Here is a 69913-nt window from a genome sequence, read left to right as displayed (position 1 = left end):
TTCTGAGTCCCCCTTCACTCCCCTCCAGTCCCCTGGAGGACTCCATAGGCAGGTGTTTTCTCCATAGAAACGAAAAGGCACAACCCCCATTCCTCAAATCATCCCCCCACATTTGGGCCCATAGTCATCATGCTACACACCTTTTGACCTAGGCAAAATTTTCTGGGATTTTCCTAAATTCATGGGCGAGGAGGGTATTTTTCAGTAGATTCTCACCTTTTTCATAAAGCTCCTCTTGTTCAACGGCTTCTGAATCCTTGAGATCAAGGACTGTTGATGAAGTTGGGAAATGACCATTTGGGGGAGGGAGGGGGGTGGATGACAGAGAAGGTGGCCAGAAGGAATTTTATGTGGATTCTGCTTTTATAACCTTTTCATCCCATGCCTATTGGGGAACTTTCACTCCATCCTTGGTCCCACCGTCTTTCAGGCATTACATCGGCTCTTTTGTTTTGCCGAATCTGTTAACCAACTGTCTGAACTTCATGTTTGGGCAAAGCAGCCTTTGAGCAATGGAAGAGAAAGAAAAGGAAGTCTCCAATGTCAAGTTGAGAATTGTCAAGTGGACATTTCCAGAAGGATCAGCCCTGCCTCCTAGGCTGTCAGCAACACCAGAAACACTTTGTTAACACATCCTCACAGCTGGTGCTGAACCCGGACACTCTCCCCAGAAAACCATGGAGATTTAGTCTTCAACTTTGGTGAGAGAGACCCCAATGTTTTGGATACGTAGGGAAGTTGAAAACATCTGACCAAATAGAATCACAGAATTTCAGAGCTAAAAGGTCCTTAGAAGTTAACCACTCCAGGGTGAGGTAACTGAAGCCTTGCGGGGGAGAAGGAAGTTGTTTAAACCCAGTTAGGAATAGAGGAAGGCTCAGACAAGAGAGCTCATAACCTTGATTTAGTGCTTTCTCCACTTTGTCACTGCTAAACAATGTATCAAAGCAAAACTAGTTAAAAATAAATCAATGACACCACTATGGCCTTGCTCCACACCATTTTCATGAATGCTGAAAAACCTGTAAGAGATAGAGAGATAAGGCAGCCACATTAACCCATTCAACCAATAAGGAAGCGGGCCCTGGAGGGTATGTAATACAGCTAAGGTCGTTTGGCTTATTAGAGGTGGGGACAGACTGAGACCCTCCCCCTCCCCCCCCCCCCCCCCCCCCCGTGCCCTGGATCACTTGGTGCAGGATCACCCCACCTAACTGGTGTTTACCAGGGGCGTCCACAGAATGCTAGCTTCTCAAGATTGTTAAGAGGTATTCTGAGGGGGGGAACAAAAAAAGCTTCGGTAGATCAAACAAGTTTGGGAAATGCTGGCTAAAGAATAAACAAGTTTCTTTTGCGTAGGACTTTTTGGAGCCTCTAATCCACTAAGATGCATTGCAAATAGCCGTGGGGTGTGGGGACATGATGAGTGTTTTCCCAGTGTTTTGGACTATTGTGTGTTGGTGAAGCAATCTCACTGGACCGGGACCCTCAGATCACTTACTGCTTGGGGAAGTTGGATGCACTAAGGCAGGGGTCAGCACCCCTTTTTCTGTAAAGGGCACGATAGGAAACACTTTAGAGTCTGTAGGACACACAGCGTCTGTTGCAACTCCACAGTTCTGCTGTTGTAGCACTGAAACAATGACTCTGACAGTGTGCCAACAACATTTTATTTACAGAAATAGGTGGCAAGCTGCATCTGGTTCCGGAGCCACGATTTGCCAAGCCCTGAACTAGCACACAAGACTCCGATGTGAGGGATCAGACCCTCATTCTTCCTCAAAAGCTGCCCTTGCCACGCTGCTCAGGGACCTCTCCTTTCTCCGAATCCCTGTAACACTTTCTGCTTGGGGTTCAGCAGTCGGGGCACCCGGCCTGACTGCCCCATCCTGGGGAAAGAGGGGACCAGCTCGGCAAGGGTGTTGGCCGCGTGGCTGGAGTCGGGAGCGGCTTCTAGAAGTTGGACCAGGTGCACTAGGGAAAGCTGAGGTCCACCGGCAGGGGACGAGCTAGTACAAGTTCAAAGGGGCAGAGCAGAGCCAAGATTAGTCTCAGGGCCTACTGTTCGGAGCCGGGCAGAGATAAGATCTGAGGGAAATTCTCGCCTGGAAGGAAATGGGGCAGCCCCATGTCTTTACAGCTCTTCTTTATGGGCTCCCTGATAAGCTGGTGTGACGCGGGAGTAAGACAGACAGAGCAGGCGGGCTCCACCACTCGGTATTGTCCGTGACTTGTTTTTCCTCTTCCATCCCCCGTTAGCACGGTACATCACTGGGATGCGAGGCAGGGAAACATCCATCACTAGGCTGGAATCAAGGAAGTCTCTCTCTCTCTCTCTCTTATTTTTTTGTTTTTTTGTTTCTTCTTCATGGAAATTTCTAATCCAAGATACAGGTGATGAGGGAGCCTAAGGCAAGCTGACAGGCCGCAAGCACTGCCCCCCCCCGACCCCCGCCCCCCACCCAGGTGGGATATGTGTGATATTTCCCAGGCACTCCTGACTGCCTAAAAACAAAGGAAAGGGAAAAAACAAGTGGTTAACTGATAGAGATCATAGTCCCGCTGGACCGAAGTCTCCATCACCCCTCCACAGTGATGTGGGAAACAAAGGCAGGAGGAGACCTGGATAGAACTTAATTTCCTTATAACCTGCAGCCCATTGGCAAATGCTTGAGGCCGGAAGAGTAAACTGTTTTTCTAGGAACTCCTAACTGTCTTAGTGCTAATGCTTTGCTAGAGGGACAAACAACCTTAGCCTGACGAGAACGAGGCCTCCAGTATCCTGTGAGCCTTCTTTAGCTTGTGGAAATCTCACTGGAAACTTCCCCTGGACTTTACCTCTCCCAACCGCATAGTATATAAGCCAGTGTCTCCTCATGGTCCCAGGGCAGCTCTTCCTGCCCACGGGTCCTGTCCCTGTGCTTCAATAAAATCACCTTTTCGCACCAAAGATGTCTTCAAGAATTCTTTCTTGGTCGTCGGCTCTGGACCCCACGCACCCCGCTATCACCCCAAAAAACCTCATCACAGGCAAGCACTGACTTTCCTACGATCGAGCAGATTCTCCCCGTGAGGGCACAAGTCTTAACGCAGCTGCTCCTTCCCTAGTATCTCTGCCCAGAAGGGGCTACCCTCAGCTTTCACCTCGCATCTGATACCACATTTCTGTAAGGCAGGTGTGATGATTCCCATTTTACAGATGTGAAAGCCGAAGCCAGAGGAAGGAAGTAGTTACGCTCTTCGGGAAAGGGCACGCCGGGAACTGGACACAAAGCAGTCTATCTCCAGGCTTAAATCCTTGATCGCTGCACCACACTGCCTTGCTCGACACTTAGATTTATGGCCTGGCATCTGATCAGGTCCTTTCCTGTTTAATATTCTAGAACCTTCCTTGTTTTCCTCTGGGAGGCCCAGTGTATAGAAGTTTTTATAACCATTTCCAGTAATCTGTTTTCTTTGGTCACCCAGCTGGCTTACTCCTGTCCTGGCTAAGTGAAGTATGAAAGTTCAGGGAGCTGGAAATGAGCGCTGAAAATTCAGTCGCTGCCCAGAGGTCCGTGCTGGCATTGTACAAACAGAGCTCAGATCTTTAATTAGCTGCGGGGATGTCCGTCCATCTCAGGTAACCCAGGGCAAATGCTCGACCCCCAGCCAACTTGTCGCCGTTCTCCTCTAGGACTCTGGGGGTTTCTTCCTCTCCTCCAGCAGCCAGTGTGGTCTCGGACAGACAGAATCAGCTTACTGACAGCATCAGTCAGACACAAAGAGGAAGGTATTTCCACGGAAAAACCTGTAAAGCACTTAAGGCAAGTAAACATGAGTTGTGTGGTTATTTTCCACGGGTACAGATATTCCAGGGCTAAGAGCCTGACAAGACGGGTGGAGATGGAGATTCTACTCAAAAGGAAACAGACCCTCTGGCGGGGTCCAGCCACCACCAAACTCTCCACTTCCCCCTAAAGGATGCAGCTTGGGTTGCCGGCACCAGCCCTCCCTGGCCCCCCCTTCACTGTCAGCAGGAGGACGAGCCATCACCCCAGTGCCCACTCTCCAAGGGGCCAACTGAAACCCAGAAGGGCAGCAGAGAGGCAGGAGAGATCACTGTGCCACACTTCCAGAGGCAGGTAGAAATCACGAACACCGAGGCTCCAGGCCAGTAGGCCACTCTTTGCCCCCTGGCCCCATTTTGTTGAGGATGTACATTCCCTGGTTAGCTTCTGGAGTCTTCTGTGTTCTGCCTTTTCCGATCTCTGGCTGAGTTCCCGAGTTTTGCTTGTTTGCTGCCTTGATCTAGGTCTCCCAGTTCAGCTCTGAGAGGAGAAGGTCAAACAAGGGCCACATCTTTCCCTAATTTCACTAATCCCTGGCTCCCTAACCTGAGTCTCTTAGCAGGGAGGAGGAGAGCCAGGACCGCCGTGGCCCAAGCATTTTCTGATTCCCCCCATGAGTGCAGATGTCGTACTTTTCCCCAGACAAGAGTTCAGGGAAAGGGCACCAGGGAGTCTGCTTTTTTAGGGCCTGGCATGGGAAGTGCAGACTGGTTTGTGAATGCACTTGGCCTCAACTCTCCATTTTGCCAGCACACCGCTGCACCCGCGCAGTGCAGCCCGCTAAAAATTAATTACGGTATACATCACCAGAAAGAAGTGGATTATACAGCCTCGCGCAGTTGGGAATGCAGAGGCTCAGATGGGCATGGGCTGCCGGGGATCACAGGGGATATTTTTCCGGTGGCAGTCTGACAGGCAAACCTTGGGCTGAAGGCCAGGCCAGACCAGGAACAAGGAAACAAGTGTTCAGGAGGTTCGGGAGGACCCCAGTGGCTTATGAGAGGGGCTGGGCCCTGTTACCTGACACTCTACCTGTTGACTTTGGATATCTACTCTAAAAATCTTCCTCCTTCCGCCTCTCCCTGACCAGGGTATGGAGGTGGGAGAAGGCGAGAGAGTGGTTTGGTACCTTCAGAAAAGGTTTGCTCCTTTGTTCCTGCCTCTCAGAACCAGAGAAGAAAAGTCTCTGGGGCCCTGGGATTGGCCGGCGGAAACTCAGAGAGCCTCTGGACCGAGGCCAACTTTCCAGCCTAGCTTCGCTATTCCTTGTTCCTCACGACAGAGGCTCCTCAGAGCAAGACGCAGCCGGTCTCGGGGGGCTCCCACCACAGCTCCTGCCCTCATTACTCCACCACCCAAATGACGAAGACGCCCCAGCCCAGAAGCCCCTGAGGAAATGTTGTTTTCACTCTCTGATTGGGGGTGAACAGAACTAGGAAAACAGGTGAGGGAACAGACACCTCGGCAATGACAAGGCGAGGCAGGTAATGAGGGAGAAGGAGGTGGCCCAGTGAGTTCAGGGAGAAAATAGAGGAGCTCTGAGGCTCTCATGGGTCCATGTGGCCAGTAAGCCTCCCTCTCCAACACTCTCCAGTGACCAGAGCTTCTTTCCCACCCTCCTTGCGTCCACTACCCGGCCTGCCTCCTCAAGTTTGTTCTTGGCATTGGCACGATGCTGCCAGTCACAGATGTCATGCTCCACGCTTCTTAAGAAGGACCTGGGGAGCTCCTATGAAATCACCCCACAGCCAGGCAGATTTGGAGCGTTTCTAGCTTATTCCCCCCGCTACTTAACTCCCTAACAGGGAGGCTCACCTGTGAAAAGGCTCAGGCCTCCAAACAAATTAAGGACTCAGAAACTCCCCCAAGGAGTCCCCCAAGGACTCAGAAACTCACCCCAGGTGGGAGTGAGCTCCCCTCACCTAAGCTCAGCCAACTGGACTATTGCAGTCCCTACTTTCTGGGTGGGATTCCAGGCAGTGGCCACACTAGGGACCACCTTCCCAGCCAGCAGCACTCAGCTGGGCACCAAGGACAATAGTCCCCAACCCATGGCCTCTCTCCAGCCCAGGGCAGGGAGAGTACACGTTGTATCCCTGCCAAGGCAGGACAGCTAGGGTCAGGAAATACAGAGTGTTACCCCCTGATGGCGAGGGTAGGGCTGCTAGGACATAATGATCCCAAATAGTAACTATCCTTTCAAAAAATGGGAGAGAAGGGATTGATATTTAGTTTGGTAGATTTGCTGTCACAATTCTATTTTCTCCTGATCGACACTAAACTGACCATATTATTATTGGTTTACAGAGGAATGTTGGATTTCAGGGCTGGCTGACCTGGGAGTAAACATCGACTCCAGGCTGGGGTTAACCATTGACTCAGCCAAAGATCTGCACAGGGGAGCAGAGAACTGGCGGTAAACGGCAGCGATAGGCTGTTTCATCTGTCCGCTCTTATCTCACCGGTCTGGCAAAATCGGCATTCATAAGCACCATCCGCAGCGGCCAGGAGTGCAGAAGGGCAGGGGAAGTGTGGGGAAGGATGCAATGGCTTAGGCCTCCCCTTCTCTATGGGTGGCTTCCCAGGGTCTCGGAGCATCCACCCAAGGATGCAGGGTTGAAGCTGTGTACTTGGTCCTCTCCAATCTTCCCTGAATCAGTTGAAGATGCAAATCGAAGTCCATTGCAGCCCATGGAAACACGATTCAAAAGATCCATCTGGGGAGTGAAGGCTTTGGGAAGTGGAGGAAACTTCCCAATGCTGGAAGACCTTGGTTCTTGACCCACCTATGCCATTAGGTGTGAAGTTGGGCAAGTCATTCCACTTCTCTGCCCTTGGGTGCTCGTTGATCAGTGGGGAATCTCTCTTTGTTCTGAAAGCCCATGCTGTCCTATTCATCTGAAGCTGAATCATAAGCACCTGTTAGAAGCCAGTCACTGCCCACATTATACTTGGTATTTGTCACAAACACACAGTGTAAGTATAATTAGCTCCATTTGATAAATGAGAAAACTGAGGTCCAGAGACCCTGAGTAACTTGTCAAGGGTCCCCTGGACCAACAGGTGGCAGGGCTTGGATGTGAACCCCAGGCATTCTGGGTTTGGAGCCTGTGAGCTTTCCCCAGAGCTTTACTGCCTCTCCATGCCGACTACCACCTGGCTGGTGTTGATCCTTGGCAGTGGTGTATGGGATGATAACTCCTCAATTAGACCATATGCCCTTGGGGAACAGAGACGCACTCTCCTGATGTTCTCAATCTCCCTGGACCTCACCCAAACTGGTCAGGGGCATAGTAGATGCTTGCAGTAAGGTTGCAAAATGGCCCCCCAAAGACGTGTTCACCTGATCCCTGGAATCTGTAAATGTTACCTTATTGGGGAAAAGGGTCTTTGCAGATGTGATTCAGTCCAGATACTGGAGACGAAGAGATCACCCTGGATTAACCAAATGGACCCTACATGTGGATCACAAGTGTCCTTGTAAGAGAGAACAGAGAAATATTTGCGGGCACACACAGAAGGCAAAATGAGCACAAGGGCAAAAGGGGCATGATGCAGCTACAAACCAAAGAATGTCCAGGGACCCGGCAGCAACCAGAAGCCAGGAAAGGGGCGGGGGGGGGGGGGGACAGATTCTCCCCTAGAGCCTCCAGAGGGAGCGTGGCTCCATCCACTCCTGATTCAGAGTTTTGGCCTCCAGAACTGAGAACACGTTGCGGTTGTTTTAAGCCACCACAGTTATGGCAGTGTTACAATAGCCACAGGAATCAAATGCAGTGCTCCCTCAAAACACAGAATCCGAGGACTAGAAGTTTTGGAAGCCACACGGCCCAGCCCTCGCATTTAACAGAAGGAACACCTGCAGCCCTAAAGGAGGAAGCGATTTGGCAAAGGTCACTCAGTAAGTTAGAAGCAGGGCCGGAAGCAGGACATGTACATGTGTTCTGAGACCAGACCAGTGTTCCTGCCGAGTCCCAGGGGCGTGAAAGTCAAATAAGAAGCTTTAGTTCTTCTTATTAGTATATTTTTCTGTTATTAGTCTCTTAAGAGGGAGGGGAAACTTTATTATTTTTTTTTATTTTTTTAAATATATGAAACTGATGGTCAAATTGGTTTCCATACAACACCCAGTGCTCATCCCAAAAGATGCCCTCTTCAATACCCATCCCCCATCCCCCCCTCCCTCCCACCTCCTATCAGCCCTCAGTTTGTTCTCAGTTTTTAAGAGTCCCTTATGCTTGGCTCTCTCCCACTCTAACCTCTCTCTTTTTTTGGGGGGGGGGAGGGGGGAACTTTAAAGTAGATGCCGTGATGTAAGTTTTGAAAGGTATGATTATTGCTGTCATCATCGTTATTATTGAGTGATGGGCCGTCCCTCCGCCTTCGGGACTGGGAGGCAGGAGCTATGCTTTAGGGCCACTGAGTTCCCGATGGGGAAGCCACAGTGAGAGAGGGGAAGTTAGGTAGCTCCGAACACACCGCTAGCATGTGGCTGAGCCCAAAATAGGACGCAGGGTTTTGACTTTCTGGCTCTTCCCTGGGTTCTGCTTTTCGTTTTCCCTTTCCCCCAAGCTGGATCAGTAGGCCAGGTGGGCTGTGTGTGTGTGTGTGTGTGTGTGCACCCGACACGATCTGCTAAGACGGTTTTGGGGACTTCTGGGAGCACACACCAGGACACAACCTAGGAAATTCTCCCCAGTATAGAGTAAGGAAACTGGGTGGGAGATCCGGGGCCCCGGAGGCAGCCTGAGAAGCAACCGTTTTAGGGGTGTTTTCCCCTCCCTCCCTGCGAGCCTACATTTATCAAGTTTCCGTCCTAGTATTCAGTGGGCTTCCCTTGACCCCCACTCCAGCTCAAACAACTAGACCCAAGATATGCCCTGCTTTGGGGGAAGTGAGTTAATGAGAAACAAGAAAACCAAAGCCTACAAATATCTGATGATTGAATCAGAAAGGAGAGAGGCATAAGACGGCAAAGCTTTGGAAGGAGCTGTAATCTGGCAGAAGCAGGCTTGTCCTATCCCTGTCCCCACACTATCTCCATCTTCCCTCACATCCTCCCACTGATAGCGACCCTGGACCCGGGGAGGAGAAAGATTGCATAGCTATTGGGGTACCTGTGTGCCCTCCCACCCGCTACCGGGGGCAGGGGGGTGCTTATTCACGGGTTGCAGCTGGGGAGAGGAGACGGACAGCGATGGAGATATCCAGAACAGGCTGGAGGTGCCGGAGCCTGGGGGAACTGCACCTTGCTTGTCCTGTATAGAACTTCGGTGGTCTGCGGTCTTGCCAGAATTCACTGCAACTCTGGCTACATGGGAGCAGTGGGGCGCAGAAGGCTACAAGGCGCTTAGGGGAGAATGAGGCTCTGCTTCACGGGATCTCCCAAAGGCAGGCTCATGATGAGCCCAACCCGCCCTGCGTCCACAGGAAAGGCAAGGAAGGGCCGAGAGGTCGCAGGGGTCCTACCCGAAGGAGCCCAGAGGTAGGGACAAGGGGAGCACAGAGTGGACCACAGATGTCTCAGGATGAGCGGGGATACAGGCCACGGATCCTCAGTACCAGGTACATTTCAGAAGACAGGGCTCTTTCCTTCCCAGCACGAGGCCAACGCACAGCCACAACAAAGCAAGACCAAAATAATAGGGCCTTCCTTCTATTGCCTCGACAGTAACCTTGACATAAGCCACCCCCTTGTCCGTGCCCACTTAGCCCAGACTTCACACAAAACCAGAGGAGAGAAGGGAGACAAAAAGGAAAGTAAATCCAGAATGAGATTGAGTTTTAAATCGAGAGTGAAGTGACAGAGAGATCACTGAATCGAACCCAGTTTGCCTGGAAACGACTAGGTGATTTTTTTTTCTTACATTAGTCAGATTGTAGGTTTGGGGTCAGAAATGAAGCTCCGTGCTAGAAAATACCGTTTCTTTTGTGGCCATTCAACTCCTTGGTTGCCAGTTCATGTTCATTCGTGAGTAAGTGGTTAGCTAACATAAGACCCGGGGCTCTAACTGCCGTGTGTTTTTACCGGGACTCTATTTCTCTTTTTCTCCTTCCCCTTCTGGGGTTTGCTCTGCAGGACGCTGTAGGGAGAGCCTGGGTCAGTCCTGCACAGGTAGGATGGGGCAGGATTCTATGGGGGGGGTATGCTGAGGGGTGTTGGGGGGACATATGTATGCATGTTGGGGACTGGGCGTCACTTGTGTGACACAGCACTGCATTTGGGGCACCCCAGGAATCCTAACCGGGTCATGTCCGGAAGACCACTAAGGACTAACTGAGATAGGGAAGGAGGTTTTCCTCCGCCACCAGCTCAGTCGATCAGTACCGACTTTGCTGTGGCTCAGAGCGTGGGTCCCAACAGGACTCCGTGGTCCGCCATTTTTAGGGGAGCCCAGAAACAGCCAGTGTTTAATCCCTGTGGGGAGTAGAATGGGAAGATCCGCAGCCCCCCCAGTTCCTGAGAGCACTGGGGCTGGTAGAAGGGGGCTCTTTGGAAGATGTATGTAAAGAGTGGACTTAATCCAGGCTAAGTATCCTAGAAAGTGGGGGGGTTTCCAGAGTGAGCAGAGATGAGAGGCCATGGACTGAGGGCCGTTCCTGCCACTTGTGCCCCATCAAATGCACTTCAACTTCATTCCACACCTGGACCGGGGGTATCTGGTTATACCCTCAATCTGCAGGTTTGGGATTACTATCCCTAGTTTTGAGATGGGAAGAAACATGAAGGGGCCTTGCCTAGGATCTTGTAGCTAGAAAAAGGCGGAATAGGCTCTTCATGCCTGATACTCTGTCTCGCATCCTGCAGCTGCAATAATGGAGGGTTCCCTGCTAACAGTCTCCCCAAGGTCAAGGGGAAGCAAGTGGAACCAGTCAGAAAAGCCAAAAGGAAAGGAGAGCAAGGGATCATTGAGAGTCACGTGCCCCTGGCCGGCCGCCATGCCTATGGGAGAGTGTCCCTTTAAGAGCCCAGGTGTGGGTCAAGCACTGCACACAGTTTCGGTTTTGGCAGCCGCATCCAGTGTCCTGCTGGCAACTTCTGGAGAGCCCCAGGTTGTGGACTGGCCAGCAGGCTGTGCCCCTGAAACTGAGCTGCCAGGAGAGAAGACAGTGGCTTAAAGTAAGTGTGCCTGTTCTGGGATCTGCAGCACGATGCCCTCTGGGAAGGGACTGGGACGGCGGCTCAGAAAACCCCCTACATTCACAACGGCCAGCCCACAGAGAGTGCGGTGAGGGGGACACGGGGCGCAGCCTGCGCGGCTGAGCACGTGGCCGGGGAGCAGAGGTGCGCGGCCCCCAGAGATGAGCGAGGACGCACGTGTGTGGGGAACCCCCTCCCCATGTCTGTGAAACGGCAGCAGGTGGGCAGAAGGAATGTCTGTGGTCAGCATGTGTAGTTTTGCTCTAAAGCGTGCCTCCAGAACTCCCTACCAACTCCTCCACAGTCTAACACACGTAGTGTGTGACCTTGGGCAAGTCACGTGATTGCTCTCTGCGCCGTGGTTCCTAAATCTGTTAAGTGGGGATGCAAATAATCCCTATCCCTCGGGTGTGTGAGGTGCAAACGAGAAAATACGTGTGAAGTTGCTTTGTAACCTCCAGAGCAAAAAAAAACCAGAGCCTGGTGATTTTCAGTTTAGCTCCGTTACTCAGGGACTTAACGGAGCGCCAGGCGCTCCTGGGTGAGAGACCGCATGCAGAGTGCCCGGCACAGAGCCAGTACTCCTCTAGGCTCGGAGCTTTCCACATCCAGCTCCCTGGGGAGGGTACGCGCAGCTCCTTTTTCGGAGAGGCTCGGGGACCCTTTCCGGCTTCAACCTAGCTTTGTTCCAGGTGATTCCTGCCACACGGAGGCATGATGTGTGCCATCCTATCACCTTGCCCTCGCCATGGTGGGGCAAATGAGGTCCCCCCGGGGTAAGTGGGCAAGGTGGGCAGAGCCCCCTTCCAGGCACAGACGGCATTCTGCGTCCTGATGGTCTTGCTGGCCCTGCAGCCAGGAGCACCCCCCGCCCCCCCGTGCTCTCCCGCTGTCCATCCTGACGGCGTCCCCAGCCGGCCACGCAACCGTCGTGAGCAAGCTGCTGCACTGTGCGAGCTCCCTTCCCAGCACCCCCAGCTCCGCTTATGTAACTGCCCCCAGGACTGGGGCCGCCTGAGCTGCTGGTGCTGTTTTGCACCAGAGCCTCCGCCATCCCTCTGCCTCTTCACTGGGGGACTTCTAGCTTCTTCCACCTCTGAAGAGGGGATGTGCCCATTCATGGGTTAGGGTAGAAGGCAGCGATCTGCCCACCGGAGCCAGCTCCGGAACCCTTCATCCATCCGTCCTTCTCCTTGGCCTTGGATGTGGAGATGTAGCAGAGAGAACAAGGAACCAGGAGTCAGGGGAGCCAGTAGCTCTGTAATCATTGCCTCTCTCTTAGCGCCTCTAGACCTCAGTGGCTGTATTTTATTGACAGCGCGAAGATAGCGGCTGGCACGTGGCAAATCCACTTTCCACGGGCTTTCGCAGCTTCCTCTCGTCCCCTCCTGAGACAAATCCAGGTGGTCGGGCCACGTAGGTATCACAATCCCCTTTATAGTCGAGGAAACGAAGACTCCCCGAGTTAATGTGAGTGGTGTAAAATCACCCAGCGAGTGTGAATGGTAACATTTTGGTACAGTCATTGTAACATGGTCATGGGGACATTTTGCCATCACCTAGAAAACAAAATACTCAACTTAAAAAAAAAAAAGAGTAATATTATGCATGCAGGTGCTCAGCAGAGACCCTCTTCACATATGTCTTGCCCTCTCTCTGGGTTGGTTGGGGTTGGGATTCCAAAGTCACCTAGAAAAAAAATTTGGGGCAATGTGTCTGGTTATCGGAAACAAACATAACATGACTTATACATGGTAGATGCTAAATAAATAGCAGCCATTATTATTTTTCAGGAAGAAATTTCTCTGTTGGCACCCACCTCTGGGTTCAAGTGTCTCTTCCCAGGAACTGTCTTTCCCGTGAAAAGTGGAGAGGAGAGAACTGGACTAACTTCTTTAAGAGTGGATTTCCTGCTCCCTCCTCTCCTGACTGCTCCCCTCAATGTCAAGACCCTCCTCGTGCAGCATAGTGACTTAGAGCTTATACTTTTGGTCCAGAGAACCTGAATTGAATCCCATGGCGGTTGCTTACCAACTTTGTAACCCTGGGCAAATCTCACACTTCTCTGGGCCTCAATTGTCTCATATGTGAAATGGGTTTGCCTGTTTTATTCTCCCTCCCTAGGGTGGCTGCAAAACGTTAAGTGAGGTTAACACATGTAAAGCGCTGGAGAATAACTCTATATGTGCTAGCTCTAATTATATCGCCTGCTTCTAACCTACTCTCTTCCTTCAGGCCATGCTGGTCCAATCTGGGTAGCTCACCCCCCGTCTTCAAAGGTTGCCCAGTGAAGAGGCTTCTGTTCCCCTGTCACTCTAGGACGTGAAAAAGAGAAGACTGTGCTCATTTTATTTTTATTACTTTTTTTCTTTTAGAGAGGGAAAGAGAGAGAGCACACGTGCCAGTGCGGGTGGGGATGGGAGAGGGAGAGAGAGAGAGAGAGAGAGGGAGGGAGAGAGAATCTTAAGCAAGCTCCACACTGAGTGTGGTGCCCGAGTTTGATCCCATGACCCTGGGATAGTGACCTGAGCCGAAAGCAAGGGTCGGACACTGAACTGACTGAGTCATCTGGGCACACGGACTGTTTTGATTTTAGAGAGGAGTTGGGAAAGGAACTAACATATTTTGAGCCCGACACCATACTAAGGACTTTACATATCTGTGTTGTGGCCTTTAGTCCTTATAGCTATTCTCTATACTAGGTACAATTGTCTCCAGTTTACAAATGAGGACTTGAGGCTCAAAGAGTTTAAATCCCCTACCCCCAGACCACACAGACCCCGCGTGCGAGGGCTGATAACCAAGCGCCCGGCAACCATGAAAGTCAGGTGCGCGGACCCGCACTCTCTTATCCTTAAACTGACTATTGCCTCCTACAGTTGAACGGTGCTTTGTACTATAGAAAGCACTTCCATATGCATGTCCCGTTATCCCCTCCATCGTCCTCCACCCCACAGAAGCCTTTGTCTCTAGGAGAGTTGAGGGACGGTGATGTTCATTTGACAGATGAAGGAGTTGAGCCGGCATATTTTGCCCAAGTGGTAGAGCTCTTCTGGTAGCCTGTGACAGAGCAGGACTCAGGACCTCTGGGTCCTCTTCCATCCTCCAGGCCCCTTTGCATGCAACCGTCCCTGGCGAGCCCAGAACCGAGAAGGCATTTGGCAAAGTGAAAGAAACCAACCCTGACTCTGCCCTTCCCACACAGGGGATGGGGATGTAACCATTTCCGATCCCATCGGGCTTTGCTAGCAGCCAGGTCTTGCCAGACGCTGCGATGCAAGCCCCTCTGTGTGGGGGAGGCCGATCTCAGCTGGCCCCTGCCTTGCAGAGCTAGCTATCTGAGAAAGCCTGTGAGACAAGCATCTGTGCATCAAGGCAGAATGGGATGGAATCAATAATAGGGTTCTAAGTTTTTGCAAAAAGGGCATCTGGAAATCCATGAGGCTTATTCCCAGAGCTTCATGGAGCTGGTACTTCAAATGTTTAATTTCCGCTTAAATTTTGCTTTAACGACAGGGATGGGAATAGAAAGTCTTGGATCTTTCCAGCTCGTACATTCTTTGAGTCCCTTGGCTGTTCTCTCCCCATCTTCTTGCCCTCTAATGGGCGAGAAGGGAATTCTTATTGCTTCCCTGAACGTTTCTTTTGCTTGGAGACTGTCCCACAGTCCGGGGCTTACATAAACTACATAGACTCTCATAAACTCCCACTTGTCATTTCAAATCCGAGGCCCTTCCAAAGCACACAGACCGCTCTCCCTCCCTCAGTGATAACGCGGTTTCCGGGATCACTCTAGTATGTGCTCGGCTCCACCACTCAAGGGAGATTAAGGGGGTGGTCCCGAATGGACTCAGGCAGTGCCTCTCCTGGAGGCAGGGGAAGGGGCCACTAGTCCAGGCCAAGGAAAGCCTCATCCCCAGCCAGGCCAGCTGGTCTACCACTTCTCTGAGCTCCAAGCTTCTTGCTTCTCCAAGTTCACACTCATGGGAAGTTGTCAGAACCTGCCAGCTTGGTTTTATGTCCCCGTAGTGCGTGCTGTCTGTCATCTCTGAAGCCCCGGGGGCTGTTATGTACTCAACAGATGAAGAGCCCTGGGGCCCTCTGTTATGTACTAAACAGATGAAGAGGTCAGAGTGACTGAAGCATGTGGTTCACCAGCAGCCACGCTAGGACCTGGTCTGGGAGATCCGTCTCCCTCTGAATAAAAAAGGAAACTATGAATTCGATGGGCAAAGGTTTGGACTCCAAGCCAGTAGAGCTGAAGTTCAGCCACTCTAACCGAAGGGGAGCCAGCTAGAGTAATTTTATAAGGAGACAAACTCTGTTCTCCGGCCCAGCTGAAAATCCTGCCCCAATCCACAACTGTGTGGGCAAGTTATAAATATGTCAGAGGTAGTAACTGGGTAACATGAGAATAATTTAGAATATCCTAGCCTAGCTAGTAAAACCAAACAAAACCACTCCTCTTTAAGTGGTTTTCTCATCTTTAAGGATGAGAAAAAATGCCTTCATCGTGATATCCTAGCCTATGTAGATCCCCAAAGGACAGGTCCCTCTGTTCATCCAAGGAGTGATAATAGGGTAGTGATCCAATTCTGCTGTGGGTCTTGGGGCCAAGCATCTCTCTAACCTTTAGATCTCCCATTTACAACACGACGATCTACCTCTTGAGATGCTGTGATGATGAAGTCATATAAGAAAAGCAGTTAGCAAAGCATCTGGTGCATGGTAGGTGGCCAATAAATATTACGCTCTTTCCTTCCGCAACTGCTTTAAATCAACTCCAACCACCATGACTGGGGCATCCCTGAGACCTGATGCGCTTTGGGGGGAATGTCTGGTTTTGAGAGGAAGGGATCTCTAATGATTCTCAAAGCCCAGGACCCTCTCAGCTTCTAGCAGAGAAAGCGTGCTTCGAGTTTAGTTTTGGACAAAGACGGTTTCCTGCTTCTCCGAGCCCTTGCACGCCCATGATCTACCCTGCAGCCAGACTGTGTGTTCCTCACCAAGGTTACTCTTGGCCAGGTTTGCCCTTCCAGCTGTGCATGCCTGATGCTCTCATCCTTGGCCCGAGGCTGTGCAAAGCGTAAAGGGTCCACTTGCATATCCTCTCTCTGGGAAGCCATTCGCAACCATCCAAGCATGTGACAAATGAGAGGAAGCCTGGAACAGAAGTGGGGACCCCCACTTGGGAAAACCTGGCCTCTGCCTCTCTGTGACCCAGAGCAAATTGCTTTGATCAATCCAGAGGAGAAACTGCACCCCTCAACTCAGCCCATGGGAAGACCCCTTCCTGTCTCACAGACATATTAGGGAGATTGCTTATCTAGAGATGAGAAGAGGAACCAGAACCAAGGAAAATACTGCTGGCTTAGGCTCTTAAAGCATGTGGCATTTTGTCAGTGCACCCAAAGCCGGTGCAAATGGCAGGTGGTAATTTCCCTGGGACTCTGCAGCCAGCACATCCCAAGCCTTCCAGAGGAGACAGACTTCCCAGCCTTCTGCCACCTGGTGCCACCTGGGAGTCTCTCTCATGGTGACCTGTAGTGTCCACTCCGGGTTCCCCCAGTCAGCATCTCCTGAGCATTTGGCTAAGGACCTACCCCAGAAATTAACCATTGGCCTGGTGTGGAAGGTCTGGGGCAATTAACTGGAATCAAGAGAACCTCAAGCTGTCACCTGACACCCCTGTCTGTCCCCTCCTTCCCTAACCCACTCTCCTTACTCTTCCAAAGAACTGGAGAAACAGAATACCTTTGTCTCCACAAGGAAATAAAAAGGTTCCTGGCTGGGAAATTCCCCCACGGAAAAGAAATAACCAAGATAAACAACTCTATTGCCTTTGGCTCAGGCTGGTGAAGGGAGTCTCGGGGAGCGGGAACAAGGGTGAAGGTGGCAAGGGGAGCCTGAGAGATCACTCCCTGGGCTCCTAACTGCTTAGAGCTTCCTTATCTTTATGGGTGCTCATTATTGCCCTGTGCTTGTTGACATTGTTTTCTCCCTTAATGCTCTCATTGTCAAACCACTCCAAAGGTTAAACCTGTTGAAATCCTTGGGAAAGTGGGACTCCTCTGTCCACCTCTTTCCTCCTCTGGGCCTCAGTTTGGGTCCTAAGACTGAACCCTGGGACCCTCAAACCGCACTCCCTGCCCCAACCCAGGGCTACATCCACAGATGTGGCAAGGTTTGCATGCACTGAACCCTCCAAGTGGCCTTATCTTGGATTCTCCAGCTTCATCTGTCCTGAACCACAAGGCAGGATAACGGAAGCCACAAGGTAGGATAACAGAAGCCAAGTCCCTGGGAAATCTTGGGGCTATCACTCAGCATCTCAAGATCTTGATTCTCTTATCCATAAAATGGTGGTAATTATATCCATTCTGTTTTAGTTAAAGGGAAGTTATAAAGCCCCAGTAAAAAGATAAATGACAATGCTTTGATAAGCAACGGGGGCTCTACGAGTGACAGGAATGAGCACGAGGATAAGCCTGCTGCCGTGTTGAGGCGCAACGCGGCACATTGGGAAAAGTGAAGGGCTTTGACTTTGGAGTCTGATGAGGTTGCGTTCAGATGTTGCCCATTCCCCACCCCTCACCCTGCCCACCCTCACACTTAACTCCTTAGGGAAAGCACTTAAATTGCAGCTTTCATTTCTTCCCGTGTAAAATGTGGAGAAGGACATCCATTTCAGAGGGAGATATTGTTTATTTTTATTTATTTATTTATTTATTTATTTATTGCTTATTTTCATTCTTTAATTTTTTTAAGAGCAGCTCAGCATATTTTCACAAACTTCAGGAAACTTTTAGAGATATACTAAGTGTTTCTAAATAAACAATTTTATCTGCGTTTGGAGGATGTGGCAGACTTCGGTGTTGTGAAGTCAAATTCTATGATTTTCTTCTACCACTTAACATTTCTTTTTTGTTGTTGTTGTTGATACAAGATAACATTTTATTTTATTTTATTTTATTTTTTGTTTTTTCAATATATGAAATTTATTGTCAAATTGGTTTCCATACAACACCCAGTGCTCATCCCAAAAGATGCCCTCTTCAATACCCATCACCCACCCTCCCCTCCCTCCCACCCCCCATCAACCCTCAGTTTGTTCTCAGTTTTTTTTTTTTTAATTTTTTTTTTCAACGTTTATTCATTTTTGGGACAGAGAGAGACAGAGCATGAACGGGGGAGGGGCAGAGAGAGAGGGAGACACAGAATCGGAAACAGGCTCCAGGCTCCGAGCCATCAGCCCAGAGCCTGACGCGGGGCTCGAACTCACAGACCGCGAGATCGTGACCTGGCTGAAGTCGGACGCTTAACCGACTGCGCCACCCAGGCGCCCCTGTTCTCAGTTTTTAATAAGAGTCTCTTATGCTTTGGCTCTCTCCCACTCTAACCTCTTTTTTTTTTTTTCCTTCCCTCCCCCATGGTTTCTGTTAAGTTTCTCAGGATCCACTTAAGAGTGAAACCATATGGTATCTGTCTTTCTCTGTATGGCTTATTTCACTTAGCATCACACTCTCCAGTTCCATCCATGTTGCTACAAAGGGCCATATTTCATTCTTTCTCATTGCCACGTAGTACTCCATTGTGTATATAAACCACAATTTCTTTATCCATTCATCAGTTGATGGACATTTAGGCTCTTTCCATAATTTGGCTATTGTTGAGAGTGCTGCTATAAACATTGGGGTACAAGTGCCCCTATGCATCAGTACTCCTGTATCCCTTGGGTAAATTCCTAGCAGTGCTATTGCTGGGTCATAGGGTAGGTCTATTTTTAATTTTCTGAGGAACCTCCACACTGTTTTCCAGAGTGGCTGCACCAATTTGCATTCCCACCAACAGTGCAAGAGGGTTCCCGTTTCTCCACATCCTCTCCAGCATCTATAGTCTCCTGATTTGTTCATTTTGGCCACTCTGACTGGCGTGAGGTGATATCTGAGTGTGGTTTTGATTTGTATTTCCCTGATGAGGAGCGACGTTGAGCATCTTTTCATGTGCCTGTTGGCCATCCGGATGTCTTCTTTAGAGAAGTGTCTATTCATGTTTTCTGCCCATTTCTTCACTGGGTTATTTGTTTTTTGGGTGTGGAGTTTGGTGAGCTCTTTATAGATTTTGGATACTAGCCCTTTGTCTGATATGTCATTTGCAAATGGGAGATATTAAGTTTAAATGAGATAATACACATACATTATTTAACGCAGTGCCTGGAAAGAGATCATGGTAAGACACCACCATTGTTACATTTACAACTTTAATCCTTACCAGGCCTCCTTTATGGGTCTCAGTTTACATATATGAACACACCATAAAAGATTCCAGGGATGTAGGGAGCACAGCTGAAACAGAGAGATGGGGCCACTCGGTAGTAACCAATCATCCAGCAAGTTGTTCCTGAGACCTTATGGGTCTTGCCCAGAACCATGCCTCCCAGACGGGGATATAGAAACAATGGCACCTGTGTCCCCATCCCCAAGAAGCAGGCAGCATAGTTGAGAAGACAAAAATCTACACACGACTATTAAGGAACAAAAAGTACTAGGGGATAATGGGACTTTGAGCCGTAATGGGGAAGGCGGAGCCATTCATTCCTTCAACAGAATTTATGTCAGTTACTGGAGCTACAAAACCAAACAGGTGTTACAGGAACTTTAAGGCCAACTTAGTCTTGGAAGACGCAAGAGCTTCATATTTTGTGCTATTGTCTTTCAGCTTCCCACGAAAGAAGTTGGCCTGGGTGGCACAGCCCCGTGAGAGCCACCAACGATGAAGCTCCTCTTCCTCACCTGCCTGCTGGCGGTTTTCCCAGGTGCGTCTGTCAGGCCCCAGCCCACCCCTCCAGGATCCATTTCCCTGGGAGCACTAAAATCAACTCTATCCGCAGGGATGCCACTCTCAAAATTTGCACTCCCTCGAGGAGGAAGTCTCACAGATGATACAGAAAGGTCATGTCTGAACACAGATGGATGACCAAGTGTTGGGGGTGGACAGGGACAGGAATGGCAATTCCTCGCTTCAAGGCCAGGAAGTCTGGTGAAAGGTCTTCACCAGGAGGGGGAAAAAAAAAGATCTTGACCTTAAACCAGGCATCTCTAAGAGTTGTTATGGGGTTTGGGGGAAATGACTTATCCTTCTTGGCTGTCAGTATCTTTGCTGGGGAAAAAAAAAAAGGATCTGCCAAGTGTTTTTAGAAATATAAGAAAATAATAGATAATAAAGGCAATGGCATAGCATCCTACAAAGTGGCTTTTTATGAAAAAGGCTATCATTAAATAAGTTTGCCGTCCCATTGTCCTTACAGTGATTACTTTTAATGAGTTACAGTTAGAATTTAATACTGATTAATCCATCTTTTTACCCAATCACAACAATTATCCAGCTGTAGTACATAGCAAATAACCCGCCAAAGGTACATGTGAAAGGAGGAAAATTTCATCTCCTCGGGGTGAGCCGTCAGGATCCTTTCAGCAGGCTTTACCTCCTCGGGCCTCAGAAAACGTGTGTCTTCTCTCCCCACAGTGGTCTCTATGAAGAGTCCCATATTTGGTCCCCAGGAGGTGAGCAGTGTGGAAGGTGGCTCAGCATCCATCACGTGCTACTATCCGGCCACCTCTGTCAATCGGCATACCCGGAAGTACTGGTGCCGGCAGGGAGCCAAGGGCCGCTGCACAACCCTCATCTCTTCGGAGGGCTACATCTCCAAGGATTATGAGGGCAGAGCCAAGCTCACCAACTTCCCCGAGAACAGCACATTTGTGGTCAACATTGGCCATCTCACCCGGAATGACTCTGGACGCTACAAGTGTGGTCTGGGCATTAGTAGCCGAGGCCTCAACTTTGATGTGAGCCTGGAGGTCGGCCAGGGTAAGAATCTAGGCTCCTTGGGCTCCTTTGGGAAAGTGAGAGGGGCTCATGTCGGGAGCAACTGGAGGGCTTCAGGAAGAATTTCCTCAGAGGGAAGCGCGTCTGGCCTGGGATGGGAAGGCTGTGTGTCCTCCTTCCAGAGGCAAGGGCTTTACATAATAGAACATGGAAATGAGACCTATAGGACCTACTTGGGGGTGGTGGGGGGACTTTTTAGGTCTTCAAGGCCTATCACATTTTAGGGCTTTACTAAGACTATAGCTTAGAAGAGCATCAGGAGGAAGAGATCTGTCACCGGGTTTGTGGCAGGTGGAGCAAAGGGGTTTTGAACTGAGGGAGACAGAAAAGGCAGGGAGAGATTTGTAGAGATTCTTAAATTCCTGCCATTGTTGCACCCTTCAGATCAAGACCTTACGACACCAGAAGGCTTCTTTCAAAATGCATTTCTTACCTGGGATCCATTAGTCCATCAACACCCTCAGCATAAATTAAATGATCAGTTCTTGCCCAGAGACCAGGGCTCTGAAGGAGTGGGCCACTGACCAAGCCTGTTCTAACTGAGAAAAGAGAAAAATAAGAAAGATCTTTCTGGCCAGGTTCAATGACCAAGGCATATTAGATAATCAAGAAGAAATTAAGAGAGGAAGAGGTCTTAAGGGAGGAAAACTGGAGGGGTTCTCAAAGATATGTTTTGCTCCTTTGGGATGTGCCTATTATTATCTGTGGACTAAATGAAGAGTTCATTCAGCTGGTCATGTAGAGTCATAAAATGGGAGAATTTTAAGAGCTGAGGAGAGCTTGGAGTTGACTCTATACAGGATGTCCAGAACACTGGAGACCATGAGTATACATTTCAAATGGCAAAAATTCATTCCTTTACAAAGCAGCCCATTCCATGTTTGGACTGTTGTAAATTTTAGAAACTTCTATCACAACACACTGAAATCCATCACCCTCTACTTATATTCATTCTGTTTATTTCAGCACACGTTAATTTTGGCACCTATGTATAGGCATTGTGCTAGGCACTGCAGGGAGTCAAACGTGTGTAAGGGATGTCTTTGCTCTCAAGGGACTTCCACGCTGTGGGGAACATAATTAACTATATGCAAGATCAGATGTAAAAGAGATACAGCTATAAATGTCAAGAGAGCACAAAGGAGGAAGAGAGTAGTGTCAGTTTAGGGAAGGCTTCCCGGAGGAGACAGCAATGAGGCTTAGTCTTGGAAGACATATTCTGACAGTGTCCCTCCGGGGAGGAGAGCTCTGAAGGTGAGAGGCACACCCAGGCCCTCACTGGGAATGCTGACCGGCCCTATGTTTCAAGAGAGTGAAATCACAAATTGCCACCTGTCCGTTGTCTTGCAGGTCCTGGGGTCGGAGATGACACTGAAGTCTACATAGCTGACTTGGGCAGAACAGTGACCATTAACTGCCCTTTCAAGTCCGAAAATTCTGAGAAAAGGAAGTCTGTGTGCAAGAAGACAGGCCAGCTCTGTGTCCTAGTCATTGACTCCAATGGGTATGTGAACCCCAACTATAGCAACAGAGCAGGCATCGATATTGATGGTACTAGTCAAGTAACGTTCAGTTTCGTTATCGAACGAATCCGGCTCAGCGATGCTGGGATATACGTCTGCCAGGCTGGGGATGATTCCAGTAATGATAAGCACAATGTTGACCTCCAAGTGCTGAAGCCTGAGCCTGAACTGCTTTATGGAGACCTGAGGGGCTCAGTGACCTTTGACTGTGCCCTGGGCTCTGAGGTGGCAGGTGTGTCCAAATTTCTGTGCCGAATGAGCAATGGGGAAGACTGCGACGTGGTCATCAACACCCTGGGGAAGAAGTCTAAGGATTTTGAGGGCAGGATCCTGCTCACTCCCAGGGACCAAGGCTTCTTCAGTGTGCATATCACCGGCCTGAGGAAAGAGGATGCAGGGTACTACCTGTGTGGAGCCCACTCTGATGGCCAACCTCATGAAGGCTCACCCACTCAGATATGGCAACTCTTTGTCAATGAAGGTGAGACCTGAGACTGGGAGGGGAAGAGTCATCCCAGCAGGAGGGCACCTGGCTCCCACCCTATGAGTCTATCCAGTATCGATTAGTCAGTTGATGATGTCTGCTCCCTGACAAACTCTGAACTGCATGTCCCCATGGACAGCTGGACAGGAGAGCTAGAAAACACGGCCTCTGCCTTGTGTTACCTACTACCTATTACTTGTGTAATGACTAATTAGGTTATTAAAGGCCTTTCAATGGCTGTCCCTGATTAACAGAAAGGAGAGTGAAGCACTTGACTGAGGCAAAACCTGTAGATCATATGGGTCTCTGAGAGCCACAATAAGGACTTAGCATGGAACCCTGGGCTTGCAGGGGCCACCTGTCCCTTCTCTTTGTCTTTTGAGCAGAATGGCACCTCATCCTTCACACTCAAATGGGAGAAAGTTTGGCTTCTCTTGGTCTCAGAGCTCTCCCAGGAAGGCAATGCCCCAGCCTCCAAATTTCCTCCTCAACATCTCATAGGGTTATTTTTTATTCTGCACCATCTGGCCTACTCAGCTGTACTTTGGCAATCCAGGAGGGTGGTGAAATAATTAAATCCCTGCTCCCTTTCACCTGGGAGCATCCCGTATAAAGTTACCCTCATGAGAAACAGCAAACCAGTACTTGCAGATCAGTGTCCCTGCTCTTGTGACCTTTCCTTAAGGGGCTCACATTCTCTGTCCATCATTTTTATACCCAGCTCAGTCCTCATCACATTCTTCAGCATCTTCATAGCCCAGCATCCCCACTGAACCTCAGCTTTGGCTTATTGGAGAATGGCCATCCTTTTCTGAGATGGCCCTCAGGGTCCTAACCAATTAAACCTTCTGTGCTACATAGTTTATATTTTAAATCATACCATTCTAAATTTATTTTCTTAATTTGGAGAAAAACCATCTGACCATTTTTATGGTATGAGCTAATAAACTGACAAATAGTTACATAGGGAGAGATTTTGTAAGAAGCCCAAGGAGTTCAAGGACTGATGGCCTCTCCTTAAACTCCTTCTATTCTCTGCCCAGAATAAGGTGGGAAAAGAAAATGAGATGCCCAGGCTAGTGGTGAAGATCACTGGAGTCTGGTTGGATGGCTCCAGCGATAGGCTCTGTGACATTAGGACAGTCTTTCTCATTTTCTAAGGAGAGTGAGGTAAATAGTCTAAACCTCACTCCCCACTCTGGCTGAGACCATGGGGAAGAGACTGCCAAGACCATGTTGCTGATGTTCTGAAATTCCATCTCTGTCTGTACTTTCAGAGACCACGATGCCCCAGAGTCCCTCTGTGGTGAAAGGTGTGGTCGGAGGCTCTGTGGCAGTGCTTTGCCCCTACAACCCTAAGGAAACAGATAGCCTAAAGTACTGGTGTCGCTGGGAAGACACTCCAAATGGCCGCTGCCAGCAGCTGGTAGAGAGTGAGGGGCTGGTTAATGAACAGTATGAGGGCAGGCTCGCGCTATACAAAGAGCCAGGCAATGGCACCTATACAGTCCTACTCAACCAGCTCACCAATGAGGACGCTGGCTTCTACTGGTGTCTGACCAGTGGCGATACTCACTGGAGGTCCACAGTGGAGCTCAAGATTGTCGAAGGTAAGAGCTGAACTGGGGCAAAAGAGAGGGGAGGCATCCCCAGGATCATCCAGTCCACAGCGACATCACCCGGAACCACTCTTCTTTCTATCTCATCCCATGCTGATGGGACAGACCTCGGGAGAGAGCCCCCCTGCCGAGATGTCATGTTTTCATAATTGTAACAACCACCCTTTCCTGAGAAAACCCCACACTCACCAAACCACCACACATAGAACCTTTTATTATCAAGAACGTTGGCTTCTTTCACAGTGTATATGGCATCAGCGGAAGTAGAGTGCAGCTCTTTGTATGGAGTCTAGAAGAGAAGAGAGGAACAAGGAAAGCAAACTGAAGTCAAGAGTTTGTGTTTTTTGATAGACTAGATTAATGTATGGGGGTCATCAACAATAATCATTACATAGGCACATGATTGCATTCTTTATGTATTCAGTATCATGTATTTACTTATAATGCTATCCAGAGAGGACACGGGCTGTGGACAAATGTCCTCACCACAGTCACTTCCCTGCAGCATTACCAATGCCAACTTGTGTGCCTATTTCTCCCTCCCTCCCTGCTCCAGGAGAACCGAGCCTCAAGGCACCCAAGAACGTCACTGCTTGGGTGGGAGAGACTTTCAAGCTCCCCTGCCACTTCCCGTGCAAATACTACTCCTATGAGAAATACTGGTGCAAGTGGAGTAACAAAGGGTGCAAGACCCTGCCCACCCAAGATGATGGCCCCAGCCAGGCCTTCGTGAACTGTGACCAGAAGAGCCAGATAATTTCCCTGACCCTGAACCCAGTTGCCAAGGAGGATGAAGGCTGGTACTGGTGCGGGGTGAAGGAAGGCCACCGATACGGGGAGACCATGGCTGTCTATGTGGCAGTCGAGGAGAGGGTAAGGGGTAAGTCTCTGAGGGCGAGGCCTACGCCCCCCCCCCCGGGGACATCAGAGAAAGGCTCCTGCCTACAGGCTTCTCCAACAGGGGTGGCCTTTAGGTTTGGTTATAAGAGACTAGAGGCAGGGGGAGATTTAGCCTCTATATAGTCTCATTTAACCCTCTAAAAAGAGCATCTGAAATAAACATACTAACTAAAAATAAATAAATAAATAAATATTAATAGGTTTGCCATATGACCTCAGCTTCAAGACAAGTCCCGTAGTTGTCCCTTCAGGCCATTTTGAAGCCCTTTCTATGGGAGAGAGGTTCTATATGCAGAAATTTCAAAGTCACTACCACATGCAGTATGCTCTGCCAAAGCCTACTGTCAAAAGAGGACCAGATATCTTCATGTACAAGATCTGGTAAAGAAAATTAAGGCAATCCCTTCTAGAAAGTTCGCATCTTAAGTCTCTTTTTAAAATGTCACATAAAATGTTTTATTCCTAATGAGGGTGTGATTAGTCCCGCTAGAAATCCTACTGTGTCTGGGTGCAGCTGATCTGGTTCACTGAGGGACCCATTGCCAAGCTACCACCAGGGGGCAGCACTATTGCACCCAGTCCTGTGGTCCCTGGACCTTGGGCAGGGTTTCAAAGCTGAGAAAAACTTCCGTCTCCAAATGATAGGTTAGCCCTGAAACAGAGCCGGGTCTATGCCATGGATCCTTGTAGATGGACACGGATTTGGTGTGAACAGGACAGAGATCATCTGACAAGCTAGAGAGGACCATCACTCCTCTCTTTCTAGTGTCATCCTGGACTCCACTCTAACAGCCTTGAGATCTCACCCTGACCCTGTGATTGCTAATGAAGTCCCACTCCACGGATTCCCTAACTCCAGGGAGTGAAAACTGACAAAGAACAATCATTCAGTCCCACTCGTCTTTCTCTAGGGTCCCAAGATGTCAGCCAAGTGAGGGCTGCTCCTGGTGAAGAGGAAGTAGAGTCAAGTGTCAGGAAGACTGAGAACAAAGTGATTCAGGATCCCAGGCTTTCTGTGGAGGACAGACCAGTGAAGGATACTGAAGACCCCGCTGGTGAGAGCAGAGCATCCGCGGACACGGACAGGTGAGGACAAGGACCTCAGGTTGGGCCATGGGGACCATAGAGGAGAGCCTGTCTACCTGTCAATAGTGAAGAAGGCTTCACTGTCTTGGCTTGTGCTCAGGAGGGTCCTCTGGCCTTCTCATGTGGCTGGAGTGGCATCCACCATTCAGTTTAATTTCCCAGGCCTGGGACGCAGAGAAGGCCCAGTCTTTGCTTTTGCCATATCTGAGAAGTATCCTTAGAAGAGTAGAGCTAGGGGGCCACATCAAGAGAAGGGACTGAAAGAAGGAACTAGTGAGACTCAACCTGTCAGCACATCCTGGGACCCCAGGTCTCCCTTCCAGTGACTAACTCAGTCTTTCTTCCAGCTCTGCGGGACAAGGCAGGAGCTCCAAAGTTCTTGTCTCTACCCTGGTGCCCCTGGGCCTGGTGCTGGCACTGGGGGCCGTGGTAGTGGGGGTGCTCAGAGCACGGCACAGGAAGAATGTTGGTGAGTGCCTGAGATCCCTTGCTCCCCATCTCCAACCCTGAGCCCTTGGACCTCTGTGGGGTTTTATCTGCCCTTCGTGTGTGTGGGGCGGAGGGGGGGGCTACTACAGTTCCTTCTCTTTCATAGGTTCCAAGAAAGGGTTCTGGGAAAGCAGGATGGGGAAAGATAAGCTCCTACCCAAAATGTACATTAAAGTGCTGCTATCTCTGGAACATCATCTCTGATGGCTCGGGGTTCAAGTTTAGAGGCAGGATTGGCAGGAGGAGGAGCTCAGGAAGAACTACACTTCTACCCTAGTTTGAGAAACTGACTGATTATATGACTTTGGGTGTCCCCATTTCATGCCTCAGTTTCCTTAGGGCTCAAGGCAGGGATAATAATAACCACCTCACTGGGCTGATGTGAGGACAGAATGAGACACTGTGCGTTGAAGGGTCAGGGGTTGTTGAGTCTTGATTATCTGTGAGAAGGGATGGAGAAGGAGACTGATCATTTCTGTTCTTTTCTGGGTCAGAGTCAGAGGTGAGCAACCTACCACACTGCCCCTTCCAGCTATCCTTTGGGGCTCCCTCAGAGGCAGCGTGTCCTGCTCACATTTGTCCTCTGTCCCTACACTGACTCCTCTTTCTCCTGGACAGACCGGATTTCGGTTAGAAGCTACAGGACAGACATTAGCATGTCGGACTTCGAGAACTCCAGGGAATTTGGTGCCAATGACAACATGGGAGCCTCTCAAGTCACTCAGGAAACATCTCTTGGAGGAAAAGATGGTACGTCCCTCACTCAAGGGAATGCCCAACCCCTGGGAGGGCAAGAATTATACCTGACTCTGCCTCTGGGGTGGGAATAGGAGGTTAGTGAAGGCTAATCCCCCCACCTTGCTCTTCACATAGAGTTCAGCGCCACCACTGGGAATACCATGGAGACGGAAGAACCCAAGAAACCAAAAAGGGTAAGAGTGAGGAGGGAGATGGCGGCCCCACTTGTGTGACAAGGAAGTGCAGCATGAGGGTCTGTAGTCATATCTCAGAGTTGGGGCTGATGTCAGAATAGGGAAGATAGTGTCAACTTTTTGAGGGCAAGATGTATCCTACTGGTCGTGGTGTTAATGTGGCTGAGGTGCAGGAGATGAGCGGCATTTATAGGCTGTGAACTTGCAGCGGGGAGGGAGACTGGGGGTTCAGAAGGAAGTGCGCAGAAACTTCAGCCACAGAATAAGAAAGGTCAAGTGTCAAATGCCAGTGCCTAGGTGAATTGTCTTCCTGAGCTGTGGAACCTGTAGACTTCAGGCCACCCACCCTCCCTTGAGAGTTTGCGCTCAGGACCAGCCTTTTGCCTGAGTCTAAAAGACATTTGCTGGCAGCAGGCAATTTGATAGTCACTAGAAGCCCTTCCCCACTCCAACCACATGCCATATGACTTGAAATCCTACCAGAGGTGACTTCTGACTCTGGGTCACATATTACCCTCCTCCCACCCGCTGTGCCTCCTTAACCCCAGCGTGTAAATGCTTGCTACCGTATCTACTCTCCCTTGAAGCAGCAGAGACCCTGAATCTGGAACAATTAGGGGAATAAGCTAGTCCTGAAGACGGGCTTCCCCTCCAGCCCTGTGTCGTCGCAAAGCTCCATCTTTAAGATAGTGGTCCTGTGGCTGATACCAGCCTAGACCACCTTGCCCATGTACTGTGTGGGCAGAGCTTCCGGGGACAGGCCCAGGCAACAGGGGTGGTTCCACTCCATGTGTCGGAAGGCGGTAGTGAGACAGAGGGAGATATTTTTAGAAACTGCAACTTTCCGTTTCTCAAAATGCATCATTGGTGAGCATGGGGAGCTAGATTAAGAGCAGCAGGTCAACACAGTCTGGGGTTGCTTAAGCCAGGATTATGTACTCAATATATTTAGTGCCTACCCTCCCTCCGACCCCCACCCGCTGAGCCAACACCCCAAACACTGACTCCTGTCCTGTTGCCCCCTTAGTCCTCCAAGGAGGAAGCTGATATGGCCTACACTGCCTTCTTGCTCCAGACCAACAACATGGCTGCCGACGTCCAGGGGGCACCCAGTGAAGCCTAGGCACCAGCTGTGCCCTCCCACCATCCATGACAATCACCTTCAGAATCATGTTGATCCCCGGGGCCCTCAGCTCCAGGGTGCCTCACTGCGTGCCCCCTCACTGCATGGGATTCTCAAAGGGATTCTCCTCCTCACTCCACCCCTCCTTCTCTCCATCTCCCCCTCTCTTTCATCTTTTCTTCTTTCCTTCATTGAAAATACATAGTTGGATATTCACCAGAACCAAGGCAGCCTTCTAGACACTGGGACAGAAAGGCCGTCACCCCGGCCAGCAGCATTTTTGTAAACATCACGGAATCCTTGGAAACTGCAGCTCCTCTTGGTGCAGTTATACTCACCAAGACCTGAAATCCTCATCAGGTCTACTCACCTCTGCCCATAGTGGGAGAGAAATCATAAACTGTCTGGAGTCCTGGGGCCTTAGGGATCATGTAACGTGGGTTTACATACAAGGAATCACACACACACATGCAAACCTTTCACACATGAGAGGTAAAGAGGTTTGCTCAAGGGCACCATGTAGCATAAACTAGTGTCAAAACCAGGTTTGGTACCTCTACCTGTCCTCTTGACCAGGAATCTCTCTACGAGGACCCTTGCACTCCTGATGGAGGCAGAGTTCTAGAATAAGGAGGAGGAGGAGGAAGAGAAAAATGTAATGGAGACTAGTCTTTCGCAAGCCCCACCTCGGGGAAGAGGACTCTGTCTTTTTCTGTCACTCAAATGGACCTAACAGGATAAAAGAGTAGTCAAATACACATAAAGCCACTTATTCGAAGAGCTCTGAACCAAAGGAAGGAAAGAGGGTGTTTGATGATGCTGGGGAGGGGCTGATCTCCAAAGAACTAAGGTTTAAGGTCTTTTTCCCTCTGAGCTCTGTACTTCAACCAGCACCTACCAGCTGAAACTTGCTTCCAAATCAAAGATGTGATTTAATTAATAATTAAAGACCATGATTGCCACCAAGGAGGCTCAGACTGCATTTGTCCCCATACCTTCTATTTCCCAGGTAACCCTTTCAGGGTGTTTTGCTTTGGTAACCATTTTCAGGCACTCCAGGCTGTGTGCGTAAACCAAAGTTCCCCCCACCTCCAACGCTAGACTGAAGGGGGCTAGGAGACTGCCTGTAAGTGGGACCAAGATGATCAATAAAAGAATTGTTTGGGGTCTACACCAATCGTCAAGAACCTGAAACTCTGTGTTACAGAACTTAATTAAGACTATTTATAATGGAATAAACCGAAAGCAAGTATAACTGTGCTTCTCTTAGGCATTAAGAAAAAATCTTGGTTAAGTATCCATGGAATTCTTGACCTTGGATCTTATACCTTCCTGGGGTATCCTTCCAGATAGAGAGGCTATTAATCAAAACTCAAGTAACCAAATGAGTAAACTCCTTCCACAGAAATTTCAGCTAGAAGCTAGTTAAATGATAACTTAGCTTTTAGAATAATTGACCCAAAGTCTCTTGGGGGACAGTGATTAGATAAAGGACCCCCTTGTCTGCCAAGGCCATTCCTAGGTTCTGGCACTGAACCTAATCATATCCTATCAACCCCTCACTCCACACCAGACTCTTCCTCAGGGCCTCTGTGTATCAGAGTTCTCTCTGGGAGAAAGTTCTTCCCAGGCTTCTATCCTGCCTGATGTGGGGAAGAGAATTTGCTTCCACCTGGGCCTTGATCATACTGCTTCTGATGCTTTGTGCTTCCAAGCCTGCCCTTGACCAGACTCAGATTTCAGTCCTCCTTAGTCTCCCCTCCTGCTCTACCAACCGTAATGTCCAGGCCTGATTCCTGGACCCTGACCTGGATCAGAGTCTTGGGCTGCACTCTGGCCCGGAGAGATGGTCATCAGGAATATTTATTTCTCTCTGTTCTCTGTAAGGGGGATGCATATTTAGCTTCTTCTGGAATGACAGCAAATCATTCCAGGAGAACCAAAACTACAAGGTGCATCAGAACCTATGTTTTCCCCCTGGAAGCTACTCTCCAACCAAAGCATCTTTCCTGGGGCAGTAAGATTTAGATGCAGCTTCTATATTAATGCCAATAACCTGCAAGCCAATCCGGAGCTCAGGCAGCCTATCCCATCCCCTAGAATCAAAGACCAAGAAATGCCACTAAAGTCATAGACGATCCTGTATTATTCTTAACTGATGTTATAAACTGGTGGTCAAGTATAATAATGTACGGCCCAAAGCCCACCTGAAATCCTTCCATGAATAAGGAAGCTGGTCTGTGGCTGAAATGGGATATCTAATAACTTAAAAGGTCAACAATTTGGGGGAGGGTTTAAGTTTCCTAGCCTGCTATAACAAACCTGCATAAACTGGGTGACTTCAAATAACAATAACTTAGTCTTGCACTGTTCTGGAGGTTTGAAGTCTGAAACCAAGATGTCCGCAGGGTTGGTTTGTTCAGGAGGCTGAGAGGGGGAAGCTGCTCGGGCCTCTCTCCTCACGTCTGGCAGCCGCCCGCAATCCTGGGTGTTCCCTGGCTCATAGCTGCATCACTCCCGTCTCTGCCCCATCCTCACGTGGCCTTTTCTTGATGTGTCTGTCTGGGTCTTCACACGGCCTTTGTACAAGGACACCTGCCATTGGATTTTGCTCCCCCCCATCCTGTTTGGCCTCATCTTAATGGATTACACCCACAGAGTTCCCATTTCTAAATGACGTCATATTTTAAGGTTCTAGGTAGACATAAATTTCAGAGGGACACTATTCAGCCCAGGCCTTGGGAGTAACAATCGACTGTGGGGTTAATGATAAACCAACTAGCAATGATCAGTGCCGAGCAATGACTCAGAGGAGTACTTAACTGTTTCTGATGATTAAAAAAAAAAAAATCTTCCTCAAGTTCTTGAATTATTTTGATTTTTTTTCCTTTAAAAAATCCATTAGGTAATAATGATTACACATTACTAAGGCCCAATAGTGGCCGAGAATCTGCTTACAGTAGTTGATTTTGGTTTGTAAAGCTATATATATACATATATACATACACATACACACACATATATACATACATATACATATACATATACATATACATATACATATACATACATATCGTTTGTCTAAGCTTTTCCCAAGAATCAGGACAGAACATTTGTCCTAAGAGCAGTAAATGAATCTGGTCCCCAAAGCAGAGAAACAAGTACAGTCCCCTCCTCACCGACCCCACGAGCTTCTCTGAAATAATGAACTCTACTAGAGGGTCTATATAAGAAACATAATGAGAGATCATCTTAGAAAGACCACATATCTAAGGAGCCACCAAAAGAAAAGATATAAAACAGACCAATGGCTCCCAACTAGCTAGGGTGCTGAAATAGGAAGGGAAAGAAGATGGTCAAGCTCTTAGATTCCAGGAGTTCTGAGGGCTTGGTAAGCCTCTCCTAAGGCTGATAAAGAAATGGGCAGCTGACCCACCCTCACTGGAGTCAAAAGTCTTTGATTAAATGTGTGGAGGTGAATATTCTAAACTCCAGATTTTTGCTGATAAATCGCATTAAAATTCATCCAAAATTCTACATATTTGGGTTCTAACCTTAGAATATCAATAGAAGTGTGGCCATATTTAGGTAAGAAGTCTTACCATTTCTTATAGCAGAAGGCCATGGGTAGGCTCACAGTAAAGGTTAACCTTCCCAAAGTCTTGTTCCTGTGGAGTGGCTCAGTCTGGGTCAGGCAAGCCTCTCGCCCAAGTTCTTGGAAAATGGGAACCACAGGGTGCCTGAGCCGGGTACCTCTACCTGAGTGGGCTCCTTGGTGAATCTAGCAGGTGAGGGGATGCTCATGATCTGTCTTTGGGGAGAGTAGTGTTGGGTCCCGGGGAGGGCCACTTAGGATCTCAACCCTCAGTCTGGAAAGGCCCAGAAGATGGCTGTTTCGGAGGTGAAACGGCCTCCAGGAGGTCAAAGGAGGGTGATGTTACAACCAAGCACAATCCATAATGACAACTTTCACCTTAACGGAGACGGCTAATCTCCACTGAACTCACACTATATTCCAGGCATCGTATCAAGCCCTTTGTGATGCTTACCTCAGGCAATCTTCACGACAACCTTATGAGAAATATTTTTCTTATCCCACCTGTAACATAGGGAGGATAATAAAAACCCAAGTCATTATGGGGACTAAATGAATTCACCTGAAGGACTTAGGACAGTTCCCAGTGTATCTGGCATTATTTATTATATCCACTTCCCTGTCGTCAGACTCTGAATTTTTTCCCATTGCGTTCATCCCTTCTGGTCAAGCGTTAGCCCCAGAGGATGTTAGGCCATTGAGTCCCCTGCCTGTCAGTGGGCTTCAGCTTTTCATACCTTTTCCCAAGTGGGAACACCAGGGCAACACAGCCGCCCTGTGAGTCAGAAAAGAGCAATAAAATTTGGTTGGTGAAAAAAGAGGGAGAAGAGAATGAAGATAGTAAACTCCTCCACTTAGCCAGGGTTCAGCCTTCCCTTGGGGACCCAGCCCACCCTGAGACCTTGGGGTAGAGACTGGAGGTAGAGACTGGATCGCCCAGGTCTGGGAGTTTTGATTCCTCAGATTTCAAGCGTTCACTTCCTACCCAGGAGTTCTGAGACCCCCCCGATTCCCGCTCGTAACAACCCCAGTGTGATGTTACTAAGGGTTTCATCTGGGCCACCCGCGATGTGAAAATATCTCATTCCACGCATTCCCAGCACTGCAGCTACAGCACATCCAGCCCACGTCTCCATAGACGCACGTGTGCACGCACACAGCATGTTCACACTCACAAGCCACACACACACACCTACCCATCTTACTCCCACATTCTTACACCCACAGTCACACACCCACCCACCACAGTCATTTATTCTCTCTCTCGCCAAGGCAGTCCCAGGTCTTGAGCCCAGCAGATGGCAGAGCCCAGCTGTGGGACAGCCGTGAGGAATTGGGACGAGCCCTCCAAGTAGGAAGGGTGGAGGCTGACCAGAACCGAGGCCTCTGGCAGTCACTCACTCTAACCAGAGGCCTGAGGCTGCCCCCTGACACCTTGGCCCAGTTGGTGGTTGGAGGAAATCAGAACTGCAGCGGCCCTGAGCTGATGGAAACCCAGATAGGGGTGGGCAGGACAGGCTGCCTGCCCCCCACACACACTTCCTCTGCACCTGCCCTGAGCCTCGCATTTGACTTCTACTGCGGATGTTGTCGTTTTGTGTTTTGGAGAGCATGTGACCAGTCTGGTAAGAAAGGGGGTGGAAATGGCCTCAGTCCTCGGTGCCCCCGAGAGGCTGCAGCCCCTGGAAATGAGGATGCTGGCCAGGTGCCTACAATGTAACCATAGGGAATGAAGCCCTAGGGATCCTCTGATTAAGTAACCGCTCCATGCTGCACCTCCACATTTAAAAGCCCTTCAAGCCCTTTCATGGCCATGGTTTCTGCTGGGCCTCATGAAAGCCCTGTGATGTAGGCAGGGCAGAGACCACCCCTATTTATTAATGAGGAAACTGAGGCCCGAAGCTAGGAAGCACCAAACCAGGACCAGAAGCCATGTCTTCAGACGGGAACCCAGAGCTCTTTCTGTGATACCTTGTGACTGATGGCCTCAGCATATCTCCTGTCTCCATCAGTCACTGGCCCTCTCCCATAGACCCTCGGGGGGCTTGGAGCCTAGCTCTGCCAGGTTGCTGTGACTTCAAACACTGTCACGTGATTGTCTGGCATGCCTCTGTGGCCACTGGGAGGTTGCCTGGGCCCCTGCCCGAGGGCAGCACCTTCAGGGGCAGAGCTGGGAGAGATGAAGGGTGGTTGATCTGAGGTTCTGGGCAAACTGTGGTTAATTAAGACTCCAGGAACAGTAACCTACAGGAGGGAATGCCAGGCTCATTGAGTCCCACCTTCCTTTTCTAGATAAGGAGATCTAGGCTCAGAGAAAGGGAGTGAATTCCTCAAAACCAATGGTTAGTATTCCCACATGGTAGGTGCACAAAATTATTTGCCAAGTAAATTCAAGGGCTACAACCAGTATCTTCTGACTTCAGGACTAAGTTTCTACCCATACAGTCCTCCTCAGATGGAGAAAATTGGTGACAAGTCTCTTTTATCCTGAAGACAGGGATAAGGCAAGTGACTCTGTCTCAGAAGTCAATGAATATTCATAATGCATGGGAGGCCCTTCCAAGAAAACATGCCCAAGGCTAAGAAACATCATGCCTGAGAGCTTCTAATAGCTTTTTGGAGCTACCTACCTAGAGGCCCTTTGAACCCTGGTGACCCATTCGTGCTCAACATAACATATTTTCTCAATTCCTAACTTCCGCTGTGGTTTGCTGGTATTTTCTTTTTTAGTCTAAAACTAGTTAGCAAACAAAACAAGTTGTCATTTCCTCATTTTCAAGTCTTGCTCCTCGTGGGGGCCAGAAATCTCTTTCAAGCTCCAGATTGTAAAGGGTTCCTGGGTGAGCAGTGGGTCCCTGTCCCCATCTCCAGGGGCTTTTGGATGGGACGTTGCTCTGGAAGGAGCCATGGACCTCTGGCTTTGGTCACTTTGCTTCCTGCCAGGTAAGTGCCCTGGGAAAACACCTTGGACGTTTTATGAGGTTGAATTGTCCACAGGTAGGGGAGTTGCTGGCCATCTCTAGCCCTGATGTTCCTGGATGGATTTATTTGCAGATAAGTACTCAGGACAGGATAAGGATAGAGACCATGTGAAGTTCTGGACGTCCTCCCCACTCTCTGTGAGTGCCCCGCTCTCCACTCCAGACACATCTCCTGTGAGGCTCAGGTGTTGACCCACTAGTGTTGAAGGCATTACCTCTCCTAGGCATATTAGTTTGATAATATGGGATCATAAAGCAAGTGCCTCCAAATTTCTTTCTTCTTACCTCCACATTCTCTTTCTTTGGATCTCTTTCACTGCTGATTTTCAACTTTCAGCTTTAAACGAGGACTCCTTCATCAGTTCAGTAACCCTAATCCATTCCTCAAGTTTAATATCTTCAGCCCTGTCTTCTGAATCCCAATAGCTGCCTTCTGGGAACCCCCACTTTAGTCTCCCACCAAGAGCTGAAATGCAACATACCTAGCACCATAATTCAAGTTCCTTTTTGGCCCCCATCCAAACAAGCTATTCTATCCATCTTAACTATCTCTGATATCAGGTGCAAATGCCAGAATGATTTTTTTTTTTACCACCTCTTACCACTTATCCCCACCCAGACTTTGACCCAATTAATGGCCAGTTCATGTAATTTCTGGATTCGCATGACCGGGATAAGCAGCCTCTACTAGAGAGGTAACAGAGGGAATGGAAAGGAACAGAACTCGAAGTCATCTCATAACTATCCCACTTCCTCCAAACTGACCCACTGGTGAATCCAGATTACTCTCTCTAATGCTTGACTCTAATCATAGGATCGCCCTTCCTAGAAACCTCAATGGCTCCCACTGCCTACAAACTCCTACCTTGTGCTCCCCTTTTACCCTCTGAGCTTACCATACTTCCCTGCACTTCCCTAACCTCCAGCCAAAGAGGACTCCTCCTTAAACATGTGCTGGACATTCCTGTCACCATGTTCTTACTCATGCCATTCCTTCTGCTGATAACATCCTTCCTCTCATCTCCACCTTTTATGAGCCCTTCAGAATTCACTTCAACCTCCACCTCCTTGTATGCTTTCCAGAGCCCTGTGTTCTGAATCCCAAGAGCTGACTTCATTCTGCCTTATATTGTGACTTGGCATGTATTCACTTTATTTTGTTGATTAATTGGTGAGCTCCTTGAAGGTCAAAATGATTTTTTATTCACATTTGCTTTATTTCTAATGGCTTGAATATGGAAGAAAGTCAAATATTTGTTGAGTCAAAGATTGAAACACCCTAAAAGTCCAAGGAAATGCAATTTTAATGAAATGTCAGACTCTGTGAGAGGACTTATGTCAACACAGTGGATGGTTAACTAAACTTAGGCTTGAGAAGAAAGAGTGGTTCAGTGGGGGTAGAAGATCTCTAGGAGTTAAGGGTACTTGAACTGCAGCACTGTAGTCTGTCCTGAGCAATACCACCGTTCTAGCTGGGCCAGAGGGGTCCCTGCTCTGGATCCAGTCCATCTCCCTTTGTGCCCATCCTCAGAGAGTGAGGAGTTCACAGGCCCAAGGGGATTGTCCTCCTCAAGCCCACACTCATATCCCCTCTTCTAGACCTCGAGCTCCTTGTCCAGATGACTCTGGGCCCACTTTCAATGACCGTATAAGCCTCCATACTGGGTCTTCTATCCTAGAATTCTATCTTATTCTATAAAAGGCTGTTTGGAATGAGATGGGTGGAGCTAATACATGAAACCTGGATTATCTGCTATACATATACTAGGACCCTTGTGGTGTTGGCAGGAGTTGGGATGAGAAAAGAAGGGGAGATAGGACAGATGCTAGGAGTAGGAAACTTGGAGACATTCTTCCCACATAGAAATGTTTTATTTATTTTTATTAAAATTTTTTTAATGTTTATTTATTTTTGAGAGACAGAAAGACAGAGCATGAGGGGGAGCCGGGCAGAGAGAGAGGAAGACACAGAATCCAAAGCAGGCTCCAGGTTCTGAGCTGTCAGCAGAGAGCCTGACACGGGGATGAAACTCATGAACCATGAGATCATGACCTGGGCTAAAGTCAGACGCTTAACCTACTAAGCCACCCAGGTGCCCCCAACACAGAAATATTTCTGAGTGGACATCTAAGGTGTGTGAATTTGTCAAGATGGGTCATAGGACATACTTTACTCATCGGTTTATTATCTTGATTTATGATTTTAAAATACTTAGACATATGATATTGGGGTCTTTATTTGTATTTCTGCCCCAGGTTGTACAAATATTGGAATAGTCCTTGTTCCAAGAGCCCAGTGCATGGGGCACAAACCATAGACCACATGGCCCTAGGGGAAGTTCCACAATAAAGCAAAAATGTATTACATGATGTAGGCTTTTTCACCTTGACCCATAAAAGTAATAATACATATGCGTGATGTTATGACCCAGTACATACACACACACACACACACCCCTAAAATTTATTCTTGATTATTTAATATAATATGGGAATGAGTTTTGGGTTTCAGCAGTTCGGTGGATGCCGGTACTCTCTTCTGAAACAGGAAGAGCTTAGACAGAACAGGTTTTGGAAGAGAAATCAAGAATTCTTTTTTTGTTCGTCTATTTGTTTTGCCATGGTAAGTTTGAAATACATCTTAGATATTCAAGTAGAGTCCAAGTGGCGATATCAGAAAGGTGATTCTAGAGTTTAGAGGTAAAAAAGACAAGACTAGAGATGAACGTTCTGGAAAAAACTACATACAGTTGGCATTACAAGCCATGGGAGTAAATGAACTAATGTGGGGAGAGGAAGGGAAGACTGAGAAGAGACCAGGCATAAGTACCAGACCTTAGGGCAACCCAATACTGAGAGGTGGATAGAGAAGGAGAGGAAAGTAAGGAGATTGAAAAGGAGCAGTCATTGTGAGTGTGGTGTTAGGGAAGCCACGAAAAGTAAGCATTTCAAAGTGGGGGGGGGGACTCAATTCCCTTACATGCTGCCAAGAGGGCAAGTAAATGAAGACAAAGACATCGAATGTGGAAGCTAGGAAATTTTTGCTGACCTTGACTAGCAGTTCTAGTGGAATGTTGGAGACACAATTCTGACAGGCATAGGTGGAAGAAAAAGTGGGAGGTATGAAAGTGGATTCTGTGACCTTGATGACTCATTTGAGAAAGAGAACAGAAGAGGGGTGGCATCTGAAGGGGAGGCAAAAGGTAGATGGAGGAGGTTTTCAATATGGCCAATATCAGAGCAAGTGTGTAAGCCATGGCAATGATAGCAGAGAAGAAACCAAACGGCACGGCGAGGAGAGAGGGATCAGGGTGGAAGAGAAGTTCTAAAGAAGGTGAGCAGGTTAGACTCAGGACACAGGAAGAAGAACTGGCTTTGGGGAGGAGGGGGGACACTCTATTCATTGCGACAGGACAAAAAGCAGACAGTCTGCCTGGACACACATGTTGGTGTATGTGGGAGTAGGAAGTTGAGTAGAACGTTTCTCATCTTTTAAAAAAGTTCACACTCCATCTGGTAAACATAAAAGTCTCAGGGGCGCCTGGATGGCTCAGTCAGTTAAACGTCTGTCCCTTGGTTTGGGCTCAGGTCATGATCTCACGGTTCACGAGTTCGAGCCCCGCATTGGCCTCTGTGCTGACAGTGTGTCCTGCTTGGTATTCTCTCTCTGCCCCTCCCTCATGCTCTCTCCCTCAAAAATAAATAAACACTAAAAAAAAAAGTTGCAGGCCAGCTTCCTTCTTCCAGAAAGAATTCGGCTGTGACTTGAGTTGCGAGGGTTCTCATCAGCCGGAAAACCACTGCTCAACAGAATCCGAAGTCCATCTTCAAGGCACCACCCCAGCCAAGGCCTTTGGAGCATTTACCATAATTTTCATCATGGAAATGATGTGTTTTTCTCCCATGTTCCAAACATATGTATTTATATCTAACTATATATCGAGAGTGACCTTTTAAATCACCTATACCCCTGTCCTCTACCATCGCCACTGAAAATCAAGTCACCAAGTTAGAGATTAATGTCACTTACTAAGTAGCCTCTTTAAAACACCAATATTAAAAGGGTTGGGTCCCTTAGACACCTACTTCCACCCCTCCTTTTATTCCCCAGAATCATATGGAAATATAGTTATGTAGTTCAGAGTTGCAAAAATTCAAGGACACCTGGGGAGCTTATTTTAAAATGCAGATTCATAGGCCCCACCCTAGACAGATGTAATCACCATGCCAAAGGGTAAGATCAGGTCACCAGCATCCTACTAAGTTCCTCCAACATGCCTCATATGCACACTGGGCATAAATTCGAAACCAGGAAATTACACCTATCTTTTCTCTCTTTGGGAAATCTGCTTTTCTAAACCCTGGTTGCGGGTTAGAAGCTACTGTGAACTCCAAGGAGAGCTGGGGTCTTGTCCTTTCATCTCACCAACTAGTGCTTCCTTGGGACCAGAGCTCAGTGTACCCAGCAGCTTTTCTTGTGCTTCGTCTGTCCAGGGTTTACACAATAAGGATGCCTTGCTTTGTCTCTTCTGGCTGCTTTAATAAAACATCATAGACAGTGTGGCTTAAACAATAGAGTTCATTTCTCATAGTTCTGGAAACTAGAAGCCCAAGATCAAGGTGCTGACAAATACTGTCCTTGGTAAGGGTCCTCTTCCTGGCTTACAGACAGCCACCATCTCCCTGGGTCCTTACATGGCTTCTTCTTGTGTACATGGAGAGAAGAGGGACACTAATCCCATTATGAGGGCTCTACTAACCTCATCTAACCCTAATTACTTCCCAAAGGACTCATCTCCTACTACCATCACATTGAAGGTTAGGGCTTCAACATGCGAATACTAGGGCAACACAAACATGCAGCCCACCACAGGGGATCTGGGTAAGCCAAGGGTTTACCAGAATTTCATTCCTGAGCAGAGTGAGGTCACTAGAGGTGTCTGCATAGATGATGACCTCTCTTTGCCCTACCTTGCTCCTGCCCATATTGTAGCATCTTGCTCTTGGGAAAGCAGCATTCATGCCCCTTTCTGGCTGGGTTGGTCCAAAAATACATGCTCACTCTCTGATGCTGGGCTTTACACACAGGTGTGGGCTGTCTGGACACACAGGGTAATTCCCCCACCCCCTTGATTGGGTCTTTGTCTTTTGAATGGGTCACCCTTCCATTGCCACGTTCCAGTCATGAGGCTGCCTCACACACCTAGGTTTCCAGCAGATTTGAAACAGCATTGGATTATTTGTGTGAAAGTTTCCATGTTAGATGTTACATGTTCTGGCTGGACACTCCTCTTATCCCTACCATGTTAACACCAGTTACACTCTTAGACTTGAACACACTCCTGGGAATGTTCCCCTTTCCAGCCCCCATCCCCGATTCTCATACTCCCATGGTTGTTTCTACCTCTTCACTGGTGTCCGCACTCTCTGCTCCCCCCGGAATGTCCTCTTCAGCTCTCTCTGCTTGTCCAGAAACCTCAAGCCCTGCTTCTTTCTTTGACTTTCCTTATCTTACTAAACTCTTTGGAGCTATTCTTAATGTGTGGTCAGGGGATGAATTTCAAGAAGTCTGTCAACTTCTCTCCATGAACATGCCATGTTCTCTCTCATATCCTAGCCTCTTTGAGTGCTGTGCTCATTGCCTGGAAGAGTCTTTTCTTCCTCTACCCAAGTTCCCTGGCCCCACTCCAACACACATACTTCACCCTCTGCCCCTCTTTCCAGAAATATGCAGACACTTATTGGGACCCATTTAGTTGATAATTAATCATATTTGGACTTACCCTCTTTTTCCATCTGACTCAACTGTGTTAGATCTGCCTTCTCTCAGCCAAAGCATAAACTTTTATTGTATTGTATTGTATTGTATTGTATTGTATTCTGTTCTATTCTATTCCTCCCTGCTCCCACCCTCCCCAACACACATACAATGTGTATACACCTGTGCATATGTGCGCGCACACACACACACACACACACCCTTGCATTCCATCTGTGTTCCCTCATTCAGTGAAGACCATCATTCTCTCAGTTGCCCTCCACACTCAGTCTTTCAGGTCACAACTTAGACATCACTTCTTCCAGAAACCCTTCCTCAAACTACACCATCCCTTGGCAGCAGCCTGGATCCAGTTTCTCTGCTCACTGCTTCCAAGCCTCCCTGTATATCTCTGTTGTGGGGTATCGCATGACTCTGTAGTGAGTGTCCATTTGTACCACCCACTAAATGATTCATTCTGTGCAGGGAGGGATGCCAGCCATCTTCCTGCCACATAAAAGGCATTCAACAGATGCTTTAAAAAAAATGATTTAACAAACAAAACCGAGGGTGAGCAGTCGTTTTGGCTGAATGGACCTGAGCAAAACAAAACTAGACAGGAAAGCTGTTGCAGCAAAATCGCAGTGTGCCTCCCAACACCGCCCTGAAATCAGTTGGGTACTAAGTGCTGATTGGGGTTGCTATGGCATATCATCTCTCCTCGGCGTGGGACAGAAGTTTTGAGTAGTTTTGACTTCTTAGAGGTTTGGTAACTGAGATCTTAGGGGTTTGGGTTCGAATGAGGGTGAGGGTTATGTTAAGGTTTGGGCTGAGAGAGGTCCAGCTGGGAGTCAGGCTTGGGCAAAGGGCTAGGGAAGAACATGGAGCCAGACTGAGGAGGTACATAGGGTTAGGGATAGGAGGAGGTTGAGGATGAGGCTAGGGCTAGAGATCAGGAGAAGGTCGAGGCTAAGGTGATCTGAGGCTTGGGCTGATGACGGGGATAAGGCTGAAGCTAGAGAGATGAGTGTGAGACTGGGTTGGAAATAGGGCTGGAGTTGGGGATGTGGTTGGAAATGGGGCTTCCTGTACATTAACTCCCTCTCCCTGCAGTGGCTGGGGCTCTGAGGAACCTCCCAGAAGTAAAGCTGGAGGGAATTCTGGGTAGCTCCATTACCATTGAGTGCCCGCTTCCTCAAAAGCATGTGAGGTTGTATCTGTGCCGGGAAGTGGCTGAATCTGGAGTATGTTCCACCGTCGTGTCCAGCAAGAATTTCGTCAAGGAAGAATACAAGCACCGAGTCACCCTGAAGCCATATCCAGATCAGAATGTGTTCCTAGTGGAGGTGACAGAGCTGACCAAGAGTGACAGCGGAGTCTATGCCTGTGGGACAGGCATGAACACAGACCGGGGCAAGACCCAGCAGGTCACCCTGAGTGTCCACAGTGGTAGGTGCCCCCCCATGGAGGCCCAGTGCACCTAGCAAATGTCACCACCCGGGAAGGCTGGGAGAACCACTGAACTACAGAAGTCCTACAGACTGTCATGCTATTACCATGCTAGCCAGCCCAAAGATAATTGGGATTTGCATAGTTGAAACCTCATACAGTGAATTAACTTCACAGTCCCCCAAATTTCCGACCCAAACCATTTGAAAGGAACAAATAAACGCTCTCCTTGCGTTGTATTCTATCCGCACTCCCCAAGGTCTGAGGGGAATGAGGGTTTAAGGTAGAGGAGAGGCTCTGAGATGGGAGGAAATTGGAAGCAAAAGGACATAGCTGCCTTACATAGCTGTCCCATGAGACATAGCAGGGATAACTATCAAGGAAAGACAGTCATTTTTCAAGTCACATTTGTAGGTCAAACTTGGTATTTTATGATCTGATCCTTTCCATATGTCTCCCAAATCCCACCTTTCTCCATTCCTCTACTGACTTCTTAACTCCTATGCAACCACTAATTCAACAGCCACTCTAAAATCCCAGTGGCCACTGAGCAAGGGTGGAAGAGCATTTCTTTCAGGGAAGTCTCCAGCCCATTCTTTTTCTGCTCTTCCTGGTGGACTCTGGCCTCGTCCTCCCACTGCCATCCACCCTGGCTGAGTCAGCTTCAACTCATACCAACATCCCTTCCTGGGGTCTCAGTCTCTTCCGAGAGCCCCCCCCCCCCAGTGTATTTATTCCCTTTGCCTCAATAGAGTATGACCCATTCTGGGAAGACGAGCTGATGCCTGAGCCTCCAAGATGGTTTCATAAATTTTTACATAGACCGATGCCCCCTTGGTTCCAGATGCCTGCACATGCCGATTCTCTTGAATTCATACCTAAAGGTCAGTTCACCAAAGCTGAGGTAGGAGAGGTGGGGGCGATGATGTGGGGGCATTGTGACAGTGGAGGGGGGAATATGTGTTCAGTTCATGGAATGGTTGGCAAAGCACAGCTGAGTCTCAGATGTGTATTTCCTTGTCGTGGGAGACGGTACTTCCCGGAGATTAGCATCCTATGTCCTTCAAGCCCATCCCAAAGCCTGGTCACTTGGCACGAATTGCAGAACTTACACATCACCACCAGGTGGCACCACAAGTAATGCTCCATTCACAAAACCCACCTCTTTTATGAATGACTTGGGGAACCAAGACTGGGCAGATCTTTTCCAGCCAGAGATGGTCATGCCTCCTGTTCCCCACAGGGCTGTCTTCATTTTCTGGCATACAGTGATTTTAACAACTCTCTTTTGCAATAAAAAGTCGGATGATTATACTAATGGTACTTTTACATTTCCATACCTTTTCCTTGTTTTAAATGCATCTTTAACATGCAATTATCTACAACATATCTTCACATCTATCTTGTGAGGTAGATACATCAATTGAACATTGTGACACTACAGGATGTTTCTGCGTGCCAAGAGGGATCGTTTAACTGAGCATATCTTATACCCAAGGTTGTGGGATGGAAGAGACCAGGCAAGCACACAACTACAGCATAAAGCAGAGTGGGGATGGAACTGCAAACAGGCCTTTTCCCAGGATCAGAGGAGAGCAAGCTCTTCTGCCTGGAAAGTCAGGGAAGGCTTCCTGGAGGAAATGACATTTGAAGCAAATATACATAGAAGGTACTAGGTGGAGAGGCCATGCTAAGAAGGCATTTCAGGCCATGAGGACTGCAATAGAGGGAGTCTAGGGGAAAGGAGAGTGTGTTCAAGAAAGAGGGTGACCCCATCCTACTGGTGACTAGAATGTATATATGGAAGGTCACTCTTTTCCGCCATCTCCTGCAGCTACCCCACCAGCTCAAAGGACTGAGGCTCCTCCAGCAACCCACCCCTCCCCCACCACCCGAATCTCTCACCACCTTCAAGTTTCCAGAGCATCTTCAGTAGCAGTTACCAAGCCCCCAACCTTCCTGCCATCTACCACCACAACCTCAAAGACCTCAACTCCGGGGGTGCTTCGTAGGCTCCAGACGGCCAGCTACAACTACCACAGCAGGCTTCACAGGCAGAGGTAAGAGGTCTCCACCATCCAGGATGGGCTAGAGGTCAGGCAAAGTAGTCTAGAGTTAGGAGGTCCATTGAAATCTTCCTGCAGTGTCCACCAACAGAGACCCTTCTTGTGTCTAGGCTACCTATGAGTGTAGCGCATTAACTTATTAGTCCAATAACAAGAACACACTTGTCAATGCCCCAGCAGGACACCCTGTAGAAATGAGACCCAAATCTTTTAGTCATTCAGCGTTCATTCAAATCTATTTTGATGGGGAACTAAATAAGAATAAAATTAACAATAAAACTGTTAACTACTAAATTTAGCTTCACTGTTTTACTTTTTCAGTGTGGCTTCTAGAGTATTTAAAATTACCTATGTGACCACATTGTATTTGTATAGGATAGCGCGGGTCTAAAGCCTGGGGAGCACCTAGGAAAGTGCGACAATGGACCACGAGGGGGCAGCATTAGAGCAGACGCCAAAGAAAACCTATAATAATTGGAATTATTTTGCCTAACCAAAGACAAACATGTTAGTGAGAAAAGGGACCTCGAGCATCATTTGGGCTTTACAGATGAGGCAACTGAAGTCATGAGAACGTTGTGGTTTCAAATAGAACCAGGACTCCTGATTCCTGGCTCAGTAAACTACACCAGCCTACCAGTGGAGAATTCAAGTCAATTCAACCAACATTCTCTTACTTTCTACCATGTGTTGGGCATTGAAAATGTAAGAAAGATGAAAACATGCAATATCCAGGTCTTATCTTACTAACTAATACAAGTCTGACTGTGAAAAGGGTTGTAACCAGTATAAACACAAGAATTGAGGACAGACAGAAAAAGTTGACTCTAGTTTGCCATGACTGGAGAAGAAAAGAGAACTTATGTGCTGACCCTTTAAGGAAAGTAAGGTTTCAATTTGTAGAGGAAACGGAGGAAAGACCTTATAAGCAAGAGGGAGCATTATGAGAGCAGTGTCTCTTCCACTTACAAGAAATTTAACTCGTTTAGTATTTGCAATAATCTTGTGAGGAAACAGAGGTGCAGAAGCTTAGAAGGGAACTGACATTTACTAACTGCTGCTTAGACCAGGTGTTCTAACTTCTTTATATCTACAATTTTGTTTCAGCCTTAAACACTTCTGTGAAATAGGCTTTACTGTACCCATTTCCCAGGAAATGGGAGGCTCAGAGAGGTTGGGAAACTGGTTCAAGATCACACAGCCAGTGGAAAGCTGAACCTGAATTTGAATCCAAATTTCTTGACTCCATAGACAAGACTCTTTGGGGCAGATGGCGGGACGGGGGGGGGTGTTAAAAAAAAGGGACAAACCTGTGAGACATCTCCCCAAAAGTTGGCTACTGAGGAGCGCTGCTTTAAACCCCTCTCCCTCCCAGACTCCCAGACCTCTACTGTCTCTCTCCCTCTCCTTCCTTCCTCAGAGCCTTCCACCAAGGCCCGGTGTCTGGGATGGAAGACCAAGGATTTCACATCCTGGTGCCCACCGCCCTGAGCCTCATCTTGCTGGCGCTTGTTGGACTGTTAGTGAAAAGGGCCATTCAGAGGAGAAAAGGTGAGCGGCTCGGGGCTCGGTTAGGGCGAGGTGAGCTTCCCGAAGGGCCCTGAGCTTCAGATTCCGCTGGAACCCCGCCCCCTACGCGCCCCCCCCCGGCCTGGAAACGCAGGAGCTTTAGTTGAGCAGCCAGGGGCGTGAGGAATGTGGGATGAGGGGTCAATGTCTGGAAATGAGAAAGAGGAGGGTGGCCTGGGCCCTTTGGTCTTCAGTGGGGGACAAGGCTGTGCCCAAGCACTCAGAGCATCTCCGCGTCAGACACGGCCAAGCACCGCGGAGAGAGACCGCCTTTAGTTTCCTGAGACCCGAGGGCCGGGAGGGGTGGCCACGGACCTCTGACGCCTTTCTCCTCTTTCCCCGCGGCTCTGCCGGGCAGCCCTCTCCAGGCGGGTCCGCCGAGTGGCGGTGAGGATGCGCGCCCTGGAGGCGTCCCAGCGGCCCCCGCAGCAGCGGCGCCGCGCGTCGCAGCCGCCACGCTCCCAGAACATCTACAGCGCCTGCCCGCGGCGTGCTCGGGCGGCGGACGCTGCAGGTGAGCCGGAGGCTGGGCGAGCTGGGGACGGCGACCCCCGGGTGGGGCAGGTGCCGGGCAGAGCCGGACCCGCGGGCGCGGTGCAGCGGCGGAAACCGCCCAGATGTCGAGTTTGCGCCCCGAGCGCCGCGCCTCCGGGAACGCCCCAAGCCCGCGGTTTCCGGCGGGTCTGGGGGCGGGGCGGGGGCGGGGCGGGGGCGGGGCGGGGGCGGGGCGGGGGCGGGGCGGACCCGCGGCCACGCCCTCACCTCTGTCTCCCCGGGTCCTTAGGTGTGCCGGAGGCTCCTCTCGCAGGCCCTGGAGCGTCAGCACCCCAGGCCGCGCCGCAGGTAAGCTCCGCCCCCCACCCCTGATTGGCAGCCGCTGCCCTGAGGGCGGCCCCAGACCCGGGTCTGGCCGGGGAGGAGGGGGGCGGTTCCTCGAGCTGCCTGTTAGCTGAAGGGCGTGGCTTTCCCAGCAGCTCCTGGGCCCCCAGTCTGGGAAGACTTTCGTCCTTTGGTGGTGTGAGTAGACTGACTGCCCAACAACGGTCGTGGACTTCATTACCTGGCTTATCTAGCCAAGCATGACCGTGGGGGTATAAATGGATGCTTAGTAGAGGCGACAGATGGCAACTCCTGCAGAGGAGGGCTTTGGTGTGGATTTCCAGGAGGTCTTAAGGGAGTGGGATCTATCCAGTTTTACCTTAATATGAGGGAGAGCTTTCTAGTAAACTCTCTAGGGTGAGAGGAGGTAGTTTGCGCATCACTGGAGGCAGGAAGCCTGGCCTTGAGGATGACTTGGCAGATGTCAAGACGCACATAGGGTTCAACCCTTGGGTGAGGAGGATTCCTGTGGAAACCTAGGAAGGGACGTAGGGAACTGCTGTTTTCTATTGATGGCCATTGGCAGATGGGTAAAAGGTGTTTAAACTGTCTATTCATCTTTGTTTATCCAAATTAAGAAGAGAAAATATTTTCTTCTCTTAAAATACTACTGCCTCAGGAACCAGGAAAAAAACAAGTGTGGCAAATGTTCCTGTTTTAATTAGGGTGTAGACTAAGCCAATGCAACAGACCCTAACCCACAGGGCTCCCAAGATGGAAGGCTATTTTCCTCCCAAGTTAAGGCAGGGGCCAGGAAGAGGTGGCCAGAGCCACCGGGTCATCCAGGGACTCCAACATCTTCTGTCTTGTTGCTCTGCCATCCTCTGGAGTCTTGACTGGTCCGTAATCAATGCTCGATCACCAGCATTATGTCTACATTCCAGCCCATAGGAGGCAGAAAGAGAAAGGTGCTTCCCTGAGACCATGACCCTGAGGTTTCACACATCACTTCCAGTCATATCCCACTGGGCATTACTTAGTCATGTAGCCACACCTGTCTTCAAGGGGGACCGAGAAATAGAGTCCCTAGTTGAGCAATTGTGTGCTTTGCTAAGAAGGGACAGTGATACCCAGCAACAAGCAACTGCTCTGCCACAGTTACCTCTAGCTTCTTGCCCTTGCCCTTGCCCTTACCCACTCCGAGAGAAGGTTCACAGTAGTTTAGGTGTGATCCAGCGGCACCCATCTTCCCTTACATTAGCCCTTTTCCTTGAACTTCCCTGTGGCCACACACACCCTCACCTGGGCCTGTATTTTGCTCAAATCGTATCCTTCCTCCCTGCTTGGGACTCTCAGTCCCACTCTTAGGGACAAAATCTGGACCAAACGAGTCCACAATGAGGTGTGTAGGGTTAATGGCTCAATATTTCAGCTTTCAGAAGGAGTATCTTAATTTTTCAAGCAGAATAAATTAATCTCGAACGGTGAACTGTAACACGCCTTAGGAGACAAATTTTTGAAGCACACTGCAGCTCATTGCCTCTCTGGTAAAGTACGCAAAGTTATAGTTCCTTCCCATTAGAACTTCCTGGGCGCCTCCTATGTTCATGGGGCCGGACTCCTGGTTCTAGGACTTGTATTGCAATAGGTGACTCCCCCTACTGAAGCCTTCGTGGGTGGATGCTACAATAATGGCACAGTGCGGGGTCATGGCACAACCCTGTCCTCCCAAGAACTGACCCATCCTGAAGGCAGAGGATCCTGAAGTTTCTGTCCGGGGAAGAGGAGCAGCACTGTGCCCAGGTGGCACGCTTCCTTCTTCCTCTTCAGTACCCAGCCCTTTCCTGGAATGCACTGTTAGGCCACATCACGGCTCCTCCGAGTCCTTACGGAGCTGCAGGGGATGACTCACCCTACTCTTGAATAACTCCCTAAGAAGATGCATATTTATTCCACAAGTCACACCGTCTAATCCTAGAAGGGAAACTCCTCTGGCAGCTGAGTCTCCTTCAGCCCCGGGCTGAACCGTGTGATTTTAGCCGGAGCCCCATTTAAGGCATTTCTTGCCCATATCAGAGCTAAGTGTTTTCCAGTTACCTGAGGTGAGACGCCACCCTGAAACTCCCCAAGGTTAAGCCACTTGGCGAAGCTCAGCCACTTCTGTGTCTTTGTCTTTGAGAAATCAGCAACCATGTACATACTCCGCCCCCCCCCCATTGCCCACTGTGGAAATCTGTCTGGAGAGATACCAAAATCACCCTACCCAGATTCAGTGATGCTTCTTTGGTTGTTCCCAGGTAATGGAAACTCTCTGGCTCCATGCCCCGTCTCTGAAGACCAGCTGTGAATATGTGAGCCTCTACTACAAGCCTGTTGCCAAAGCAGAGGACACTGATTCAGATGACTATGTCAATATTCCCTGCCTGACTCACCTGTCCCACTGTCCCCCTGGGCCCAGACCTTGGTGCCAATGAGTCTTGTCTATCTGCTGGTTTCCAATACCTCCTCTGTTTTTGGAGCACTTATTACCTCCCACACTAACCTTAAGTCTTGTTCCTGTCTCTCCTGAACATAGCTCTGTACCCCCTCCTGTTTCTTCTTGCACACCTCTACAGCCCTCTGTGGTTTTCAGGTGGGCTCTGGGCAGGCAGAGTATTTGTCCCCGTGCTACCTGCTTCCCTTCCAAGCCAATGGGATTTGCAGAGTGTCTTTGATCACAGGGTCTTTGCTGCCCTGGCTCCAGACACATGGCATCAGACTGGAGGATAGACATAAGTGTTGCTTCGGGGGACTTTCTCAGTCTTGGGCCTCATACCAGTCAGAGGCCCCCAGACCGCCTCATGAGGGCATGCCTCAGGCCTGTGAGCTAGGAAGGGGCCTGGTATGAAATGCCCCTGGCAACATCTTTGCCCTGATCGTAGGGCTGGCTCTTACTAGTGAGCTTCTATTCATCTTGAGTCCTATGATAAGGACATTTCATTTTGAGATGACAATAAAGGGTTATAAATTTTCAGAACCATGCTTGTTAGTGTTAGTGACCATCCATCTATCTATCCATCTATCCATCTATCTATCTATCTATCCATCCATCCATCCACCCACCCATCCATCCATCCATCTACCTACCTACCTACCTACCTATCTATCCTCTTTACTGTCTCCCTCCTTTGATGCCCATAAGTACCCTGATCAGTGTCTTTTGAAAATAGGATAGTTTGTGTCGTCATCTCCTTATCTTTCTTCCATGGCCTAGCACTGATATTTGTGCACTTTCTTTAGTGCCGGGCTAGTTTGGCCATCCCAAACCATTACATCTCTCTGCTTTCAGAAACGCACCTCATTTCTTTGCCAGGTAGCTTATAGCAAGGTGGGTCAGGAGAGTGGATTCTTAAGGGGCCAGGCGCTGTGTAATAGCACTTAATGTCGTGAAAGAAGACATATCTCCCCTCCTATATATACTTTCTCCTAAGTTTTTCTGGGAAGGGCGTAGGCAGACATTGTATCTTTGGATTAAAGTCCACTACAAAGTTCAGCTAGAGTTTGAGGCTAGAGAACACACAGTCTTGCTATTAAGAAGAGCTTTCCTGGATGCATAACACAGCCTCACTGGGCACTTGCCCACAGTTAGAAAGAAGAGGCTGCTAGAATTGAGTTCCCTGCTTTTTAATCAACAGGGAGTGTCATCAAAGATTGGGCAGTATATTCAGGTGTGATGACGCCATCAGCATCTAAGCAAGGTCAGCTTGATAATGGCACCCTCTCAAGCGGTGGATAAGAATGAGTAGGATATGGAAGGAGGGTCCCCAAAGAGAAGGGATGGGTGGGGGTGAAATTGGGAGAACTGAAATGTTTGGGGAGAGCCTACTTTGTGCGGGGCACTTAGCCTGCCTTATATCTTTCATCATTGACATTTCAAACTGGTGCTCCTCACCACTCCCCAGTGCTGTGTTCCTGCACATTTCATGACAATGTGATTTCCAGGGTGTCTGGGTGGCTCAGCGGTTAAACCTGCAATTTCAGCTCAGGTCATGATCTCAAGGTTTGTGTGCTTGAACCCTGCTGTATCAGCACAGAGCCCCTGCGAATCCTCTGTCTCCCTCTCTGCCCCTCTCTCTCCCCCATGTGCGCGCGCGCACACACACACACACACACACACTCTCTCTCTCTCTGTCTTTCTCAAAAATAAACATTTAAAAAAATATATGATTTCCATGCCCTGAAGTTCAACTTCATATCCCAGCTCCCCTCATTGCTCCTCAACAATTCAAAGACAGACAAAATATCCAGTTTATTAAGCATTTACTGAGCACTCATCTACTGCTCCACAGTGTCAAGGATGTGGGGGATAAAAAAGAAGCATGGGACACAGTCCCTGCTGCCTACACAGAACTTACAGTCTGACAAATAAATATGGCATCAGTTAAAACACTGACTGGAATTAAATAGAGTTGTAATAAATATAGGAGTCTACTTTGTAGATTACTCATAGCATCCAAGGGAACCTTCCATGGCTATCTTTGGGGCCACTTAAAGAATGAAGTATTTGAAGATAAGCCCGGCCAAGAATGCAACCCGTCATCAAGGGTATGATGTGCCCAGAGAATATTATCACATGAAGGGACATGGAACGTTTGAAATGACATGGAGAACAAGGCGCCTTCCTGGTCTCGGCATTCAGAGCTGGTAGAATTTTTCCATCCAGGTCAAGAGGATGTCCACTTCTCCAAAGGCTTTGGTCTGGGCCGCTTCTATGTCCAACTAAAGAGAAAGGACATTTGAAGATCTACCATATTAGCCACAAGAATAAATTTCTTTCCCACACACCACTCCTGGAGCTGGCCTGACCCTAAGTCATGGGCTGTATCACCTCTGGGATAGCCTCTGCTGAGCTCACTTCCTGCCCCGTCATTTGTTCCTTGGCAGGGGTGGGGTGGGGGAGGCAGTGAGTACCAACGGACCAGTGCATAGCAATGGGTAAGGAACGAGGGAGAAACACTGGAGTTCCTGATAATAAGAACTCTAGAACCCCAGTGCAGGGCGGATCTCGATACCCTCCTGAGTCTAACTGCAGATGAAGAAACTGAGGCCCTGGTGGCCCCTTTCCTCTGTATGTTATTCCTCTTCACCATTTATTTTTAGGCTGATATATCTGTTCCTCAAAAAAGTGATCAAAATCATATTTTGGGAGCAGGGGTCTGGGGATGAAATTTGGATTTTCTTTGTAGTCTTCATTTGGGAGACAGGAATAGATTTTCCCATGCTTTTTTTTTTTTTTCCTCACAAACTAGACCTTTTGAGCATTATGGAAAATACTGGAGATTGGAAGTCTGTGTTTGGGGGGATAGGGGGCCTCCTTCCGACTCCAATTGCCTAGCTCAGGTATTCATAAAACGCACAGGGAGAGTCCTTGATAATGAAATCATCTTGTAGGGTGACAGAAAAGCATGTTAACGCGACAAGTGGCACAAACGTGGACCAGGTAGCTTGTGGAGCTTGGGCAAAGTACGTGATAACTAATGCAAATACGCCTGTGCTTGTGCTAAATTAGGTCGATTTCGGGCACGGCGGGTGGAGACACCTGCAGTGGATTCCGCATTAGGCCTCTGAGGCACCCTCGTGTGACGGTTCTGTCTGGTCTACTCGTGGATAGGCAGGCTCTCACATTCTGGCGTCGATTACCTGTTTAAATGCTCTCTGGAACAGCAGAAACCGCCTGCGTGCACTGTCACTGACAGAAAACATCTCATTTTCCTGCTAGATAATAGAAAACAAATTGTGTCAAGTTCAAGTGTTGGATAGCAGCAGAGGCAAGCCCCTCCCACTCCTTCCCAGTGATGCCAGAGGGGTTCCCAAGGCAGGCCCTGAGTCCCACATTCTCAAGGTAGCCACTGCCGAACTCCCACCCGTGGTGGGGGCTGACTCCTCTCTTTTTCACAGCCATCTTGCCACGTAGGGGTGATCATCTACATTTTATAGGCAAGAAAAGTGAAACTCAGAGAGGTTGACTTCTTTGCAAAGAGTCATCCAGCTGGTTAGAAGCAGATCTGAACTGGAACCCAGACCTAGTAGTATCCAGAGCCTGCACCCTTTCCCACCACAGCACTCAATCCCTGTTATGGCATAGACAGGACTAGGTGCGGGGAGGGAGGCGCGCCTGGGTGGCTCAATCAGATAAGTGTCTGCCTTCGGCTCAGGCCGCGATCTCACGGTTCTGTGGGTTTGAGCCCCGCGTCAGGCTCTGTGCTGACAGCTCAGAGCCTGGATCCTGCTTCGGATTCTGTGTCTTCTTCTCTGTCTGCTTCTCCCCTGCGCTCTCTCTCTCTCTCTCTCTCTCTCTCAAAAATAAATAAACATTTAAAAATTAAAAAAAAAAGATGAGGGGAGGGAGGGCATCTTTTCAAAATACACCATTTCCTCTGGGCACCGGGTCCCAGCTTTGTTCTACTCACACTGGGCTGTAGTTTTGACACGATGACAACGAAGTTGTTGGCCAGAGTGGAGAATGACTTCCGGACCCTGAAGTCAGCTACCTTATCCTGGTAGTTTTTGAAAACGGTATTCAAGTAGAACTTCAGCAGGGCACGGATAAGGTAACAGCTCTCAGCGTTCTGGGGAGGGTCTCAGTCACTAAGAGCCCTCTGCCCACACCCCGCCCCACCCCGGGCCCTGGATGCACAACCCACGTGCCACATGAGGCAAGATAAGCACAGAGAGAAAGAGATCTTCTAGGAGATGTTAGTAAACATTAGATCTGAAGGAGTCTTCGGGGGCATGCAGAGTGGTGCCTTTGATTTACAGCAGGAACCACAGACCCAGACCTAGGTCCCAGGACCGCTGACTCCCCATCTGGTTAATATTCTTTCCTCTACACCACATGGCCTCTCTAATGCTGTAGGGGGGAGTGATGGACCCTGAAAGACACGTGGTGGTTCAGTGTTGAGAGTCCAGGGAAAGGACTGGAAAGAGAAGTGAGAAAACAAAACTGACACCCTGGAACACAGGAATTGCACTCCAGCCCCCGTGAGCTCCAGAGTGGAGCTCAACACCTCGCAGGGATCAGGACTCAGTACATGTGCTCACTGACCCCCCAGTCGGGTGAGGGGAAGAAAGTGGGGGAGAAGGATGGGAACCAAAGAGACCTAAGCGGACGCCCAGGCAGAAGAGAAGTTTCTGTCAGCCTCCCCTAGGCCACCCCTCACCACTACCTATAGAAGACAAGTCATGAGACAGAGGCATCGTCTTTCCCCGGCGTCTGATTACCGAGACGTTCTGCAGAACCTCCTTCCGTAGTAGCCGGACATTCGTGATGTTATCCTTAGCTTGCTTTGGGAATAGAAAGAAAAGATGTGTCCAGCTTCGGGGGCAGCACAGAAACCAACCTTGCGAATGCACGCTGACCCCCCAAATCTATACAGTCTGAAATCTCAGAGGCCAGAAGGACCACGGGAGGACCGAAGAAGGGCTGTGCTGAGTTGGCCCCTGGGGTGAGGGTACAAATTTCTAGCCACAAAAATCACTATGCTTAATCCCCAGGGGCGGATGGAATCCCAGGAGCTCTCACAGCCCAGGAACCTGTTGGATTCCTTTGGTCAGGAAGAAATAAGCCTCTTTGGTTTATGAATGACTTAGGGGCAGGGTTTTGCCTCCATATTCCATAGGGGTTGGCATGGGTGGGGGCTGCACCTTCGAGCTGCCTCTTGCCCTCGGAGCTTCCTCTGAAGCCCCGCCTCCCGCTCCAGATCTTGGATTATAGTCAAATCATCCTTGCGAGAAAGGAGTTTTAGAGCTCATCTTCCCGCCTCCTCAATGTGCAAACAAGGAACCTGATGGGGGAGGGGCACTGTGCCCAGTTTCAAGGTCAAGATCACACCTAGGTGTTCTGTCCCCAGTCCTCACTCTCCCCTCCCCCAGGCTGCCTCATCGAGCTCCCTCTTTCTACCTGGAATCCAAATCATTGTTTAAGGAGCACATTTGCCAGTGTGAGTACTGGGTCACTTTTGGGACTTGGTGAAATTCACAGTCACATTTCACAAGCCACCCCCTCCCGTCTCAGCATTTGCCATTCTTTCTACCTTTAGCCAAAGCCTTGGCAGGTGGGAACAGACTAGCAGGAGCCTGGCAGATAAAAACTTCAGTGGGTCTCAAAGAATTTCCCACGACTGCTGGTTGGTGAAGTCCCCTGTCCCCCTGGGCCGTAGATGACGCCCAGATGAATCCGGCTCCCTTCTCTATCCCCCTTGGGCTGTGTTTATTTTCCTAGACATTGACCAAAGACGTCTTTCTGAGCCTCTGTCTCCTTATGTGCAAGAGCGAATGTGGGCTTGCGATGCATCTGACTTTGAGTTATCATATAGGAAAATAATAAGTGAGTTACAAAGGGCTCCATAGTCATAAGATATCGTCCGGCACTCACGGCAACCCCTGTGGCTGGGTCCAGAACAACACTTCACTCACCACAATGTCCTTCATGGCCCAGAAGGCCTCCCAGAGTTCCTGGAGGACGACTCCCTCCACGCGGCAGGGTCCGAATTGGAACTCTTGGCCCTGGATGCCTGGCCCCTGGCTCCAAAGATGTAGAATCAGACTCAGGCAGAGGAGGGAAGTCCTCAGCACTGGAAAGCCCATCTGCAGTGAAGGAAGGACCAGGTGTGGATCCTGCTGGAAGAAAGGGAGGCATCCCACTGAGGAAGGACTTCTGCCCAGCAGCGGCATTCCCAGAGTAATGTCCCTTGGCTCTACCTTGGCCAGCTTCGGGGACACACAGATGTCACAGATGTGAAATCTGAGACCAGGGTAAGTTCCTAGTGTTAGAATATTCTAAACATGTGGCCTTGCTGTGCGCTGGGGTGGGGCGAGGGTCTTTCTGTCCCTCCATCTCGTACCCTCTGGTCTCACCCTCTCTCTCTGCCCTCCCCCACCATGCCCACCCATGTCACACACACACCCAGCACCTCCTTCCTCACCCCATGACAGCTCTCTCCAGCCAACAACCAGCCCGTCAGAATTTGACCAAGTGGTGGTGGCATTTAATGTGCCAAAGAACGTGTGAGCCTGAACTCTGAAGGAAAGGGACCTTAACTAGGCATTTGTTTGTCTGAGCTCTGCCCAAAGTCATGAGGCACACTTGGGCGGGTCTTTACTCCTCCCCCAGGAGAAGGTCATCCTTGCTCCCCATGATGGGGGGAGTCCAGGGATTGACCCTGGCCTGTAGGAAGGGGCACAGACAGCAGGTTAGGGGCACACGTTGACTCTGCCACCTCGAATGTGCGACTCAGCCCTGACTCTAAGAATTAACTTTTCAGGTAACTGAACGAGAGGGAGGAATCAGATCTCCAGGTGAATCACCGTTAAAACCTCCCACTGAAGCTCCATTTGGGATGACTGTGTAGAGGCCCCAAGCTAGACGATGGTGACCCATTATCTGTTTATCATAAGCGAACGCACGGAGTTTCTTCTCCCTGCTTCCTTTGCCTTTTGCTTTTCTTCCTTCCTTCTTTCCTCCCCGCTTTTTCCCTCCCTCCCTCCCTTCCTTCCTGCTTTTCTTTTCTTTTCTTTTCTTTTCTTTTTTTTCTTTTCCTTTCTTTTCTTCTTTCTTTCTTTCTTTCTTTCTTTCTTTCTTTCTTTTTCTTTCTCTTTCTCACTTCCGTCCACAAACATTTAAGAACCTATCTTACTCCGGGCACTGGTCTCAAACCTGAAGCCACTCAGTTCTAGCCCTAGACTGCGCAGGAAGGTGAGAGCCGACCTGTGTCTGGAATGACGACTAACACGTGCCCAGGACGAATGCCCGATATCCTCCGCCATGCAGGTCGGTGCCTCAGTGTCTCCCTCAAAGTCTGTTCCTTCAAACACCGCAGGTTTTGCAGCCTCTCTTGACAGTTCATCTCTGGACCTCACAATCCTCCCGGCCTTCCTTCCATCCAGCCCAGATCCTTCTTGGTGTTAAAGCAGGGGAACGCAGCTCCTCACCATCCCCCAGGACCCATTCCCAGTGAGGCAGCGGTCTAATGCTTCGAAGCGAAGTACTCAGGAACCACCCCCACCCCCCCATCACTCACCCCAGGTCCTGGAAGTTTGAGGGTTTGCTGTTTGGGGGTGGCTGGCTCCTGTTATGGAGGGGCAAGCTGGACAGGCACCCTCACCGTTCACCGACCGGGGTGTAACTGTGGGTGGAAGGTTCTTCTCCCAGCCCCGAAAGCCGTTTCAAAAGTAAAGATGTGCAGGCTAGCAAGGCTTGGTGGAGATCATATATATGGGGGCTGGGGGGAGGGGCAGAGGAAAAAGGGGAGGTGGAGAAAGGGAAATTGGTCATGCTCTCCTAGAGAATTACTTCACCGCCTACTCACCTTTCATTTGAAGACAATGGGGAGGTGGGGAAAAACAGCCCCTGAGGTGAGATGAGACCTCGGGCTGAGTTCTGGCTGTGCCCCCAGCTCTGTGACCAGGGGCAAGTCCCCCAACTACCCTGAACCTCAGTTTCTGCATCTATTAAATTAAAACACACAAACAAAAACCTGTCCCACCTCTCCTAGAGGGCAGGTGCAAGGAGGAAACAGGGAAAATGACAGGATGCTTTGTAAATTCCATACACATGTAAATACGTTATTGCTACGCAGAGTACCCCAGTCTCCTTACTCCAAACTCTTTCGGGAATTATGCCCTATTAATGATGGGATAGTAACCTAGAGACTCAGGATAGCTCAGGGCCAGGAATCTCAGAGTGTTTCCTGACATGTGGCCACCGATGGTCCCTTCTCCGGTGCAGGAAGAATAAAGAAGTGTGTGCAAGGCCAGGTCTGGAAAGCTGAGAGGCCCTGGTGTCCTGGTGGGTTAGCGTCGGCCTGTGCTGCTTGGCCGGGGATCACCCAGGGCATGTGACAGTGTGGGATGTCCGGAACACCAGCACAGTCAAGAAATCCAACCTTATGTCCAGCTAGCAAGGCGTTCAGACATCAGTTAGTCCGTGTTTAAGTGATGGGTAGACTGGAGCGGTGTTCCCAAAGCATGTCGCACCGAATCTGGTCCTGAGGGACAAGAGACTTCATAGTGAGTAAGTTAGAGAAGGCAGGCACTTGCCAGCCCCTCTCAGAAACGTGGCTCGCTCCTGAGAGTAGGGGACACTGAGAGCTCCCGTGAGGGCTGGGAGGGGTGGGGGCAGGCAGGGACCCGCGCTGAACTTTGTTTTATGCAGCAGTTCCCATGGGTATTTGACCATGTCCTTGGGACACGTCGTAGGCAACACTGGACCCTGCATCAGGGAATGACAAACTGCAGACAAAGAATGAGCCTAGAACAGCTGACCTGTGACCTAAGAATGGTTTTTACATTTTTTAATGATTGAAAAAAATACTGAGCAATGAAAAGAATGTGAAATTCAAATTTCAGTGTCCATGAATAACGAAGTTTTGTTGGGACACGGCCACACCCAATTTGCTTACATATTTTCTATGGCTGCTTTCGTGCTCAGTGACAGAGACCAACAGTTGTGGCTGAGATCCTATGGCCCACAAAGCCCAACATATTTACGCTCTCGCCCTTTGCAGAGAGAGGCTGCTGAACCCTGCTTTAAATTGCCTTCCCGAAAAAAAAAAAAAAAGAGGTTAGAGTGGGAGAGAGCCAAAGCATAAGAGACTGTTAAAAACTGAGAACAAACTGAGGGTTGATGGGGGGTGGGAGGGAGGGGAGGGTGGGTGATGGGTATTGAGGAGGGCACCTTTTGGGATGAGCACTGGGTGTTGTATGGAAACCAATTTGTCAATAAATTTTATAAAAAAAAATAAATAAAAAAATAAATTGCCTTCCCACACAAACCGCTTTATCTGTTTTTTTTTTCTTTTCAAATTTTTATTTAAATTAGTTCACATACAGTGCAAAATTGGTTTCAGGAGTAACTTGAGTTCAGAATTTAGTGATTCATCGCTTACATACAACACCCGGCTGCACAAACAGCTTTAAACCCGGGTTCAGGCAAGAGACATGGGCATAGGATGTGACATGAGGGGCGGGAAAATTTTCCACAGCTCAGTGGAGAAGGAAGAAGAGGGGGCCCTGAGGGACTTGGCCCTTCCCCATCTCTCCAGTTGGCAGACCCTTCCCGATCTCTCCGGCACCGGCACCCCTTCCCTTCATCACACGTGCAACGGTGTTTATTTCCTTGAGCAGACAAAATCCTTTCTGCAATCCCTGGTCTGCTGCTGCTGCCTGTAGGAGGACCAAGCTTGAGTCCTTCGCTCCTGGAGGACCTACATCTTGCCCTCTGGTCCTGGGCAGGAGCCCACACCACGCCCTTTCCTCCCCTTCCAGGATCCAGAGCATTACTAAAAATTCCTCCCTACTACGGGAAGAAGATGCCCAGGGGCGTTCAAGAGACAGCAAAGAACACAAAGTTAAAGTGCAGCAACGGTAGACAAGGGGGGGGGGGGGAGACAGGAGAGGACTGGAGAGACAGACAGCTGAGCAGGAAGCGGAGAGAGAAAGTGAGCCCCGGGGCTCACTAGACAGCGCTAGCCGACTGTCTGCTGAGAGGCAGGGGGGCAGGAGGGATGAGCTGTTAGCAGGGCAGGCTAGAACAGAGGCATGAGGTCATGGAATATACCGCGCTAGGTTCCAGGATATCCACCTGGGGTCATGAGTAGCTAATTCTGTCTAAGGAAGGAATCGTATAATATGGACATTCCAGGCAAACACGTGCCAGAGCTTAACATAGCACGATTACCTGGGCAGAGAGGACAAAGAGAGAACTCAGGGACCTCGGCCCAATGTCAACTCAGGTTGCTGAGTTGCGTGAGCTTTGCACACGGACCCACTCGGGTTCAAAACATGATTGAGTCGCCTCCGAGCTGTCTGTGTTTCACTTTCCTTATCTATAAAGTCAAGTCCTATCTAGGGCCACAAAGACACAATGACGTACAGCCTGTTAAGTGTGGTCTGTGGACCAACAGCAACAGCGGTATCTGGAAGCTCATTAGAAATGAAAAATATTGGGTGTCTGGGTGGCTCAGTGGGTTAAGAATCTGACTCTTAATTTTGGCTCAGGTCATGATCTGAGTCGTGGGATCAAGCCCCCTGGCAGGCTCCACGCTGATAGGTTGGAGCCTGCTTGAGATTCTCTCTCTCCCTCTCTCTCTGCCCTTCCCCTGCTCATGCTCTCTCTCTCTCTCTCTCTCTCTCCCCACTAAAAAAAAAAAGAAAAGAAAGAAATGCAGAATCTCAAACCCTTCCCCCCAGACTACTGAACCAAAATGTGCATTTTAAGAAACTCCGAGGTGATTCTTTAATTTTTTTCTAATGTTTATTTATTTTTGACAGAGAGAGACAGAGCATGAGAGGGGGAGGGGCAGAGAGAGAGGGAGACACAGAATCGAAAGCAGGCTCCAGGCTCCGAGCTGTCAGGACAAAGCCCGACGCGGGGCTCGAACTCACAGACCGTGAGATCATGACCTGAGCCGAAGTCGGATGCTCAACCAACTGAGCCACCCAGGCGCCCCTCCGAGGTGATTCTTAAATATATTAAAATAGATTAAAATAAATATATACTTCCATGTAGTAAATGCATAACAAACAAGGTTTTCAAGTGAAAGCAGAAGGATTAGAGCAGTGATTCTCAATGGTACAATTTTGTCCCTAGGGGACATTTGACAATGTCTGGAGACATTTTTAGGGTGTCCTAACTGGGAAGTATGGGATGTGGAGGTGCTACAGACATGGAGTAGAATGGGCCAGGGATGCTGCTGAACATCTTACGGCCCCTCACCACAAAGAATTATGTGGCCCCAAATGCCAACAATGCTGAGGCTAAGAAATCTGGATCAGAGGAAAGTAGTGGCTGTGTGGGAAACAGCTGCAATAACACCAAAGAAGGATAAGAAGGGAGCCCTTACTGGAGCAGGGGGAGTGGAGAGATAACATGGTCAGGGATGTGGAGAAAGCAAGATGGCGACTTGGATGGCAGAGCCCCAAGGCTCCTGGGAGGGAGCAGATGGGCAAGGGCTGGCCCACTGGCTCACCCCTGGGGAAGCTCCAAGTGTCAGACTTCAAAAGGTTGGAGAAAGTGGGACTGGTCCTTTGGTCTAGATCCATGTATTTTTACCCAAACTCCATCCTGGACCAGACTAGGACCAGAGGTTCTTCTAATCTCTCTAACCTCCATACTCTCTGGAACTTGGGGAATTTCTTTTACAAAAACATTGGGTGGGAGAAAAGGTCCTTTGAGAATAAACTCTGACTTACAAGGCCACTCCTCCACCCCAAAAAATTCTGTATTAGATTTAGAGGGTGTATTCTGTTTGTCTCGTATCACCTCTGTCATGTATATCTCTCCGCAGAGTTTCAATTTTATGTTTGAGAAATAAATTTACGCCTACCGCACATCTCCCATAAATTCCTCTACATCTATAGGGAGAGAAAGGGACTGAACTGGGATGGAGAAGGGTCCCATCAACACTCCCAGGTGAAGCAATAAAGAACTCACTCTTACACCTGAATACCCCCTCTTTCTGATCGGTGGAAATGCCCTGCAGGAGAGAAGTGATGAGCCCACGGACTAGGATTTCTTGATAACCAGGAGCTAAAAGAAAGTTACATCACCATTTTTCTTCCAGTGAATTGAGTTTAATCTTTGCTCTTCAGATGATTCTTATCTCCCTATTTGGCTGGGAAACTTATGCAGTAATACATGTGGGATACCTGGGCACTTTGTCAGCTCTTTCTCTGTCTCAGCTGCTACCATTCCAGACACAGAGATGAAACATGGATGTCCACGGGTTAATCCCCTTAGACTGGCACTCTGCCATTCTACCTTCTCCTCTTTAGTTGATGGAGTAAATGATTTATTATTATAGACATTTCAAGAGATTAAAGTAAAAGCAAACAAATTCTGTTTACATCCATACAGCATGCATAGATCTACAAAATACTGCCAAATGAATGTTCTCATCTGACATTCACCGTAACCTTTTGAGATAAGGAGGACAGGTATTATTTCTCTGTGGATTAGAAAACTAAGAGGCAGAGGGTACCTGGGTGGCTCAGTCGGTTACACATCTGGCTTTTGATTTCAGCTCAGGTCATGATCTCACGGGTCCATGAGATGGAGCCCCATATTGGGCTCTGCACTGACAGCACAGAGCCTTCTTGGGATTCTCTCTCTCCCTCTCTCTCTGCTCCTCTCATGCTCATGTGCTCTCTCTCTCTCTCAAAATAAATAAATAGACATAAGAAAAAAAAGAAAACTAAGAGTCAGAAGAGTCAAATGATTTTCCCTAGGACATAGGATTTGGATTTGGCTTCTGGGTGGATAGGAGGAATGGATGTGACTGCTAACGAGTTCGAGGTTTCTTTTGGGCGGTAAAGAAAATATTCTAAAGTTTGATTATGGAGTTACGCTCTACAAGCTGCTAAATTGTACACTTTCAATAGGTGAACTCTAGGGTGTATAAATTATATCTCAATAAAGCTGCTAAAAAATAAATTCAGATGAAGTCCTCTGGGCTCTAATGCATCAGTAAAGTGGAGATACACTACCAAACAGAATAACTGTCACACTGTGTCTTGGGTGCCCTGAACAGAAGGATGGACCTCGTGGACACATCATGTCACATGAGGCAGAATCTCTCACAGTCTTGGAACAGTGCTGGAAGGGGTGGAGAGTCTTTCCAGTAGGGGTGATGTTTCATCCGAGGCTTGAAGCTTGAGCAGGAGTTTATCAGCAAAAGCAAAGGGAGGGTACCTGCCTGAGACCATTGTGACCTTCACAAATCCCATGGCCATACAACTACTGTAGGGGACCAAGGAAAAGAAGGATCTGGAAGCTGCTAGAAGAGGTACCACCACAGATAGTTCTTTTGGTTAATGATTCATGGAAATCAATGGGGAACAGCAATCTCAATACCACTTAAGAGCAAGAAAAGGGGCCTGGGGTGCTGCTGATCCCTCAGAGCTTCAGGCAAGAATGGACAAGTGGGAGGAAGAGGGAGGTCCTCACTTTCTAAGCCAAGGTTTTTGGCCAACCACAGGAAACAGAACCACAGGAGACATCCAATCCTGAGAACTGCCCCTGCTTCCCAGAAGCCGGACTCCTGTACCCTCCCACAGCAAAACATCAGCTTTGAGTCCCAAAGATGTGAATACTTTAAAGACATGACAGTACACAGGTTGGGAAAAATGATAGTTACGGTCTCTTGAATAGATCCAGGTGTAGGATTATCCTTTCTCCTGTGTCACTCTGTCTTTCACATATCCCCAGTGGCTTTTCCAAATGGAGGTGTTTTTTTGTTTTTTGTTTTTTTGTTTTAAGAAAGGAAGGAAAGGAGGGAAGCAGGAAGGAGGGAGGAAGGGAAGGGAAAAAGAAAGTGAGGAAAAAGGGAGTCTTACAGACTTTTCCTGTCTCATTCCTCTTTACAACAGAATGCTTGCTACTCTAGGAGCTCCTTCTAAATGCACAAGTTGATTGTATTCCTCCTCAAACCCCAAATCATCTTTGGTTTCTGGTAAGAACGCTCTCCCTTCCCCACTCTCACCCATCACTCTTCTTTTCCATTTCTGTATCCCATCAGGTGCCTAGCACTTCCACTTACTGAGCGTCCAGTAAATGTGATTGTTCTATAATCAATTATTAATTTCAAAATCAGGTAAATGGAATGCATTTAAGGGGGGATAAATTAAATTAAATTGATTTTTTACTTTTGTGTGATTCTCAACTGATTATTTATGGGTAAAAGTCCATGTAATGGAATGCTTGTTCAGCCACTAATAATTTATATTTACCATCTTAAAATTTTTTATAACATTTTAGGTTTAAAAACAGAATGATATATGCAGTATGATCCCATTTTTTACCAAAAAAGTGGGCATATATGTTGAAAATGACCAAAAGCTATAAATACAAAGATGTTAACAGAATTATCTTTGAGTGGTGAGATAATGGGTGCTTTTCTTCTCTATAGCTTTTCTGTATTTTCCAAGTTTATACAAGCTGAATATAAGTGCAAGGTTCTTTAAGAGTTATTTTGGGGGTTCCTGGGTGGTTTAGTCGGTTGAGTATCTGACTTCATTCAGCTCAGGTCATGATCTTACGGTTCATGAGTTTGAGCCCCACGTTGGGCTCTGCTGACAGCTCAGAGCCTGGAGTCTGCTTCGGATTCTGTGTCTCCCTCTCTCTGCCCCTCCCCTGCTCGTGCTCTGTCTCTTTCAAAAATAAATATGAAAGAAACTTTAAAGTTATTTTTAATTTAAATAAATCATTAGTTTCACCATTGCTCACTGAAAATTACTGAAATTCCCTGACCTGGAAATGTACAATCTCTGAGACCTGGTGCATTCGTTTTCCCACACCTCTGCACCCTGTGATCCCAGCCCAACTGAGCTGCTCATCCCTACCTCTGGTTTCCGCCCCTCTGTTCACAATCTGGGATGTCCTTACCACCCGCCAAACCCTAACCACCACCTATCACCTTGACATAGAAAGATGATAGAAATATGGCCATGATATATTGTTGATTGTCAAAAGCAGATTGCACATGTATATGCATATATATACACGTATATAATACACACACACATCCTGTTAAGGACACTTATTTTGAAATAAGTTTCTCTCTCTCTCTCTCCTGAACTAAGGTCTTGGGAGGGCAAAGCGATAGATCTTATATCCTTCTCTTTTCCTTACACTGCTCAGCAAAGAAGAATAGGTTACTGAATAAATAAATAGTGACTATGATACTCAATACGAAACTGTTCAGAATGATTTGAAATCGGCATTTGGTTGGGTTAACTCAGCACATGAATTAAGATTTTAAATCTCTGAATGCACTCTAAATTGGATATCCACCTTAATGTATGGCAGACAAGGGGCACCTGGGTGGCTCAGCCGGTTAGGCATCTGACTTCAGCTCAGATCACGATCTCATGGTTCATAGGTTCAAGTTCCACGCCTGCTTCAGATTCTGTGTCTCCCTCTCTCTCTTCCCCTCCCCCCCACTCTCTCTCTTTCAAAAATAAATACATATTAAAAAATTTAAAAAGTAAAGTATGGCAGACATTCCAGTCGTTCCTCGTAGTTACAGCTTCCCTCTTCCTAGAACACGGGAAAATCACACTTCCCTGCTCCATTGAAGTTAGATGGGCCATGTGACTGTTTTGAAGCGGAAGAAACGTGTCATTTTGGACGTGTGCATAACTGCTCCATACTCTTTCATGTCCTGCTTGTGTTGAAACGGCAGCATTACAGGGTAGAAGCATTTTCTTTCTTGAGCCTGGCCCCCTGAGTATTCATGATGGGCGGAGCTTCGTGCTAACATGTATTGAATGTGCAAAATAAGTGAGAAATCACTTCTGTTGTAATAAGACACTGAGAGAAATGAAGGCGTTGTTTATCACTGCAGCATAACTTAGCCTAACCTGGTTAGCCCCACCTGGTTAATGTAAGAGAACTGAAATGTTTAAAGACCCTTCCAACCCACAGAAAATGAATTTAGACCCTGAGCTAGGAAAAACTGGTAGTCTATAAGCTATTTAGACAACTCATTATAAGTCAGAGGTTCTCAAAAATCCTTTGATGGAAAACACTGCTTTCTCCTAAAGCACGACGCAAGCGATGCATTCAGCAGGATGAGGTCAGGTTGTGGCATGACGCTGACTACTTTGGGCTCCAGGAACCGACTGCTCAGTCATTCGGGAGTCACATGATGGGACAACAGCTCCAGAATGCAAGATGGATAGAAGTGTGAAAGCCTCCCTGCAAGACAGAGCCTTGTGCTCCTGGCAGGGGCGGTGGAGAGGACCCTTCTACTTGTAGGTGCCAGTAAAAAGTTTTGGACGAGCCAACAACAGACAGACACACAGACAGACACACACACGTATACACTTCTACCCACATACTCACTTACCGCTTGGATTTTAAACCTGGCAAAGAAAGGCAGGCTAAGGCCTGGCAGGTCTGAGCTTGCCCCGGAATATGAGAAACTAGAGACTGTGTCCCTGAAAGGGCTTGCATATGGTGCTTGAAAAGCAAAATGACTTGGGTTCTTAAACCAAAAAAAATGTTTGTGTGTGTGGCTCCTTATCTCCAGCCTTTCCCTACCGGATAAATGGTCAAATCCAAGGAATCATCAAAAGCCAAAGGACTGATGAAGAGTAGAAGCTGCTTCCAGCTACAGTGGGTGGGGCTCATTGTCCATTCTGCCATCAACTTCCGAAAAATATCCTCATGTATGACTCATGAAAATGAAGAGAGGGTATTTCCCTCAGGGGAGTATTTCCTGCCTTGAAAAGTCACCATTCATTTTCCCAGGCCAGAGAGATAGCCCTACAAGAAAAGAGATGTAATGGATCTAACGGCTTAATCCTGGTTGAGTGAATGCCTCTTTCCCACAATAAATAGTAATAAAAATAACCTGGGGAATAGCAAAACTTGAATGTTCATGTTCAGTGACTGTGATTACAAATTAGAAATTAGGGGCGCCTGGGTGGCTCAGCTGGTTGAGCGTCCAACTTCAGCTCAGTTCACGATCTCGAAGTTCGTGGGTTCGAGCCCCACATTGGGCTCTGGGCCGACAGCTCAGAGCCTGGAGCCTGCCTCGGATGCTGTGTCTCCCTCTCTCTCTCCCCCTCCCCCATCCATGCTCTGTTTTTGTCTCTAAAAAATGAATAAACATTAAAAAAAATTAAAAAATTAGAAATGAAATACCGCGACGTTCTGTGGTCCCAAATACTCCCGTAAACATTGGAGGTTCTTACACAGTCCCACTCTCCAGAAAGTCTTGAGAATTCCCAACGGAGTATGTCTCCTAAGCACATCCATGCACCAGTGTGTACCATCTGGGCTGGCCCAGCCAGCTATTATAAGCTCTGGCTGCTGCCCCAGTGATGGTGACAATGGGATTTTCCTCCCCAGGTTCTCAGTGCCAATTTGCCCCAGCCAAAAAATGTCGAAAGCTCTCACTCACCACTAATGGGATTGTTGGCCCAAAGTGTTACAGAGTTCAGTGAAACAGCTTTCCCAATTTGTACTGAAAGCCATTCTTGGCCACACACCAGGGTGCCTGTGGACGATTTGTTTGGGGGCAACTTCTGGTAGCCTGGAACTGGAATTCATTATTTCTTTGGGGAGGCAGGGGTTGGGGTTAGGTCACAACTCTAGTCCAACAAGCCAGCCTGTTGCGTTGTAGTTTACAAAGTTCTTCCACAATTGGATATTCACGAAAACCCCGCAGGACAGAGCAGACATCATTCTCTCCATTTTATGGATTAGAAAGCCAAGGCAGGGGCGCCTGGGTGGCTCAGTTAGTGGAGTATCCGACTCTTGATTTGGGCTCAGGTCATGATCTCCCAGTTAGTGAGACAGAGCCCCGCATCGGGCTCCACGTTGGCGGCATGGAGTCTGCTCAGGATTCTCTCTCTCTCTGCACTCCCCACCGCCTCAAAGTAAATTTTAAAACTTAAAAAACAAAAGAAGAAAGCCAAGGCAAAGAGAAGTTTAATGATTTGCCTAAGCTCATAGGGCTAGTAAACGGAGCTGCCTAGACTTGACCCTAGGACTCTGACTCCAAGCCTGAGTGTATGAAAGTCAGTGACACAGTGCACCTGAAGACACGCAGCCATGGACTCGCACGTTGTGTTTGCATTCCTGGCTCTGTAATTTACTAGCTGTGTGACCTTGGATAAGTCCCTTAATTCCCCTCTGCTTCAGTTTCTTCATCTATGAAGTGAGAATAAAAAGGAGCTACCCACATCACAGGTTTTTGTGAAGGTTAAATGAGAACATACATGCAAAGCACGTAGAAGACAGAGCTCGACATGTACGTATAAGAGAGAGTTAGGGGCGCCTGGGTGGCTCAGTCAGTTAAGCGTCCAACTTCAGCTCAGGTCATGATCTTGCGGTTCTTGGGTTCGAGTCCCACGTTGGGCTCTGTACTGACAGCTCAGAGCCTGGAGCCTGCTTCAGATTCTGTGTCTCCCTCTCTCTTTGCCCCTCCCCCCCCACATTCTTTCTCTCAAAAATGAATAAATGTTGAAAAGAGTTGAAAAAGTTAGCTACTATTAAAATATTACTAATATTTTTATTGTCATGACATATTTAATACATTTTATTAATAAAAAAAGCTTGAGATTGATACAAATAAGTTCTTATTCTTTATCTATATGCTCTTCCACTTAGGAGGAATAAAAATAGTGTTTATAATAGTACCCCATATAGAAACAATAGAATGTACTGCGGTTAATCCCAGTTTCTATCGTCTGTTTACAATGCCTGCAAAATTGCTTTAAAAAATGATAAATAGTTCAGCCCCAAGAGAAATCATGTGAGAATATGATATGGAAACCTCAAGACCAGAATTCATTGAGTGGGCTGTTTTTTTTTAATTAACACTTATAATGAAAGTAAATGAGAACTAAATCATTTCCTAATAAGCCTGATCATTTTGTGCTGAAATCATTATACCTTAAGCAGCTATTCCTGCTTTCTGCTAACATTTGTTGACCTGAAATGTTTTTATTTTTATTTTTGTCTTCATGTAATAGCTTTATTGAGATGTAACTCATGTCCCATAAAATTCACCCTTTAAAAGTGGTGTTGGGTATATTCCCAGAGTTGTGCAACCAGCACTGGTATCTAATTCCAAAACATCTTTATCACCCCCCAAAGAAACGTCCTACTCATTCTCAGTCATTCCCCATTCCCCCTGCCCTTCGTGCCTGGAAACCACTGATTTATTTTCCGTTCTTATGTGTTTGCCTATTCTGAACATTTCCAGTCATTGTATTTGAAAAACTATAAAGATAATTTCAAGCTTAGAATATCATTTTCCTCTGAGGTGTAAGGGATTGGTTACCTCAGATTACTTCAATTACTCGGAATGCTTTGGTAGATTGAGATGATTCAAAGCTGATTTCTCCCTGGGATCTCAGCAGGGAGTTAGGAAGGCGCTTCTTCGGCAGGCTCTGAGCACCTATTTTGTGGCCCCCATCCTGTAAATTTGTATTGAATTCCACACACCTTCTCAGTCTCCCAACCTTTCATTAACGTTTCTCAATTTAGATGAACTCCCTGCGGGGAAAGTCATGTCTAGTGTGGAGCCCAGCACTGAGTGGATTGCCATTACCCAGACCCCGACTCTGTAATTAATGTCCGTCCTATTAACTCTCCAACACCTTCCAATACCTTGTCGGATTTCCTGATTTTTCCAATTTTTCTCGGAGTCTTCTCAGTGAGAAGTTTCATTTAAAGGCCAACAGCTAGTTCCTTCTTCACGTAGAACGGATGAGGAGGAAGAAACTTCCACATATTCATCAGCTCCCAACAGCTTCGGAAAAATCTCTGTCCTCTGTCATGGGGAGGAGGGACACACCCACCGTACAGGGTCTGTGAGGGTTCAATGAGATAACCTAGACCAAGTGCTTAGTGAGTCTGTAATAATCATTTCCCAATTTGTTCCAGCCTGTATAAAGCACAGAGCCAAATTTAGAGCCTTCTAGCAACTTATGATTCAGAAACTTATGATCCATCTTTTGTGGAAAAAGTCCTAGTTCAACTTCATTATGTTGTCCGTGTTCCAAGGATTTCATCTACTTTCTTTCAATCTTGTATTGGAAGTATCTTTATAAGCCACGCTAAATTGCTTCGATAGGAGGTGGGAGATAAATAAGTAAATAAAACAAGTTAA

At 48.4% G+C, this 69913-nt stretch overlaps 3 protein-coding genes across 3 annotated transcripts; 2 read left to right on the top strand and 1 right to left on the bottom strand.

Moving 5' to 3' along the window:
- Positions 1-19743: 19743 nt before the first annotated feature.
- PIGR (polymeric immunoglobulin receptor) lies at positions 19744-29934 on the top strand. Its single transcript, XM_047077274.1, has 10 exons — positions 19744-19786; positions 20497-20841; positions 22210-22863; positions 24144-24476; positions 25042-25365; positions 26297-26471; positions 26819-26940; positions 27579-27710; positions 27834-27892; positions 28920-29934. The coding sequence occupies exons 1-10, from the start codon at positions 19744-19746 to the stop codon at positions 29013-29015; spliced, it is 2283 nt and encodes a 760-aa protein (XP_046933230.1). The 3' UTR covers positions 29016-29934.
- Positions 29935-35403: 5469 nt separating this feature from the next.
- On the top strand, positions 35404-50268 carry FCMR (Fc mu receptor). Its single transcript, XM_047076737.1, has 8 exons — positions 35404-35553; positions 42463-42798; positions 43551-43682; positions 44633-44858; positions 46285-46415; positions 46792-46947; positions 47218-47276; positions 49550-50268. The coding sequence occupies exons 1-8, from the start codon at positions 35517-35519 to the stop codon at positions 49724-49726; spliced, it is 1254 nt and encodes a 417-aa protein (XP_046932693.1). The 5' UTR covers positions 35404-35516; the 3' UTR covers positions 49727-50268.
- A 1651-nt stretch (positions 50269-51919) lies between these two features.
- Positions 51920-55877, bottom strand: IL24 (interleukin 24). The gene is made up of 5 exons (XM_047076451.1): positions 55707-55877; positions 54513-54575; positions 53702-53860; positions 52932-53006; positions 51920-52010 (listed from the first exon to the last, which is right to left on the bottom strand). The coding sequence occupies exons 1-5, from the start codon at positions 55875-55877 to the stop codon at positions 51927-51929; spliced, it is 552 nt and encodes a 183-aa protein (XP_046932407.1). The 3' UTR covers positions 51920-51926.
- Positions 55878-69913: the final 14036 nt, after the last annotated feature.

The sequence above is a fragment of the Lynx rufus genome, unplaced genomic scaffold (assembly GCF_022079265.1).
Source record: "Lynx rufus isolate CCGP_SWC_20201006 ecotype Redwood Valley unplaced genomic scaffold, mLynRuf1.p SCAF_15, whole genome shotgun sequence".
NCBI lineage: Eukaryota > Metazoa > Chordata > Mammalia > Carnivora > Felidae > Lynx > Lynx rufus.
This window is presented reverse-complemented; position numbering and strand designations above follow the sequence as displayed.

What these genes read in the sequence shown, in the direction of transcription:
- PIGR (XM_047077274.1), top strand. Translation starts at nt 19,744, where the DNA reads ATGAAGCTCCTCTTCCTCACCTGCCTGCTGGCGGTTTTCCCAG. An exon ending in GCAACTCTTTGTCAATGAAG is followed by an intron (nt 22,864 to 24,143) that starts GTGAGACCTGAG and finishes CTGTACTTTCAG; the next exon opens with AGACCACGATGCCCCAGAGT. An exon ending in AACCCAAGAAACCAAAAAGG is followed by an intron (nt 27,893 to 28,919) that starts GTAAGAGTGAGG and finishes TTGCCCCCTTAG; the next exon opens with TCCTCCAAGGAGGAAGCTGA.
- FCMR (XM_047076737.1), top strand. Translation starts at nt 35,517, where the DNA reads ATGGACCTCTGGCTTTGGTCACTTTGCTTCCTGCCAG. An exon ending in TCGGGCGGCGGACGCTGCAG is followed by an intron (nt 46,948 to 47,217) that starts GTGAGCCGGAGG and finishes CCGGGTCCTTAG; the next exon opens with GTGTGCCGGAGGCTCCTCTC. An exon ending in CACCCCAGGCCGCGCCGCAG is followed by an intron (nt 47,277 to 49,549) that starts GTAAGCTCCGCC and finishes GGTTGTTCCCAG; the next exon opens with GTAATGGAAACTCTCTGGCT.
- IL24 (XM_047076451.1), bottom strand. Translation starts at nt 55,877, where the DNA reads ATGGGCTTTCCAGTGCTGAGGACTTCCCTCCTCTGCCTGAGTCTGATT. An exon ending in GGGCCATGAAGGACATTGTG is followed by an intron (nt 54,576 to 55,706) that starts GTGAGTGAAGTG and finishes CTATTCCCAAAG; the next exon opens with CAAGCTAAGGATAACATCAC. An exon ending in TCCAGAGAGCATTTAAACAG is followed by an intron (nt 52,011 to 52,931) that starts GTAATCGACGCC and finishes CTTTCTCTTTAG; the next exon opens with TTGGACATAGAAGCGGCCCA.